The 72,089-nt window shown below is 37.9% G+C and overlaps 3 protein-coding genes across 5 annotated transcripts; 2 read left to right on the top strand and 1 right to left on the bottom strand.

Annotated features, from left to right (window-relative positions):
- Positions 1 to 925: 925 nt before the first annotated feature.
- LOC149848611 (uncharacterized) lies at positions 926 to 1,528 on the bottom strand. The gene has a single exon (XM_090004882.1). It carries the CDS (start codon positions 1,526 to 1,528, stop codon positions 926 to 928), a length of 603 nt encoding a protein of 200 aa, XP_089861008.1.
- A 19,897-nt stretch (positions 1,529 to 21,425) lies between these two features.
- LOC149848610 (actin-like) lies at positions 21,426 to 25,098 on the top strand. Of its 2 annotated transcripts, none has more exons than XM_089996486.1 (5): positions 21,426 to 21,528; positions 22,994 to 23,064; positions 23,176 to 23,569; positions 23,675 to 24,288; positions 24,536 to 25,098. In XM_089996486.1, exons 2-5 carry the CDS (start codon positions 23,005 to 23,007, stop codon positions 24,599 to 24,601), a joined length of 1,134 nt encoding a protein of 377 aa, XP_089852612.1. In that variant the 5' UTR covers positions 21,426 to 21,528; positions 22,994 to 23,004; the 3' UTR covers positions 24,602 to 25,098. The 2 variants fall into 2 exon arrangements, with proteins under 2 accessions (XP_089852612.1, XP_089852619.1); XM_089996493.1 differs by lacking the exon at positions 21,426 to 21,528 and adding an exon at positions 21,610 to 21,790.
- A 10,707-nt stretch (positions 25,099 to 35,805) lies between these two features.
- On the top strand, positions 35,806 to 58,398 carry LOC149848609 (cytochrome b-c1 complex subunit 6-1, mitochondrial). Of its 2 annotated transcripts, none has more exons than XM_090011901.1 (5): positions 35,806 to 35,886; positions 38,425 to 38,481; positions 56,201 to 56,285; positions 57,941 to 58,030; positions 58,116 to 58,398. In XM_090011901.1, coding segments are annotated over exons 2-5 (210 nt in total). In that variant the 5' UTR covers positions 35,806 to 35,886; positions 38,425 to 38,479; the 3' UTR covers positions 58,149 to 58,398. The 2 variants fall into 2 exon arrangements, with proteins under 2 accessions (XP_089868027.1, XP_089868035.1); XM_090011909.1 differs by lacking the exon at positions 35,806 to 35,886 and adding an exon at positions 35,963 to 36,018.
- Positions 58,399 to 72,089: the final 13,691 nt, after the last annotated feature.

Genomic DNA, 72,089 nt, shown 5'->3' with positions numbered 1-72,089 from the left:
CACACGATAGACTATTATTATTCAAATCAGGAAGTCACGATTTTATAGTCTTAGTAAAAGCATGTTCAAGGTAGGAGTGCCAAATGCTATAAGTATTACTTGATTGGGTACTACTCAAAAACACAGTCTTTGGTTGACTGAAGATGTATAGATTGTCCTGTTTGATGCCTCTACCAATCATCCTCTTCGATCTTCTGTCCTGAAAGACAACTTCCTTAAAAGAAAAAATAGCCAAACAATCATGAGACTTAGTAATCTGGCTTATGGACATAAGATTGTCATCAAGCTTAGGAACAATGAGTACTTTAGAATCAGAATCACAATTCATAAATTTAACCTTCTTCATGTTGGTGACCATCATGAGAGAACCGTCGATGGTATATACCAATTTTCTTGAGCTACTCAAGCCTTCATCATGGTTTGTCATGTGGTATGAGGCTCCAAAATCTATAATCCACTCATTGTTTGTAATATATGAAAGAAGGGCATGAGTCTTATCTTGAGGTACGACAGGAGCATCATTGATGGGAGATGACGATGCTAAGTTAGTTTTGGCCATCTGCTGGAAAAATTGTGTAAGATCATCTTTGGTGACAAAGTTTGCAACATCGTGCTTAGTATTGTTCTCCTTGTTATAGCTAGGTCGACCTAAGAGATCCCAACACCGATCTTTGGAGTGACCCAACTTTTTACAATAGGAGCATTTGAGTTTCAACCTTGGTTGGCACCGATCTTGAGTAAAGTTTTTTAGAGGCTTCGTGGCTGAATAACTTTATATTACATCAACCTAAAATGCCATTTTTTTGGTTTGTTCTTCTTTAATTTGCATGCTTGGATTCATAACTTTTCGGTGGGTTTCTTCGCGTTGAATCATTGCGCATACCATGTTATATGAAGGAAACAATATTGTCATCAAGATCTGGCTTCAAAGGTTTTTATAATCTGGGTCGAGACCTGCAAGAACTTTAAACACTTTGTCTTCCTCAAACCTTTTTTTACTTTCAAGGATATCACCAGTAGGGGAACAATATTGAAGCAATTTGTCCCATATCCCTATAAGTGTATTGATGCACATACTAAAGAGTTTGTCATTCTGAGTATATTTAGTTATTTCCAATTGAAGCTCGTAGACTCTTGCAAGATTGAACTGTTCAGCATAAATCTCTTTAACCACATCCCAGATTTCCTTTGTTGTATTCATAAACAAAAAGCTTCTGGCAATAGCCGGTTCCATAGAGTTTAACATCCAACTCATGACCATATCATTTTCAGATTCCCACTTTTCATAAGTGGGTTCTGATTTTTCATTTTTTTCAATGATGTATCCAAGTTTGGATCTTCCACTGAGAAATAACTTAACGGCTTTTGCCCAACTTAAATAATCCACCCTAAAGAACTGCGTATTAGTGATGTTAAGAAGATGATTCGGCTCAGAGTAACCAACCTTATTATCGATAACTTGAGTGGAGGAACTCCCACTATTCTCAGCAGCGAAACCTCTGATGGTATTGACAACATTGTCGGCCATTGATCCTCTGCTTAATACGAATACTACTAGTTCGCCAATCACTTTAACGCATAACGCTTTGATACCATGTTAGAGAATGTAACCATATACATGGAGAGCACAAGTTAACGTGGTTCGGCTGTCCAGCCTACATCCTCGAAAAAAAAATAGTCATTCTATCTCAAATTCTATTTACCCACTATTGGTTACACGATATATAGAAAACTAGCAACAACAATAATAGAAATTGCTCGAGATAGACGATATTTCCATCTAGAGAAAACATGAAATAACTCATGACACGATAATCTTGCATGATGCAGTTGCCTATGCTGACTCCACTTTTTTTGGAAATTGAACCCTTACCATAACAACATTTGCTGACGAATACCTCAAAACCGTGTAGTGATTTGCTAAAAAATACCTCAAATCGCATAGCGATTTGCTGAAGGACACCGCAAATCGCTTAGCAATTTGCAGAAGGCGACAATGAGCTCCGTAAGGGCTTAAGTAGCTTCTACGGGAGAACTTTTTGCTATAATGGCATAGTAAAACAAATCGTACAAGAAGAGTGAAGCAATCACATGAAGTAAAGCCTACCGGATTTTCGCAACATGGGATACACAACTCTTCCATGGGGTTATCATCTTCGTCATAGTTGCAATAGATATGAGAATTTTGAAGATATCATAATTTTATTGGGACATTTTTTTTATGATGAGTAACTCTCGTGTTGCAAGTAAAATCATGGGTGGGGTCTTACGACCACCCTACCTTATGTGGCCCCACCTCTGAAAGCTACAAACACACCTGTGTGTCAGCGGAGCTTGATCCAGTGCCTTCATCTCAGCACCCTCACGACCACCTTGTTGTCCACTTGGAAGACCCTGCGGTGGTAAAAGTGAAAAAATCATGATGGTATTTTCAAAGTGACCTTTTTTAAAATATCTCAAATTTATCCATATTTTATTATGATATCAAAGTCATTTAATGTTCATGCTTTTATTTCAAAGTATCTTGGGATTTTCTTAAAGCATACCTCTGCCACACATGAAGTCTCAGAGAGCCTTGTAGTGGACAATGGTATTAGACTTGGAAATTTAGCCCGTGACACCTATCTACTCCAAATGATAGATGATTTCTACTCTAATGTTAAGATTCTTAAAGCATTGGGTAAATCACTATTTATTTTAATCTTCAAAGATTAAAATCCAATAGGGATTGGGACTTTAAGATCCATCTTGTTGGTCGGCATGACTTTCAAAATTATCTTCAAGTTTTTGGCTTCTTGGCTCAAGTTAATTATTGGGCGACTTATTGTAATCCCAAACCGCCTTCATCTTGAATAGAAGCATGAATCTTGCATATTGACCCGTGAAGCAATGTTCAAGGCATCTGATAATATTGAAAATTGATTTGAAAATGACCTTTGACTCTCTTGACTAACGTTTTTTATTAAATTGTATGCATTGAATGTGTCCTGGACTGAACCTTCGAAGTGGGGCATGTGCAGTGCAGAGCTCTACTGAGTGAAAAAATACATCGAGTGCAGGAACACGCGGTGGTAGCATGACACACGATAGATAACATTATCGTTGTTAGTACAACATTGTGTGGTGGCACAGACGTAGAGTATTGTTTGGTTAAGTAGTGCCATTGGATCAAAGGATGTTGCTTTTGGAGATTTGGTTAAGAATTTCTCGGCTTACAAAAAGGTTCCACGTGTAGCGGTTGGATGCACAGGAGTGTGTGAGTTAGGGATAATTCCCTTATGAATCACCTTAGGTGGTTTCAACCGAGTATGGTGACTCAGAGCTAGGCGAGTGAATGCCTAAGCATCGGCGAAAGAGTATGGGTAGTGCTCATCACTATGGTGTTCAATCATCAACTGGAATTTGGATTGAAGGCCACAAAGTCTTGTTCCTTCAGTGAGAAGGTTTTGTTGTAGCGTGCGCATGGAATCACAATATGTTTCATGGCACTCAAGGATAAGGCAAAGTTTATGTCATTTTCAGAAGTGATAGCTGATATGAGATAACTATACACTAAGTGGCATGGACTAGATGAAATTCACATTTGGAGATGCGCATGATCAGCTTTCGCTAGGCAGCTGCACACGAGGTGGTGTGCAGAACCAATGAAAATGATTCAACGCATGAAAAAGTGTTGGTGCGTGGCCTTTGGCTATTAGGCTGGCGAGACTACGCAGTTTGGCACATCGCGGGTTTGCGAAAGATTCTATGCCCGTGACAAATTAGTTGTGAGTGAGCGACCAAGGCTTACGGCGATAAGGAAGGATCGTCGCGTCACACTGGCCTATGTAAAAAATAAGCCCGTGACAAATTAGCATTAAAGCAGAAAGATTCATGGAGACCATGTTGTTTATTGTGTGCGACACTTAAGAGGACAAAGATGATTTATCTTAGCTACACAAATTTGTGCAGCTGAAGTATTGTTGACCGAACACAAAAGCAAGATGTTGGCAGGATGATATGAGACATCTTAACCATGGTAAACAGAAGTGCAAGGTTGTTGTTCGGTTGACTAAGGGAACGTAGATAAGTCAAAGATTCCTACCAGTTGTGCGTTAGGCTCGCAGGTAGAGTGTGACGTTTGCCTTGTGCATGCAGAGAATGCACGTTGGATTCGGCTGGACGGATTTTCACCTTTGGATATGAGAGACACAACTAAACTTTTATATTTTCTTCCAAGAATGTGTGTTAGTGGAGTGCTCATGTTGAGCAGAATGCTCATTGTTTTGGTCCCTTGAGTTGACAGTTCATCTATGGATTATGTGTGCGAAAAAAAATTGTTGTTCGTGGTTCATCGGTTTGGTTCCTGCGGAAACGTTTTGCTGACTTTGGAAGAGAGTTACAACGTGTTGGCTCTAGATGAGAATTGCAACATTGGGCCAAGGTGCCCTTGTGAGGATGAGTGTCCAGGAAGACACTTTGAATGACTTTCTTGGGGTGATACGCAAGAAGACGCCTCCCCACTTGAGGTCTAGTTTGGACCGTTAGAAAACCACAAGTTGGTGCCAAGGAGAATTGATATTCCTGTGGTACGTATTGATGGTCGTCTTTCTCTGTGAGGACCACAAAGAACTTGAAATTGCTCTTGCTGGGGTCGGAAGGCACCACAACCATGAGCATAAAGACAACAACTTTGTCTTGTGGGCGAGAATGACCCAGTTGCGTATGAAATTAAATTGGGGTCCTACGAGCAAAGAATGCTCAATGTTGATTGAACGAAAGATCATTGTCTAAGTGATCAGAGGTGCGTTAAGGAATGAGACTTGGCATGTTAAAGGTTACGACGATGGTGGATGAAAACCAAAACAAGTTGAGTAGAGTAAAGAAAAGAAGTAAACCAAAGATGAGTACAAAGAAAAACTGACATATCAGTCAAGATTGTGTTCTTACCTGCACCAGCATTGTCGATGACGACAATGGTTTGGGTGATAAAGAATGCCCTGAACCGAGCCTTCGAAATGGGGCATGTGCAGTGCAGAGCTCTACTAAGTGAAAAATGCATCGAGTGTAGAAACACGTGGTATGTGTTGACTTGATCGGTGACGTGCGGTGGTAGCATGACACACGATAAGTAACTGTATTGTTGTTAGTGCATCGTTGTGTGGTAGCACAGACGTGGAGCGTTTGTTGGTTAAGCAGTGATAGCGAATCAGAGGATGTTGCCTTTAGAGATTTGGTTAAGGACCTCTCGGCTTGCAAGAAGGTCCCACGTGTAGCAGTTGGATGCACGCGAGTGCGTGTGGGTTAGGGCTAATTCTCTCAAGAATCACCTTAGGTGATTCCAACCAAGTATGGTGACTCGGGGCTAGGCGAGTGAATGCCTAGGCACTAGCGAAAGAGCCTGGGTGGTGTTCAATCATCAACTGGTCTTTGTATGGGGGCCCGCAAGGTCTTGTTCCTTCAGTGGCGAGGTTTTGTTGTAGAGTGCGCATGAAGTCGCAATAGGCTCCATGGCACGCAAGATTATGGCAAAGTTTGTGCCCTTTTCGAAAATGATAGCTGGTATGGAGCGATTCTACACTAAGTGGTATGGACTAGATGGAATTCGCATTTGGAGATGTGCTTGATCAGCTTTTACTAGGCAGTTATGCATGAGGTGGTATGCAGGGCCAATGAAAATGATTCAACACATGAAAAAGTGTTTATGCGCGGCCTTTGACCTTTAGGCTGTCGAGACTGGGCAGTCTGGCGCCATCGCGGGTTTGTGAAAGATTCTATGCCCTTGATAAATTACTTGTGAGTGAGCAACCGGAAGGCTTGCGACGATAAGGAAAGATCGTCGCGTTGCACTGGTCTATGAAAGAAATAGGTCCATGACAATATGGGCTTTAATGATAAGCAGTGTTTATGGATAAAGAGACTACTACATGCAACATTTGTTGCAATATTTATTAATGGAGGTAAGGGGGATTTCTTTAAGTCAAAATGGGAACTTTGTCAAGGTGATCTGTTATCTCCTCTTCTCTTTTTAATTGGTATGAAAAGCATAAATGAAAGAAGGATTGGGGGTATAACAAGGTTGGACTTCTACCCTACCTGATTTTGCTCAATATGTTCATGTAATGGTGGGTGATGGTAGACTGGTGGTGGGGAGATGGGAGACCAAGGTATGCCTTCCCAAACTTATATGAAGCCATCAGAGGAAAGCTCTTGTTAGTTGAAGTTGTTTGGTTGCCATATGAGAACAATTGGGATGTAGTGGTTAAAAGGACCCCATCAGATATGGTTTTTCAAGAATGGTTCAATCTCATGGATAAATTGTTGCATTTCACACTTGAACTCTTGAAGTGAGAAGTTATGTATAGAGCTCACTCAAAGTGGACCGGGAAAAGGATTCTGGATTGAGAAGGAACTGGGGATCTAATAGTTGATTTATCAGGTAGAGTGGTTGTAGTTGGTTTGTTTCTTCATTGTGGTACAATCCAATGTATGTATATTTAAGGATGGCAGTGGACCTAGAGGAAACGGGGCCTCACCTCGTTTGGACCGATGATAGAAAACATGAAATGAGGATGGAGGTTAAAAATCAAAACCCTTCCAAGGTTGGAGGCAAAGATGGACTTACACCACAACAAAGCACTGGAATAGCGATGATCTCATTCTGTCGCCAACTGGGTTAGCGACGGATTAGCGATGAAGAGGCGACAGACAACTTACGTCGCGAATTTTTCGATGCTAACTGGCGACGGAATAAATTAGTCGCCAGTTCCGTCGCTAATTGCGACAGAATAACGAACGATGAATTTCGTCGCAAATCCGCCGGTACTAAACGTCGACCTCGGCTTGGCAACGGATTTACATCTGTCGCTAAGCCGTCGCTAGATTTATATGTATAGCGACGGAAAAATCCATCGCTAATCCGTCGCAAACACGAAAAAAAAAAAAAATTATTTGAAAATTAAATATCGAGAACGCTACAATTTATATTTCCTGTAAATAAAAAACAAAGTACACATAAAATTTCATATAAAAGGAATCTACAATAATTAATCGTTCCACTTTAAAATTAACAAGTTTAATTATTTACAATTCAACAATTACAATTTCAAAACAAAAAAAAATAGAACTTCTTCAACACATTAATCTAATCATCGCCAAGATTGTGTGTGTCTTCTTGTTCATTGCCTTGATCTGTCCCTTTAGCTCCGCTACGCTGATTAGCGCTAGCAACCTACACAAGAAAAGAACAATCAGTATTGATAAACAAAATATATTGAAATAAATTATACACTACATGTGATTCTATCATGTGCTCATATGTGTTCTAAGGCAGTAAAAAAACTTTATATGTGATTTTGTCATGCTCATATATGCTCTAAGGCAGGCAAAAAACTCTATATGTGATTTTATCATGAATGATATGTGTTCTAAGGTAGTAAAAAAACTCTATATGTGACTATATCATGCTCATATGTGTTCTAAGGCAGCTAGAAAAACTCTATATGTGATTCTACCATGCTCATATGTGTTCTAAGGCAGGCAAAAAACTATATATGTGATTCGATCATGCTCATATGTGTGCTAAGGCAGTCAAAAAACTGAATATGTGATTATAGCATGCTCATATGTGTTCTAAGGTAGTCAAAAAACTGAATATGTGATTATAGCATGCTCATATGTGTTCTAAGGCAGTCAAAAAAATTTATATGTGATTCTATCATGCTCATATGTGCTCTAAGGCAGACAAAAAACTTTATATGTGATTATTGCATGCTCATATGTGCTCTAAGGCAGGCAAAAAGTTATATATGTGATTCGATTATGCTCATATGTGTTTTAAGGCAGTCAAAAAACTGAATATGTGATTATATTTGAGAAGGACCTGCAATCGAAGTTCTCATGTTCAGCAAAAAACTGTTGAACTCAGCTCGGAGAACGTCGACGACAGTTTCATGAAAGTAGTCACGCATTGTGTCCTTAACGATCTGGCGTATATCTTCACCGGAAAGAATAAGCTGCTGCTTGAAGTTTATGTCGGCAGAAGAAGTCTGTGCGCCGTAACTGGAAGAAACAATAACAGGTGAAGTGTTCATATTACTCCCAAACCCAAACACGCGACCTTTTTTGGGTCCACCTGCTGCAGTCACCCATGCTGCATAATCAAATGATGGATGCTGAGTAGCGTCATCGCCATATCGCTCTACCATATGTTGCTCATATGCCTCCTACAAAATAACGTTTAAAGTATGTATTAATAATTAATGATAACATTATGATAACTTGCATATTGCAATGATTACTAATAGAATAAATACATACCGTTGTCGTTCTCGCCTTCTCTGATACGAAGTCTCCCGTGGTCTTCCGTTTATGTGTTTCAACAAACATATCCTTATATGGTACAATGCCTTTTTTTCTGCTTACTGCGAAGTTAAATGATAAAAGATTTAGTTAACAAGTTTGCAATAATACTTATAAAATTAATATTATATATTGATGAGTTACCATTTTCTTCAGGTGGCTCCCAAATGTCTTAGATCCACCTGTGTGCAGATGGGCTTCGGGCATTTTCGCTCGATTTTGTGCAGCCTTCGCAGAGCGATTTCGAAATGCATCTCCCGCCCACTTATCGCGCATTCCATCCCTATAATCTCTCCTGATAGTAATAGGGCCATGGCCCTTCCACTATAGTGGATCATCTATTCCGCCAGATGCTTTTTTTGTTGCAGTCTTCATATTGTGCAACATGTCTGCAAATCAATTGGCAGTCACCTTTTATCATACCTTCCTTGCATCATTTTCTTCCACCGTAGTTGCGAAGCGATTCGAAGCCTACAAATATTTTCAGAAAGTTAGTAGACATGACTAAAAAAAATTAAATATGAAACACATTAACTATGAGAAACAACTGTTTACCGTGAATGAGGACCACAATCTGTCTAACATCTCCTTTGGGTATTCTTTTCATTTAGCAACTGGTCCTGGTAGATGTTGAAGAAGTGAATTCCTAATCTCGTGTACTTCTTGTGGCTCAAACCTCGTGCTGCACATGAATTGGTACATAGTAAATATCAATATAAAATATTTATAAGATATGTAATAATTGAAAACGAAATACTTACTGTCGATTATCGATATACACTATTTGAATGAGTCTTCTTGTGCCAGACTGAGAAGTCCCTGCTTCATGTGTTGGCTCCTGACTTGTGTGATCAACTGGTGTAGGTGGGTCGTGTACAGGCGAAACATCACATGTAAAAAAATACTTTAGAAATTCTCAAAATGTGCATTTCAATTAATCAAGCATCTAATTAGTTAAATGATATACCTATCACAGGAGTGCGTGAAGATGAAGGCTGAGCCTGACTACTACTGGATGAGCGACCACTGTAACCTCCATGAACCATATTCTAACAAATAACATATGTCATACAATACATTCAAATAATTCGCATCAAGTATTATAATACATTCAAATCATTTGCATCAAGTATTGCAATACATTCAAATGATTCGCAACAAGTATTACAATATATTCAAATAATTCAAATCATTAACATCAAGTACAATACAACTCATTCATTCGCATCAAGTATTACAATACATTCAAGTCATTCACATCAAGTATTACAATGTATTCAAGTCATTCACATCAAGTATTACAATACATTCAAGTCATTCACATCAAGTACTGCAATGCATTCAAATCATTCATATCAGGTACTGTAATGCATTCAAATCATTCACAGATGAGAAATTTGAAATCTCTTCTAAAGTGTACGCCTCACAAACAGAGCCTTCTACTCTTGCTTTATTGAACTAGATACACAAACACTGAAGGTCCCTGAGGATGGAACTCTATGGCTTGCAAATGATGTATACGACCATCCAAGAATGATACAGGTGAGAGATCCTGTGGTTGTTGCTACTTTGGTAGTGAAATTTCAGAAAAGTGCATCTTGTACACAAGTTTACTCTTGTACAACTATTGATATCTCAAAGCAGTAAGAATTGTGTGTCTTTTATTTTTATTCTTAGAGAATGCAAGCTATATTTAATCTTTTTCCTTTGAAACTTTGTATCATGTTGGATTCTTAGTTGAAGCCTTTCTTGGTTTATTTTGATAATTATTTTGATGTTTTCTTTCAAAATAGTGGTTTCTTGTTTTGTGACCCTTGAAGGCTTGAACTTTATTTATGATCTGGATTACTAACAAGTTTTCCTTGGACCTAATGATGTGCATGATGTGGGATCCACTGTACTGACTCTTGCCATTGCAAATTCAATAAAACTTTCAACACCATCCATATATTCATGCGATAACTCATTGTCCACTATCCTACGGTACATCCATTCACGGTTTGCAGTCATTTTCTTATGATGTTACGAATAATAACCTAACCAATTAAAATAGAATCATCAGAATGCTATGATAAAGAAAATATCAAATTTATCATGCAATATATGATGTCATACAATAACAAGAAATATGATGCATGCATTGATAACTTAATACTTTCATGTGCAAACTATTAATGACATGATACAATCATTTGAAGCATGTTTTTATTATACAATTTTACATGAAAGCCATAATCAAATTGAAAGTAACTACATACAAGCATGAATACAATTACATCAAACATTGCAATGCATCATAATTATTCATATCAAACAAATGACAAACATGTACCTGCAGCAAACACACTTAAATATTCCACTAACTACTACCATGCCTAGCATGGACTCCGTACTCCAAAAATAAGAACACTTTCATATTCATATATTAAAATCATGCTCAACATGATCTCCGAACTCCAACAAAGCAACTCTAAATATCAACAACTAAGTGAGTGTGTGAAAAATAAAGTGTTACATCTAATAAATTAAATAACATGTGATACACTTGCATCACTTACTCACCACGAGTATTAACCCGATTTGCATTATTTTTGTCACTTACTTACCATGGGTGGCTGAGCAGAAGCGGGTTCCGTTGAAAAATCTGCAAAAAATAATGTTTTAAAATAAATAAATAAATTATATATCATAATTTATTAAATCTGTGGGGTCGACCCCCTTCCAGAACATAGGGGATTAACCCCTTGCGGGAACAGGCAGGGGGTTAACCCCTTGCCGGAACAGGCAATGGGTTAACCCCCTGCCGGTGCTCGCGATCCCTGTAATACCTGAACGGCGGGAGCGACGGGAGCGGGCGAACGGTGGGAGCGGGCGAACGGCGGGAGCGGGAGCAGCGAAAGAAGAAAAGGAAAAGAAGTCTGGGATTAAGTTTATCGACAATTAGCGACAGATTAATTCCATCGCTAAGCCGCCGTAAATCAAATTTACGAACATAGCGACAAAATATATTCTGTCGCCAAGTTCGTCGCTACATAGCGATGAAAAAGTGTCCGTCGCAAAATCTGTCGCGAATTGGTGCGCCCATTACGACAAAATGTTCCATCGGAACATCCGTCGCTAAGTAGCGATGGAGTTTGCGACGGGATAACATTCGTCGCTATTTTCGTAAATTTCATTGATTATAGTGACAGACGTGTTTCTCTCGTTAATCCGTCACTAACAAGCGACGGAATAATTCCGTCGCTAACTTTCGTCGCTAAGCACCTATTTTCTTGTAGTGTTAGGCTTTCCTCTACTTCACCCCGATCCCCGCCCCATCCTAGATCTTTCTTTATAGATAATAGTGGATCGAGGTAAAATGGGGCCCCACCACGCCTTGGCCCATTTAGACTGAGAATGGAGGACATGAAACAAGTATGGAGATTAAAAACAAAACTTGTGCATGGATGGAGGCCGAGATGTAGGGAAGGATTTTGAGACGGGGTAGGGTGGAGACCTTGTCCCCCGCCCTTGCCCTGGTCCACTGCCATCACTATGTATATTTTTCTTCGTTAATGGATTTAATAACTCATCAAGCCTAACAACCACTCCATGTGTCAAGCCGGTCCCGTGTCAAGCTGAAGGCCCAGGATCAAATCCCTTTCCCACATGGGTTGTTGTTGTTCTGGTAGGGTTTGGCTTAACCCCAGCTTGCCTTTAAAAAAAAACTCATCAAGCCTAACTCCCGATCTATAATCCTTAATCTGAATCTATTTAATCTTTCTCTAAAATAATGTGTATACTTTTTTAAAAAGTTTTTTTTATGTTTATTTTTTTTTATTTTTTAAATATTGTCCATGCCTGTATTTTTCTTTCAAAATTTTTCAAAAAAAAAATCTTTTTTTAGGCTATTACGAGGTTTTCCCTTGACAAGGAAAATTTCACACTGATATTTGAGATGTTGTGGGCCCATAAAAGAACATGTTGAGAAAACTTCATTATCGGCCGTGTTGTTAGCTGTTGATCTCCATAATGAACGGTTGAGATGTTAGGGCATTTTCCCACTGTGATTTGGCAGATCATCTGCTATGCTCCATCAATAGAGGTCACATGCTTGTCAACTGCCATGATCGATAGCTGTCACTTACTTTCTCATGAAATTTTAATATAGTGGGCCTTGAAAATGACATACCATGAAATATTGGAAAATGTAGGAATTTTCTTATTGTTGCCTGCTTCCAGCAAACTCTCCCAAGCATTGATAGGAAAAAAAATCATATTTTAGACCCAAGGGGTTTGGGTAGTGGGATGGAGCCTAAGCCATTTGAGGAGCAACCTATGTTCAAATCTCATGGGCGTCACAGGTCTGCTTAAGCCAAAGCTTGGTGTCTTTCTAGGGTCGAGGGGTAAGCTCTCAGAGTTTTACACTGACAGGACGACTATAAGTACGGCAAGTTGAGCCAGCACGACTAGGTCTCTTTGCATGGGGCGGTTTCTCTGAGTAAAATAAATATTTTATAAACTTCTAATATCATGCATTTACATAGATGAAAAAAGGTTCAGATTCAGCCCGGATGGGACCAATGCCATATTAAGATTTGAATCCGGGCTCTCATTCAGATGGTGAAAAGTTCATAACAAATTTGTTTTTTTTAAATGTAAATGGATTTGGATATCTGTCAAATTTGAGTATTTGTCAGATCAAGTAACAAAAAATCAAAACCATATCCACATCTGATTATAATCAGATATGGCTTTGGCCAATGAAATCAAATTAGGTCAGATATTTGATAAAATTTGATTTATTGAGATCCCTATGCATTTACAAATTAATAGATGCAAGGAGTTTCAAAATAGTTGTGTGCTTTATTGACATAAGGTCATTGTTGAATGAGACAAAATAATTAACAAATTTATGCAACTAAGTCTAGTGGCAGCTTCTGACAGAGGGGTTACCTAAACTATGCCATGTGTAGGGATGACAGTGGACTGGGGGAAAGCGGGGCCCCGCCCCACCTCGCCTCGTATGGATCGAGGATGAAGGGCATGAAACAGGATGGAGGCGGGGATGAAGGTCAAAATTCATTCCAATGCGGGAATGGAGTTGGGGATGGACTTACACTTTCCCCCGCCCCGCCCCGCCCACCCCGCCTCATCTCCGTTAATAATATTACTAAAATACCTAAACCTAACTAATAAAATTACAAAAAACCCATAATAGTATATACTAACTTACTAACCCTAAATCGTGCAACACCACGTTCTTCGGCCCTCAACCCTCTCTCTCTGTCCACCATCGGTGACCATCATTGTGGGTGCCAGATTCGTCCACCAACGGCGATGAAGGTTCTCCATAACCGTTGGTGACCATCATTGACAACCCTCTCTCCGTCCACCATCGGTGCCAAACACCTCCATCGTACTCGTCTTGGAGAATAGGTTGGGACCATCCCTCTCTCTATCCACCGTAGCCGTCAGTCGATCAGGATCATCCTTTTGCATAACGGTTCTAATACTTAGGGCTGTCGCAGCCTCATTTTATTCTCTTTTATTCTTCATTTTTTATGGTTACTTGGTCAAGTCTTATTTCATTTGTTGAATCCTCACTTTTGTCCTTTAGGAATGTGTCGTTCCTTTGAAATTCGTAGCCATTTTTTATTTTATCTTTTAAAGACGTGTAGTTTTTTTAAATCTATACCCCTCTTTTGAAAATTGCTTGAATCATGAGTTTTGTTCTTTAGAGATGCATAGTTTGTTTGAAATCCATGTGCATCTCTTATCAATTATTGCCTGAAGCATATGATTTTGTCACTATGAATAGTTTGCTAGCCATATGTTTTGGAAGATTGCAGAATGTGCATGTATTATGTTTTCCATGGTAGCCACTAGTTTCAATTGAATTTTTGATCCATGGTTCATGGAAAATTGTCCTATTTTTTTTGGCAAGCATTCCTCCAAACCAGCAGCATCTTATTTTTGTTGCGAAGCAGCTTGAAGATGGTCGCACCCTAGCTGACTACAATATTCAGAAAGGTAAGCATGGTTGGTCTTGTATCTAGAGTATTTGTTATTGTCCTTGTTTTTCTAGTTGCCTTTGTTGACTTGTGTACTTGCAGAATCAACATTGCATCTTGTTTTGAGGCTTTGCAGTGGGATTATAGAGCTTTCTTTGATGGCTTTGGCAAGGAAATACAATAAGGAAAAGGTGATATACAGAAAGTAAGTTTTCCTTTTGTTATTGTACCATTCAAAAATGTAGACAATGTATTGGGTTACTGTATGAAGACTATAAGCAACTGTGCAAGTTTATAAAATATGATACTATTGGATGGTAACGTCTATGTTGGAGTTCTACATGATTTGTAAAGAAGCCTGACTATGAATTTACAATGGCTTTAATCTTTTCTTGGAGCCTGTTTATTAAAGAAACCTAAGAAACCGAGTTCCTATTCATTTTTTTTTTGTCCCATCTTCAAGGTCCAGCAAATGCAGTCTTTGATTTTATTTTCCATTTAATTAAATTTCAGTTTTTTCATGTTGTAAATAAATATTTTTTTCTAAAGTTGCACTAAAATTGTACAAAAACTTAATGGTCCAGGATGCACTAAAATTGTACAAAAAAATCACTAGGCAGCGTTGAGGGGGGGGGGGGGGATAATTAGTTTGAGACGGGGCGGGGTGGAGGTCCACTGCCATCCCTAGCCATGTGAGATGTCTTGGCATCCTTGTGATCAAAACAAAAACATACAATTGTTCGGATTAGGGTCGGATGTAGTCAATATCAAATTCGATTGATTGAATATTGGCTAACCAAACTCGGATTCATAATCAGATGGAAAAAAGCTAATACTGATTTTGAAAATCTACATGTAATTGAATTCGGGTATCTATCTGATTCGGTTATGAAATCCTAATCCGAATCTGAATTCGACTAATCGGATTCAGAATTGGATTGGATGTTGGATCTATCCAATCCATTGGCATCCCTAAGGACAATTGCTTTCTTTTCATTTTTTGTTTTTTTATGGTCTATCTGCAAGATGAGCAATGTGATTTGTTGCAATTATGTTTTAAAATATTGCAGTTATCCTAAACTCAAAATGAATATGTTTGTCTTGATTTTGGTTAGGGATGGACGGGAAACGGGGCCAGCCCTGCCTTGCCCCATTTGGATTGGGGATGGAGGCGGGGATAGAGGTTAAAATCAAGACCCGTGAGGGGATGAAGGCGGGGGATGGACTTACGCTTTCCCCCGCTCTGTCCCATCCCCATCCATATCTCTGTCTTGCTCCACCCCGCCCTATCCCCAATCCTTATTTTTGTTTAAGCTATAGGCTGACATTGACTCTCTACGTGGATGTGTTGTTTTAAAATAATTATTAGATTACTGATGCACATTCAATATTAATTAGCTGTTGATTTGACTATTTCTGTATGATTGTTGGTCAAGTTTTCCGAAGCAGGTTATATGTCCCCCCCCCCCCCCGAACAGAGGAGTTAGCTACATCTCATGTTCGGGGGGTCCCAAAGAGCACCACATATGTAAGCATGTGCGTCTCGTATCCCCATGTTTGTCAGCATTAATTAGCGTTGGAGTTTGATACGATTGTAAAGACTTAAGTACCCTCTCTTCCATTGGTGTAAAAAAAAAATGACGATTCTGGAAAATGAGTGGTTGTAAAGACTTAAGTGCCCTGAAGATGATTATTTAAGACCCAATCTCTGCACTGTAGGATTATCCGAGAAAGAAATCTCCCCTGGAGGAGGACATGAACATCAACCCTCTCACTCTCTCTCTTCCTTCTCTTTCTGCTTCTGTGCACATCCAGCAGAAGATCCTACATTGCTCCATCAAACACCGACTGACCTGCACATTGACTGTTGTGGAGCCTGATTCAGAGTTTTTACCCTTACAGGAGGAGGGTTTGGGGGCTCATCCCAGCGTGGGTAGCATCATTCAACTAAATGAGTTGTAGATCCTGATTCAGAGTTTTTACCCTTACAGGAGAGGGGTCTGGGGGCTCCTCTCAGCGTGGGTAGCATCATTCAACTTGAAGAGTTGTGGAGTCTGATTCAGAGTTTTTACCCTTACAGAAAGATGGGTCTGAGGGCTCCTCCCAACGTGGGTAGCATCATTCAACTTGAAGAGTTGTGGAGTCTGGTTCAGAGTTTTTACCCTTACAGAAGAGGAGTCTGAGGGCTCCTCCCAACGTGGGTAGCATCATTCAACTTGATGAGTTGTGGAACTTGATTTAGAGTTTTTACCCTTATAGGAAGAGGGTTTGGGGGCTCCTCCCAGCGTGGATAGCATCGTTCAACTTGATTCGTTGTTGAGCCTGATTCAGAGTTTTTGCCCTTACAGGAGGGAGGTTTGGGGGCTCCTCCCAGCGTGGGTAGCATCATTCAACTTGATTTGTTGTGGAGCCTGATTTAGAGTTTTTGCCCTTACAGGAGGGGGTCCGGGGGCTCCCCACAACACGAATTTCGGGTGTCGTGGTCAAAAAATGCACAGGGTATCGTGGTGAGAAAGACATATGTTTGTTCCAAGCAAGGTTGGAAGAAATCAATGGAAAATCCAACAAGGAGCATGCCCGAATCAAGATGTGGATGTCAAGCGAGAATGGTGTTGTGCAACTCAAATAACACAGAATAATAGAGGTCTGGTTTTTAGTTAAAATGGGGAATGAAATGACAATAGAAATCATTGAAAATTTACAGGAATAAACTAGACTCAATAACAAAGACACCACTTTTTACGGATTTGAAATATGACCTTCGGTTAGGGAGATATGACCTTGACAAGTTGGTCCTAATTCGGGTAGCGATTTACAGCGATTTGCTAACTGAATAACACTACAAATCGCTATAGTGATTTGCGAAAGACACTACAAATCACTATAGTGAGATCCAACAACACTATAAATCGTTGTGGGGCTCGTTGGAGACCCAAAAACACTATAAATCGCTATAGTGATTTGTGAAATACACTACAAATCATTGTTGAAAAGCCGGATAACACAATAAATTGTTATGGGGCTCGTTGGAGACCCCAAAACACTATAAATCGTTATAGTGATTTGCGGAAGGCACTACAAATCGTTGTTGAAAAGTCAGATAACACTATAAATCGTTGTGGGGGTCGTTGAAGACCCAAAAATACTACAAATCGCTGTAAGAAAGCTTGATAATACTACAAATCATTGTTGGAAGGCCCCAAAAAATTTTGGTCCGGAGGGCGCTGCCCTCCGAGCCCCCGCCAGGGATCCGTGCCGGGGGGGAGCCCCCGGACCCCCCTTCTGTAAGGGCAAAAACTCTAAATCAGGCTCCACAACTCATCAAGTTGAATGATGTTACCCACGCTGGGAGGAGCCCCCAAACCCCCTCCTGTAAGGGCAAAAACTATGAATGAAGCTCCACAACGAATCAAGTTGAACGATGCTACAGTCAGTGTGCAGGTCAGTCGGTGTTTGATGAAGCAATGTAGGATCGTCTGTTGGATGTGCACATAAGTAGAGAGAAGGGAGAGAGAGTGAGAGAGTTATGGCCTTCTCCAGGGACATACACCACCCTCTCCAAGTTTTCCTAGCAATTGAACTTGGGTCTATACAAACCCAAGCCTCTTGCATATTTCAAATATCAAATTTGTCAACTATTCTCTCCCTTTTCTGATATTGTGAATGAATTCTTTATTTTTTGAGTACAAGTGTCCCGCAGTGTTCCACCCCTTTCCATGGAGCAGTGGTGTCTGGAACACTTGGGACAAAAACAAAAATAAAAAATATAAGATATAAAAATGAGGCAAACACCTTGAACAAAAAACTCGATTTATCCAGGACATCTCTGCACCCGGCTAGTAGTGCCTAGATAAGACTGTTCTACACAGTTCTATCCCCCACAATCAAACGTTGAAGCTGAACATATGCTGAAGCCCAAGCTGCTGGTCTTGTTTTTCCAGCTTACTTTCATCAAGAATGCTCGTGTAGTACCCAAGGGGTTTGGTGTAATGGAATGGGGCCTAGACCGTTTGAATGCAGTCTAGGTTCAAATCTCATGGGTGTCACCCTCTTGCATAAGCTGAAGCTTCGTGACTCCATGGGGTCGCGGGGTAAGCCCGAACATAGACTAGAAGTACGGCACGCTGAGCCAGCACCGCTAAGTCTCTGTGCCTGGAGGGTTTTTCCAAGTAAAAAAAAAAAGTATGCTCGTGTAGTACCACTTTTTGACAACATGAGAAATCTAGAAAAGCTATGATCCATAAGATTTTTACTGCAAATAGCTGTGACCAAGTTCATAATCTCTATGTATTTGCTAGTTCATGAACTTTATCTTGTTTTGCCATGTATACAAGATCGCCCTTGTTTAATGCAATTGATATTTCATAACAGAATTGTTTGGGTTTCACATCTGTTTGGATTGAGACAGATATCAAAATGTTGCACTGGCAAAGTTCACGAGTGAGCGCGCTAGGAATGGATCGAACGGATCCAACCATAAAGTAAGACAGATTTGGATGGACGAGATCCAAATGGATCTGACTCAAATGAAGCACATACGACGCATGAAATATCACATATAATAGATATTGGACCTAATTTAATCTGGCACACACACACACACACACACACACATATATATATATATATATTCATAATTCATCCGAATCCTCGAGGAAGGTCCACATCCGAATGAACTTATTTTTTGGTTGGATCCAGCTAAAGTAACAGAGATGCAGATCCAACCTGTAATATAGTCCTTTAACATGCCTAAGTTCTCTGGCTATAACTAGCAAGATTAGAGGTTGTAAAACATACATGTATGGTCAGATTTTAGAAAAAAAATACTCTCAAAGGCCAGTAGGCTAAAAAAGTGTTAGGCAGCTACCATCTACTATGTATATATTAGATGGCAGCTGCCTAACACTTTTTGAGCTTACTGCTAGCTTATTGGGCTTTGAAAGTTTTTTTTTTTTCTATTTTTTCTAAAATCTTACCATACATATGTGGTCTATATGCTTATTTCATAGGAATCGGCTTTTGGATCATCCCATTATGACCCACAGTTAGGTTTTTATAATATTTAAAATTCAACGGTCAAATACAATGTTTTATATCATTTCTAAACCACCCTTATTTTAATAAACTGTGAACCGTTGATTTCCAATGTCTCAAAAATAGAATTTTATGGTGTATTAGACATGCTAAAACCTTTTAATTTACTTGACAAAAAAACTTAACGTTTAGAAATATCAAGAATGTTAAAGGAGTAAAAAGTAATAAATAAAAGATATTTGAAAAATCAAATAAGATTTTGCACATAATGGCATGTATGAGGATAAGATCATGATATGTTCATTTAAATAATGCCTTTCACAATTTTAAAAGGATCTATATTTGCTGCAATTGATTTCAATCAATTGAGCCAAACATTTTGTGATTGTTTTGGGAAATCTAACATGATATATGTGATTTACGTGCTCCGTTTGGTAAGTGGGGTTCTGTGTCAAGCTGAAGGCCCAGGATCGAATCTCTCTGACACATGGGGCGGCTGTTGTTCTGGTAGGGGTCCGCCTAACCCAAGGTTGCTTATCAAAAATAATAATAATATTGTGATTTTTGTTTGGTGATCTTAGTCAGCCTTAAGGACCCCTTTTTTTGGCACAGACTTAGTAGGACCCTAAATTGTCGGGTCCGGGCAGGAGACATAACAGACCATCAAGTTGTCTTTGTAAAGGCCAGACAGAATTCAGTCCATCTGAAAGGTCAGTCTGGTCCAAACGGGTCCGTAACCATGGTCATATACCTGACCCGTTCCTTTGCCTTTTTTCCATCAACGTTTTGTACATGTTAGGATCGATCCACGATTGAGCTTGATGTTTGGGTCCGAACCTAGGTGAGTGTGTTATTGGCTTGAGCTTTCAATGCATCGGATAGCTGATCCGGCGACCCATTTGGCTTCCATTTGTTCATGTCATTTGCGAACGTGAGAAAATGAGGTTGTGAGAATATGAATAAAATGTGATTCATTTTCTCACATTTTGCGAGAGTTGGAGTTACGGGGCCGAGCTTGTGATTCTGATTCACATGAGTGACATTCTCACGAGAGTATAATTCTTATGAGAATCTTGCAAAGGGCCAAGAAAACAAGCTACTCACAAGTCACGCACTCAATGCGTGAATGGGATTCACATTGATTTATGTGTAAATCCCACTCAAACGTAAATCTTCCATGCGAATAATTTTCACATGTTGGCAACATTGTTGTGTAAATTCCATTCAAACATGAATGCGAATATGATGGCGAAAAATTCATGGTGAATCGTGCATCCCCATGATTTCCGTATGGTATGTTTGCTTGCACTTTTTTGTGTCCAATTGAATCAAATGTGTAAAACGAGACATTTACACATTTGAAAATGAGAATGTGATTCCATTTCACATTGTTGCCCACATGAAATGGAATTACACTGGACGTACGCAAATCAATCTAAATGGAGTCATTTACGCACAAAAGCCATTTTCACATGTTTGGGAACTACTGTGAAAATGGCCTCATGGGTGCCATTTACATGCTGCAAATTTTCACATGTTGGTAAATGCATGTGAAAATTTGCCTTATGGGTATCGAATTCTCAGAAACGTGAGAATCCAATATACGTTTGGTGCCAAGAAAACGTGCCCGAGTGCCCAAAGTTTCCGAGAAAAATTTACCACACAGAAAAATCGGGGCCGGCCAAGGTTCTGCCGAGCCGGCTTATCTCAGTTAAGAGCTCGAGCCGTTTGCCGCCCTCTATCGACGCCGAGCGCACGTTCCGCTGAAGCCGCCCATCTGACGTGGCCGGGTTGTCTAAAAGCAACGCCCCTGATCGGCCCCACAGATCGGACGGTGGCCGCCAGCCCCACTACGATGATCGGACGGTTGGCGGCTGACGAAAGGCTGTCAGAGTGGGCCACCCCTATCTTTTCTCGTGGTCGAGACTGGAAATGATTCACCAACAGGAATTTCACCTCATTTAGCCCGAATTTCACCCGCATTTCATTCCGTTCGAAATCTAGTCCCCCCTGTCGCCCCGCGTATAGTATAAAAGCTCCGCCGCTCTGGCCCTTTCATTTTCTGCATCTCTCTCTCTTCTTTTCCTCTTTTGCTTTTCCGTCTCTTGTGCGAAGGGGGAAAAGAAGGGGGCTCTAGTCGTCTCTCGCTCACTCACTTTCAGTAAGCTATTTTTCTGCCTCTGTTTGTCTTTCCTTTTTTTTTTGCCTGATGTTCTCTCGGGCATTTTCTGTGTATTTTGAGCTCGATTTTGGCCTTTAGGCATCAGATCGGGCGATGGCTCTTTGTTTCTTCGTTCTGATCGTGTAAAGTTTCGATCTTTGATGGATAATCGTGAGTGTTTGGGACTATGTGTTCTTCTTGGCGCTAGATGATGAATCCGGTGCTAGTACGATGGATTAGGGTTTTGATCGGGTAGATCGAGGTGATTTCCTCTAGATTTTGTGGGTTTTTGTGAGATCCGGATGAAACCTTTGGGGTTTTTCGATTTTGAGTGTGTTTTTTTCGTGATTCTTTTTGGGAATGGTCTGTGAATCGAATCTCCTTGATGTATGCTGTTTTTATGGTAGGGATCTTTCGATTTGTTTGCGATTCTGGTGTATCGGATTCATCCTTTATATTGTTCTTGTTGCTTAGTTCTTTGTTGTGAGTGTGGATCTTGGAGCTTTCGCTATTCTAAGGGTTTGATCTTGTGATTCATCGGTTTTATATGTTCTTTTGTGTTGTGATTCATCGGTTTTATACGTTCTTTTGTGTTGATCGGCGACGATGGTTGTGTGCTTTGCGGTTATAATCCGATACGGTGTTTCTTATTGCCAGTAGATACCTTTTCTTTTTCTTTGATTTGTGCAAATCACTGCTTCTTTCCTTTTTTTCTTTTCTTTTTTTGGCTTCTATGTGAGTCATGGATGCCTTCACTCGCTGTGTGTAAACAATTTCTTTTCTTTTTGGATTTACAAATTTGCTTCATGTGGTGTAGTTGGTGATCATGGTTCCACGCCTCTTTTCATTTTTTGGCGGAGCAGGGTTTATGTACTAGTTCTCTTTTCTTTTTCTAGTTTTATTTCTTTAGTGGTATTTTTGTGGTTCTGATGCAATTGTATGATACTCGTTAAATTATTGCATTTGTATATATTTTTTCAACTATGTTTTTCTTTTTAAGCCTTTATGCAGGTTCTTACTTGCTGTTCTGATGAAGTTTAAAAGTTACTGATTGAAACATGGCTCGATTTTATATTAATAATTGTGTTGCTTTTTTGCTCTGTTGGGGAGTTCTTATTTCTTTGATTTGGTTCCAGTGGAACTACATCTCAATTTGTTTTCTTGTTATGTTTTCTTTCTTGTAACCTGAGTCTTCTTTGTTGCTGTTTCATGCATTTGTGACTATTTTGGGTGGAGGGGTACCCCTTGATAGTAGTAACCAAATGGCGTTGTATCTTCGGTTAAACTATAAATTCAGCCTGAAGGGGCTCGCTGTTATGCCACTGTTGCCATACGAACATATGTGTGGTCGATTGTACATGTGTACCTAGATAAGACACTCGAAGCTTCTTGCTTTCTATTCAAGTGGTTGCTCTAATTCAGGGTTTAGCATTATTTATTTGAAGTGTGTTTTCTTCTCCTTTAGTTCTATTAAAGATGGCAGATGGTGAGGATATTCAGCCCCTTGTTTGCGACAATGGAACTGGAATGGTCAAGGTTGGTTATCTGTTTCCCTTTGTTACGATTATCCTGTTGTGACTTAATTTTATTTTTGTTTTCACGTTACATTGTTCTTACTGTTTTCTTCATTTATTTTAAATACTGCAGGCAGGATTTGCTGGTGATGATGCCCCAAGAGCAGTGTTTCCTAGCATTGTTGGCCGACCTCGTCACACTGGTGTGATGGTTGGGATGGGCCAAAAAGATGCATATGTTGGTGATGAAGCTCAATCAAAGAGGGGTATCCTCACTCTAAAGTACCCAATTGAGCATGGTATTGTTAGCAATTGGGATGACATGGAGAAGATTTGGCATCACACCTTCTACAATGAACTCCGAGTTGCTCCTGAGGAGCATCCAGTGCTTCTCACAGAAGCTCCTCTGAATCCCAAGGCTAACAGGGAGAAAATGACACAGATCATGTTTGAGACCTTCAACGTCCCTGCCATGTATGTGGCAATTCAGGCTGTTCTTTCTTTATATGCTAGTGGGCGTACCACAGGTTCGTATAAGTTCTTACAAATAATTGAGATCCTCTTGTCTTGTATGGTTTTGTTAAAGCCTGGCTTGACATTATTTGTGTTTATGTTTATGAACTATTTTTCAGGTATCGTGATGGATTCTGGTGACGGTGTGACCCATACTGTCCCAATCTATGAAGGGTATGCACTGCCACATGCTATCCTCCGTTTGGATCTTGCAGGCCGTGATCTTACAGATGCCTTGATGAAGATCCTCACTGAGAGAGGTTACTCCTTCACAACCACAGCTGAGCGTGAAATTGTTCGTGATATGAAGGAGAAGCTTGCATATGTTGCATTGGACTATGAGCAAGAACTGGAGACTGCAAAGAGCAGCTCTTCCATTGAGAAGAGCTATGAGTTACCTGATGGGCAGGTGATCACAATCGGTGCTGAGCGGTTCCGTTGCCCTGAGGTCGTGTTCCAGCCTTCCCTCATTGGGATGGAAGCTGCTGGTATCCATGAAACCACTTACAACTCGATTATGAAATGTGACGTCGATATCAGGAAGGACCTGTACGGCAACATTGTGCTCAGTGGTGGATCTACGATGTTCCCTGGTATTGCTGACCGTATGAGCAAGGAGATCACAGCACTGGCTCCTAGCAGCATGAAGATCAAGGTGGTTGCTCCCCCAGAGAGAAAGTACAGTGTTTGGATTGGAGGGTCCATCCTTGCGTCCCTAAGCACCTTCCAGCAGGTAAATAACATCAAATTGTTTGAGATGCTATTGTTCAGTTTAAATTATTTGAATTGTATATAAGCAGCGCTCTCTTTGGTAATTTTACTATATTTAATTTTTAGTACCATTTTCTTAACCATATGGAAGAGTTCTGTTTTCCAATTCCAAAATATGTTTTTTTATCCCTTCTTCTCTTTGGGGTATTTTCCTAGTGTTACAGTGAGAGGTATTTGAATGGTTGGTTGTATATTTTATGGACTTGCAGATGTGGATCGCGAAGGCAGAGTACGATGAGTCTGGACCATCCATCGTCCACAGGAAATGCTTCTGAGTTCGCAATTTGTGGTGGTCGTGGCTGTTGTCCTTTTTTCTGGTTGGTTGTCATGTGAGGTCAGTTTGGTCGAGGAACCGTTTTTTTTTTCTAGGTATAAGAGTTTTTAATTTGCTTTTTCAGATATTTTTCTACCCCCTTATATAGGATGATGATGGTATTGTCTAGTAGCTTCTGATATCAAGTAGTAGGTGGGAAGGCTTCGGTTTTCGGTATGCCACCACCACGTTGAGCCATTCCTATTTGTGTGGCAAGGATGTGGTGCAAGTATGGACCTTAATTTACTTCGCTCTCTCTTCTATTCACATTCTGTTTTTATCTAGAATGTAGCGTTTTAGTGTGTTGATGGTAGGAGCGGATGCAGTGCACACATTCTTTTGATTGTTATTGGTCTCTTCGGTTTGCTTGTGTTACGTTCTTTTGGCTGTTACTGTCTATATTGTACCAGAATTCGCTTTAATGTCCAGCTTATGTATGGTATTTACTCATATTGGTTTGCATTCTCTGGCTAATTTGTGCCTCCCTTTTGAGTTGCAACCGTAGTTGCTCGTTGTTTGCTCACATGTGACTTTGTTTATCTAAAAAAATAAACAGCGTATTCTTGACCAAGGCATCGGAATTATGCCCCCCTTGTTTGTTCCTGCCCATGGTCCAAGTTGAACAGCGTATTGTGGGTCCTACCACGAACATGGGATTGTGTTTTTTTTTTTTTGAAAGGCTAGCTGGGGTTTATACATAATCCCACCAGTTATTATTCAACATACCACTGGGGTTTGAACCTGCAACGTCCCACCACAAGAAGACGTGCACTGACAGCTCCGACCAACCACGTGGAGCCCCCGTTGGTGACTTTCCTAATGTGATTATGTTGAATCATGGAGAGGGACGTTTTATCTTTTAATTTATTGTCTCAATTTGGAATTAGCAGAGAGAGAGAGAGAGAGATTTGCGTGCAGGAGAAGCAAATGCTTTCGGTTCTGTGTGGTCTCCTTTTGAGCTGGACGGAGCATGCCTCCTAAATGCCCTTTCAAGTTGTTTGTGGCCACTTCATTGTTGTTGCGTGGTGGGGTTGGTCACTTGTTTTCTCTTACGGTAAATTTATAATGTTTTTCAGCATGTGATCATCTCTAAGTGTCTTGGATCTGATCTATCCATTCTCCAATCCGGGTGGGTAAGTTCCAATATGTTTTTTGCATGAAACATTATTTGCTTATGTTGCGTAATCGATGGCTAGTCAGAGTCTCATATACTCAGATGTCTAGTTGTATTCAATTGGAATTAATAGAATCTGATACAATTAGTGAAATGAGATTCATTGGCATCATTTTGCCTAGATGGAATACAATTTAATCCGTGGGAAGTTTGAATGAGGTGGTCCATATCAATATCCTCATCTTCAATTTTGTTCTGGACCGGTAGAATGTGCTGATTCTCCCAAAGTGATTGGTGGGCCGAAATCTAAGAACATGAGTTTGGAAACCTAGAGTCCGACCTGGATCTGTAGCTGACAAGGTCTAGTTAATTATGATACTGGATTCTGTCATGTTTCAAGTAGATGTGGTCAGACACAGATTTTGATAAAGTTTAGGTCCTCCTTCGGCCGGGTCTGCATGCAGGGAGGGAACTTCCTCTGTGTGATTATTCATATGACTGTAAATGACATGCGTCCATCCTAATTCCATCTGAATTGTTACATTCCAATTTCCCGATTGAAACCCATAAATACCAAGTGTAGCTGCAGAACCGAATATCTGCTTTGCAATAGATCATTTGGGTTTCTGTTGCACTCTCAATAGGGCTTAAGTTCCATTTGTAAGCCAAATTTGAGAGGGAGATGGGAACTCACTCTACTTCGTATCCCTGCTGCTCTTTGGGAGCCTTAATTTGAAATGTGAGAATGGAGATGGCCTCCTATCCTTCAGTTTAAAACTGCATCCTCACGAATAGGTAGTTTTCATCTACTCTTCCATCAGCTCTTTCATATCCCCTTCATTGCTGGCTCCCAAACAGAACAGTTGACAATGAAGTTGCAGTAACTCGAGTTTCTATGCAAATTTGGTTGGTTTTTCTGGTCCATCTCTTTTCTTTTTTCAGTCAAGGTGAGGGTTATCCCTGGTTGGTTCCTTTCATTAACCCCTTGAGCAAGATAATGTGACCCTACCAATCCAGCAATCACAATGGACTCCTGGTTCCACTTATGACCCCTTAAGCAGGACTTTGTTGGATGCTTGAGGCAGAAAAGTCTAGACGACTTTGGAGTTTGGAATTTGGACTTTGGAGAATGAAAACACTGGTTTCTGTGTTTGGATGGCTAGCGTGGATATTTCTTAGTTAGCGTGGATATTTCTTAGTGCATTTTCCTTTTGGCCCTTTGAGTCAACATACATGCAATTCATTCTAATTAAATCTAGTTTTAAGGCTCAAACTATGCCAATTGGGGTTTTATTCAATTAAGGCTGAAGGTGTCTATGAATTGGATCTTGAAATTAGCAAATATTCTCATCTAAGTTTAGAGATGGCATTTGCCCTATTTTGTGCTGGTTTGATATGCCTCAGTTCCTTACAATAATGACAAATAATCCTTTTTAGTCCTTCATTGTTGTGTCTCCCAAATTAAGCTTGTAAATCTTTGCATAGTTGTTGGGTCTATCCATCTCCAATACTTCATCTTCTCCTTTGATTATGCCAAGACAAGTTTTCTCTTAACAAATCTCGGCAAGTGCTTCATTTAATTAAATAGAAAATGATTTATGTAGAAGAGAAGCTGGACTTGCTCAAACTTGTCTGCAAATACAATGAAGTAAATGCGTCAATTATCCCCTCAATTCCTCGTGTGCTTTCGCAATTCATTCCCAGAAAGACAACCATAGCAAATGTAGTTTGATTGACCTAAACTCAAACCTAATTCTTCAATTCCTACATAAAAAAAATATCAGAATCACAATGCTGCAGGGTAATTCATATAATTTTGAACTTTAAAAGAATTTCATCACGTGATTCCTTTGCCAGTTGAGGTGAATGAGATTACTGGATGGTTAGGTTGCACAATCATAAATGAAGTTTCTTGGGTTTGAATCCCATAGGGTTTATCCTTCAGCTTGATTATAAAAAAAAAAAAGGTTCCCTTTGCCTCTTTCCAACCACAGCCTGTCTTGAAGACCCATGCTTTTAGTAAGCCGTGCAAGTTGTCTGTTGCATGATCCTCGGTAGTTTACCCATCTAGCAATACTTAAAGCAAATGACGGTCTCATATAAGTTCAGCCAATCTTGCCTTCTAATTTCTTAATTATTTCAATCATCAATTCTACGTCAAAATAAAAGAGGAAATAACAAAAAAAGATCGAAATGGACAAATTCAAACTCCAAAAAGGTTAATTTTACCTATTTATCAAACCTAGTATTTTTCAAGGCTATTTATCTCCACTTTTTTTTTATCGAGAGATTAGATGAATTGCTTCAATTGATGCATGAGAATAAAGTCCAAAAAATCGCCTTAAGACACTTTTTTTTCCAAATAATCCAAGGAAAAACGCCATCACCTACCGCATATTGGCGGGCCACTGGTTGGTAAAACCCTTGAGGTCTTCCTTGCCCACCTGGGAGTACACCCAACTTCAACCTTGTGGAAGGGACACCACCCACGGCAACACATTAGAATCCTAAAGTCATATTTTGTGAGTAGGAACGATTATAAGAGAAAACACTCACCCGTGGCAACACATTAGAATCCCTAAGTCACATTAGAATCAGCATTTTTTTTTAAATAAGAAAGAGGTTTTTCATTGTTGCAAGATCATCAATAAAACCAACTAATACAATCACCATTTAGAGATAATGGTCAAGAGAAGTTTATAAAATAGCATTGAGGGCCCCCCTTCCCGTGCAATGGAGAATCTTTCTTTATCAATAATATATCTAGAAAAACACAATTTGTCTCCCAAGGTGCACCTTGCCTTTTTTAGGGTAACCTTTTTAAGCCTATTAAGTGGTGTAGGGCATTGGTCATGACCTGGAAGAGATTTGAGAAGCGGGTCCGTTTACAGGTGAGGGTCATAAGGGCCTCTATGAGATCCTAACAATGTCATGGCATGCTCAATTAGCTCTTAACCTAATTATCTTAGGTTCTTTAACCATTGTTGTAGCCCACCATATTATCACTCAATAGTTGTCATTATAGAATGAGGAAAGGATCCATCTATGAAATAAAAAAGTCATATATGAGTGTCCATCTTGAATATATTTGGTGTTTTTAATTATTGGAAGCAGGCAATGGCTGTATGACTAAATCTCATTATGACCTATAACTTGCCCCATGCTTGTCACCATTAAGCTTTAGTGGACGGACTCAAATGAGCGTACTCTTATAAATTTAATGCATGAAGTAAACTTATATAATATGTAATTGATGTCGGAAGACTGGGTTGAAGAAGGAACATGGACCAGGTCAGGTAAACGAGTCGAGCTTGTAGTGTTCAAGCTTAGGTCATAATGAACCTGGCTCATCTTCTTTCTTGTGGCAAGCCAAGCTGTAAAACCCATGAATCTTTTATCTTTTACGAGAAATAGCAGTGAATTTAAGGCTAAAATATTATTTAAAATTAAGATGATAATTAAATTATAATTTAAGCATTAATTTGGATTCAAAATAAATTTCAAGTTGAGAATTTATTATGAATCAGGTTTTTGATTTTTAATCGAATTTAAGCTTAACTTAAATGAAATGAAATTTGAATTTCATTATTAGCCCGACTTTGAATTTAGTGCATATTTGAATTTAGAGTCACATTGGATTTCACTTTCTATTTCTGGAGTTTTATAAAATATGGATTTCGATTTGGAAAATTGAATTCAGATCGGATTTGGATTTGGATTTGAATTCAGATTTAGTAAATATATTTTGAATATTATAATTAGATTTGGGCTTGAGTTTAACCTAAATTAAGACTTAATTGAATATCAATTCAAGTTTGAATTATACAATAATTTAATTTTTTTGTTAAAATTAAATTTAAAATCTCAATTAAATTTAGAGGTAATACTTGAGATTCTATACGGTATTTTTTAATGAATAAAATAATATTAATGAAGAATTTTTTGAGAAAGAAGTGTAAGAATGCAAATTAGCCCAAGACAAATTATAAGAAATATCTTATGAAAAATTAAAGTTGATTCAAGTTGATTTTAGTGAAATTTGCATTCGTAATGGAATTTATGAAAAGGATGGAATTTAATAAAATAATCTGTAAATTTCATCGAAATAAAGTCTAATAGGATTTCAGACGAATTTATAATAATTTGATATGTATGAAATGTAAATTCAATAAATTTGAATTTAGTTTCATGAGTTTGAAATCTAATTTACAAAAAATAAAATAAAATATATTCAAAACGATAATGGGTCCTGTCGACCCTAGTAGAGATCATTTTTGAAATGCATTTTTGAGAAAATAAATTTTTACAAAAATCAATATGACATTGCATATACAGGTTGACAACCATTTGTAACAGCACGCACATCAATATACACGATTTTCGTAAGCATTCGAGTTCGGTTCCTAAACTGGTTCCAAACTTGCAAAAAGTCCAACTCTGTCCGGCTATTACAAAAATCACAAAAAAAAAAAATCAATGGTTAGAGCTGAATTTTTTAAAGTTTGTAGATAATTTTGTCAGATTTCTGGTGCCACAAACCATTTGTAAAAATTCATCCGTATGAAGGAGTTGCAAACATTTTGGTGCAGACCTGTACTTTTTTGTTCTGACTATCATAAAATAGGGCTCACTTCATGAAAAGAGACCAAAAAATTATAATAACTGTGAAATTTTGTTAGCTTTCCAATGTAATAAACTGCTCATTAAAACTCCTTCTGACGAGGGAGATACGAGCGATTTATCGGTCAGGTATCAGGCAAAAAATACGTAATTCAAAAAAATATGCATTTGGGTGGGCTAAAACAGGCCACCCGAATTTCTACTTCCGAAAATTTTTCATATAGATCCATCTCAAAAATTTATAAAACCACTTTTACAACACTCTTAACTAATCTACCATGGACAAGTCATTTTTTCGCAGTTGTTAGGCTAGAAAATTGACCCATCTTCCCGAAGCCTATTTCTTCATAAATAGATTCGGTAAATTTTATAATTAAACACGTAAAACACATAATTTTTCTATGAAATAAAATAAAAAAATTATGCTATAATTCTAGAGTATTTACATGTACATACACTACAATCTCTAATTAAAAATCATATGAAAACAATCTGATATAACATGGCTTTTACTAAAATTATAAAAAAAAATTATGAGAAACCTAATAACATAAAAAATGTATTTTTCTATGACAACAACCATGGAAATCATTCTAATTTTTATATTACATTCATATGAACATGATCTACTAATTCTAACCTAATTTTGCAAAAAAATTAGTAAAACCTCTTTCTATCTACTACTTTGACAGTCGTAAGCCAAAATCACTTGTGAAAGGCATGGTTTAGGGTCTATCCTTATGAAAAATTGAAGGAATTCGTACCTACGAATTCTAATCTATGTGTAGAGCATAAAACCTCTACCTTTTTGGCAAAATTGGCTCTTATGCATGGAAAATCAGTGTTTTTTACACGAACCGGCCATCCAACACGAGCAACGGCCACGCCAACGGATTCCCTTTGCTCCTTACACGAACGTGGAGGTGCCTCTTGTTGGTCCAAGAGAGAAAACCTAAAGGTAACGTATAAAAAATAGGGAAAAACAAAGAGAAAATAGGAGTAAAGAGGGGGAATAGGAAAGCAAGAGGGAGAGAATGTGAAATGGAAAATAGGGGGTTGCATGAGAATGTTTTCATTTCAGTAAAATGTTAGAGATGTAATATTTACATTTTCAAAACATCAAAACTGAGCCTCGATATTTAGAGGATAAATTTTTTAAAAATACCCCCAATTATCATATACTATAGATAAAATTTTGTACCCCCTATTATTTTAAACATGACACATACAAAATTTACACCCCCCTTTTTCTATACCACAAATCATATAAAAGTCACAAAGACCAAAACTACAAAGGGGCATCACGACTTTGATATGATATGTAATATAGAAAAGGGGTTATAAATTTTGTATGTATTATGCTTAAAATATTTGGGTAAAAAATAGTATTGTATTGGGTATATTTATAATATGAGAAAATGTAGAATTTTTAAAATGCCCCTTTGTAGTTTTGGTCATCGCGACTTTTATATGATATGTAGTATAGAAAAAGGGGGTATAAATTTTGTACGTGTCATGTTTAAAATAATAGGGGGTATAAAATTTTATCTATAGTATATGATAATTGGGGGCATTTTTAAATTGCCTATCCTCTAAATATTGAGGCTCACTTTTGATGTTTTGGAAATGTAAATATTACATCTCTAACATTTTACTGAAATGAAAATATTTTTATGAAAAATCTATATTTTATGAAATTGATAGAAATGTAATAGTTTCATTTCAGTAAAATGTTAGAGATGTAATATTTACATTTCTAAAACATCAAAAGTGAGCCACAGTATTTAGAGGATAGACAATTTAAAATTATGCCCAATTATCATATATTATAGATAAAATTTTATACCTCCCATTATTTTAAACATGACACATACAAAATTTACACCCCCGTTTTTCTATACTACATATCATATAAAAGTCGCGATGACAAAAACTACAAAGGGGCATTTTTTCATAAAATATAGATTTTTCATAAAAATATTTTTATTTCCGTAAAATGTTAGAGATGTAATATTTACATTTCCAAAACATCAAAAGTGAGCCTCAATATTTAGAGGATAGACAATTTAAAAATGCCCCAAAATATCATATAATATAGATAAAATTTTATACCCCCTATTATTTTAAACATGACACATACAAAATTTACACCCCCTTTTTTTATACTACAAATCATATAAAAGTCGTGAACCCCTTCGTCAGCTTGCTTTGTTTTGTTTTGTTTTATTCCCTTAGCAACAAGCACTATCATTTGAGCAGATCTGCAGATCCGCTGTTTGGCCGCTGCTCTGTAGAGCAACTTGTTTGTTTGCCTGCTTATCTGCGGATAAGCTCGTTGTTGCCCGTAGATCTAACGATCTGCTCGTTTAACTCCTGTCGCTCCTCCCTCCTTGAGAACGCAATCGAAGGCTACACACCTTGCGCTCAAAAGGACTTGATGCGCCTATTTGATCTTCAGTCGCTTCACCTTCTCTTATCGGAAAAAAGGAACAACAAAAGAACAACCAAAGTCTCCTCCATACAAAGGAGGTGAGATAGAGGGAGCAGCACCCTCGTCCTAACAAGTATAGTTGTTGATCGAGTTAGTGTTATTGAACCTATCGATTATATAACATTTGTTCAACTAAGCTACTATGTTATTGTTGTTGGAGCAGGAGTCACTTAGTACCATATTTGTTTAGCTTACATTCTCATTCATAACCTAAGTGACTCCCTTACACATGTATTGTATTGCTTTTGGTGAGATAGTATGGGTGACGTCCCATATTCTCTCACTTAGGCAAGGGTTAGCTTCCCTTAAGGAAGCGATTTATACTACTAAGTGTTCGGGAGTCTGGACCCAACCTCCCTCTCTTAGCACGGAAGCTACAAACATTTAAGCTTTACCGCTCGTTCGTTTTGCTCACTCACTCTATCAGTCGCTTTGTTCTCTCAGTTGTATTCTTTCTTTAACGATCGTTTCGCTCCCTTACTCAGAGATTAACTAAAAGAGTAAGACAACAATATAAGAAAACAACAACATTGTTAGCTTTATTGAGTTGATCGGTCGCTTCACTCCTTTACTCTTAGCTTTCATTGTTTTGTTGATCGGTCGTTGTGCTCCCTAACTTTGTTAGTTGTTTGATTGCTAACAAAAACAACAAGCAACAAAGGGGTTGATTTATTAACCCCGAAGCAATGAGCTAGCTGTGGAGGGTTTGATTTATTAATCCCGAAGCCGAAGCATCCTATCCCTTTGTTAATCGCTGACTCAGGGATCACACCTTCGTCAGCTTGCTAGTTGTATTGGTTTATCAATAAAGGATTGGTGATATCCAATCCTCTGTTGGTTTTGGCCACCAACCTAAAACAAAAGTTTGGTCGCTTCACTCCCTAACTGATTGGTTTTTTATCCAAGGAAAGAAAAGAAAAGAAAAGAAAAGACATCGATCGCTTCACTCCCGAGCAACTTTAATTTTTATTCAAGGGTAAAAACAAAAGAAAAGATTGGTCACTTTGCTCCCTTACTTTGAGGTTGTTTTTTGGCTTGAGTTTATCATCTTAGATAAGCACTGAAATTCACATGATTTCAATAGTGAATCCTGGAATGAGGATGTGTGCATTGCTACTAGGTTTCAATCAACCCCGCTAAACATCTACTGGCATACTAGGTATTACATCTATGTCCATACATAACTATTGAGAACTTCAGAACGAGAAGGCAATGCCTGACTCAAGAAAATCGTTGGGATGCCTAGCCCACGAAAAGTATAGTCAGTTGTGTACGGTGGTCTATCCCCTATAGCCATGCATAAATAATTGATAAGCGAGATCGACATTGGCTCCATACTCTGTCTATGGACTGTGGTGGCTTTAGTTGTACATTTCATGAGTAAAACAACAACAACGTGGAGAACACTAAATTAGGTTTCTTTTGGGTAATTCTTTTAAGGTATTCCCCAAAAAGGTGCAAGTTAGGTTTCTTTGAGGGCATTCCCTCAAAAGGGGTGCGTAAGGGCTCGATGTTGGGCATTCCCCTTTCGGGAATTACCAACAAAGTTGCACTATAAAAAAATTCTCAAACTTTTTGTAGCTTACACTTCGGTGCCTCGCTTCAACTTCAAATCCCAGGCCTTGGGACTGAGTATTTTTGTTGACTGAGCAACGTGGGTCCTCCCCCCGAACCCCCCACATGCTTGGCTGCGCCTCCGCTCCTGCTTTCTCGGGGGTACAACAGGTGTCTCGGCTCCGCAGTCGCCCTTTCGATCCAGTCTCTAGGGATACTGGTTCTTGGGCTCCAGGAGGCAACAAGCAACAAGTAGCGAAATATTTGGTAGTGTATATGATAAAATGCCCCTTTTTAGTTTTGGTCATCATGACTTTTATATGATATGTAGTATAGAAAAAAGGGGGGTGTAAATTTTGTATGTGTCATGTTTAAAATAATAAGGGGTATAAAATTTTATCTATAGTATATGATAATTTTTAAATTGTCTATCCTCTAAATATTGAGGCTCACTTTTGATGTTTTGGAAATGTAAATATTACATCTCTAACATTTTACTGAAATGAAAATATTACATCTCTATAAATTTCATAAAATATAGATTTTTTATAAAAATATTTTTATTTCAGTAAAATGTTAGATATGTAAGTCTTAATTTAGATTTGAATCAAACTCAAATCTAATTATAATATTCAAGACATATTTATTAAATCTGATCTGAATTTGAATTTCTAAATCAAAATTCAAATTGATAAAACTTTAGAAATTGAAATTGAAATTTAATAAGTCTCTAAATTGAAGTGTACACTTAATTCGAGTCCTCACTAATATTGAAACTCAAATTAAATTATATTCTAAATTCAGCTTAAATTTAGGTTAAATCCGATTAAAAATCAAAACTTTGATTCAGAATAAATTTTCAACTTGAAATTTATTCTAAATCCTAATAAATGCTTGAATTATAATTTAATTTTCATCTTAATTTTAAATAATATTTTATCTTTAATTCAATGTTATTTCTTATAAAATATCCAAAATTTATGGGTTTTAGAAATATGCCAGTGTGACTAGGTCTATGATGCTAGGGTGGTTTCTCAGAGTAAAAAAAATCAAACTTGGGGGTTGGAAAACCTGGGTATAGTGTCCTCGCATCCTAGTGTCCTTGTGACATAAGACCTCACAAGTCACAAGCTTACCTAGCCGAGGAAGCAGATCAGGTCATACTGAAGGTGAGCGTTTTTTGTCATGCCGACATCATGGCCATCCGATTTGCATTTTAAAAAGATCAAAAGTCAACCAAACCACGTGGCATTCATCCAAAATGCAAACAGACGGCCACGATGTCGGCATGAGCAAAAACGCTCATGTTCAGCATGACCTGATCTACTTCCCCTAGCCGACCCGTAACCCGACCCATATACAAAGCCCCTCCTGCCTCTCTCTTTGATTATTGAGAAGCGCATCGAAGCCGTCGATCTCTCCCACTATTTTGGACGCCCTCTCTCCGACTCTCTGCGATCTCACGCAGGTTAGTAGACTCGGCGATTTCCTTCTCTCATATTTTCTCTCCTTTCTAGAATTCTCGATTCGATTCCTCTTCTTCAGTGTTGGTTCGATCGATCAGAACGAGATCGCGTTGTTTTTTTCTTTAAATTTTGCGGTAGTTTTCCTTTCCTTCGTTTATTTTTTCCTTCCCTTTTCTCTGTTTTTTTCTGATAATTTTTGTTGCAGAATCTGATTTCTGAGACAATTTTTCGGTATTTGTCTTGTGGATATCGATCTGATTGCGCGTAGATGTTTTTTTTCTAGGTTCTTTTTCGTGGTGCCATTTGGGTTTATTTTACTTGGTGTTTGTTAAGGTTTTTGAGGGTGTTTGGTGCTCTTGTTAAATTGGGGTGTGGTTGTATTCTATCATTGAGATTCCCCTTTGTTTGCTTCTTGTTTTCTTTTGTTGCTTGTTGTGTTTTGGTGGCGATTTTGATTGGTGATTCGATCTTCATTTTGTTTGAATTTCGCATGTTTTTTTTTTGCAGTGTAATGTCCTAAAGATGGGGGTTTCTGTGTTTGGATTGGTAAATCGGAAGTATAGTTTGGTTAATGAGTGAAAAGTAAGAGTGTACGACATAAGTTCATGATTTTTGTTTGGGAGTTTGTTAGTAAATTGGTATCAGAATCTGGAAAGTGAAAAAATGCAATTCTTATTGAAAATTTGAAACCATCTTGGGGAAAAACCCATCCTAACGGACGAATCATATCGTTCGTTATCTATAGGCGTTAGGCGTGGAACCTCCTTTATTGAAAATGAAGTCCAACCAGTTACTGGTTTTCAATCCTATTACTATATCTGGTTTCCAGGATTGGGGAAACGCATGTTTGGAGGGAGAGGCCTGAGTTTTGGCCTAATTAGTGTAATGAAAATTTGTACATATACCTTTTGACCTTTTGTATATGTTTTCACCTCAATAAAAAGGAGGGGGCCTTAATCCTCCCAGCGCTCTTATTGAAAAAAAAAAAAACCAGTTACTGTTTTTGAACACAGCAAGTGTGGCCTGCCAAAACTAGGCTGCTTTCCACAGAAGACAAACACCCCCTAATGGATTGAGTGGAAGACCTTCTCAAAAAACCAAAAAAGAAAGAGGTATCAAAGAACTGCAAAATAATATGTACGGGTTTGGTTCAGTTCTAGTTTCATAAAAACATTTGTATGCATCTATGGATTTTTTTTTCTCCTTGACAGCAAGCTAGGGTATAGGAACCACATGATTTGGATAAAAAACTCAAGGTGATTTGAAATTGAAATCTGGTGAATCTGGACTATACTGTTTTTTTGAAAAGATCTTTTTAAAACAAAGTTTCATGTTTTAATACTTTTTATCTAGAAAATGGAGTTTTTCCTTTTATTTTTGTTTGAAAGTTTTTTATTAAGTAGTTAAAATTAAGAGTTTTACTACTTATAAGTTGTCCTTCTAGACGGGAAAACTCTGATTAAAGTTCTTTTCCTATCAAGCTTTGAGTTTTTTTCTCCTGTTTTTCATATGTTCTGTAAGACAAAAAAAGCTGTTAAACGAAGCTTGTTTTACCCCTGTTCTTTCTCTGACTTTTGATTTTTAACCATTTTGGTATTTTGTTTCTTTTCCTTAGTCCAAGGGCATCAGATGAGTAGGATTCACAGTTGAAGTGTTTGGAAAAGATATATGAGTTAGTGTATTTAACACATTGAAAAGGAAAATTGAATTTGATGAACTCCGGTGGTGTTGACTTATAGTTATCTTTATTTAAATTCAATGCATGAATATCATGCATATTATCATTGGAAAAGTAACTGAATTATGATTGGTGAATTAAGCTTTAGGAACATGCTTCCCAGTGCTTGCTTTGTAACAACAACAAACAACAACAACTACGCCTTCATCCCAAAACAATTGGGGTCAGCGATATGAACCAAAAAAGAAATTCATTTTGGGTCTTCCACATGAATCCTTTTCCTCCAATCATTTCTATCCAACGCCATGTCCTCGGTGAGGTTCAAAGCATTCATATCCTTTCCTATCATCTCCATCCAAGTCTTCCTAGGCCTACCCCGACCTCTTTTAACTAATATATTTTCCCATTTCTCCAACCTTCTAACTGGAGCATCATTAGGCCTTCGCCGAATATGTCCAAACCACCGTAAACGATTCTCTCGCATCTTATTTTCAATGGGTGCAACACCTACCTTCTTACGTACCATTCATATCCTTTCCTATCATCTCCATCCAAGTGCTTGCTTTGTAATATAACTAAATTAATGCCGGCGAACTAATGCCACTACCTTATTGAACTGAAGCCTCATAGTATTCTCCCTGAGATCAACTTATTTATATAACTTTAACATATTGTTGACATTTGAAATAAACTCTATTTTGTCATACAACTTTCATCTTGGTAATGCAACATGAACTATTTATGCAAAAGAATGTTCAGCGTAAATTTGTGAAGATGTTAAATTGCAAGGTTATTGTGCTTGATGTGATTTATATTTATTCATTTTGATTGACTTAAATCACTTGAAATTTCCATGGTGCAGGTGAATTTTTTAGAAGTTTTTGCTGTCACCTGCTTGGAGTTGGTTTTCCATTGCAATGTGAGCATTTTTTTACTATTACTGTTAGTTATTTTGGTTGTTGAATATTCTGCTTTTTTTGATATCAATAACTTTTTGAGTTCTTTGCAAGCATTCATTGGAATGCTACTTTGTAGTTGTTGCAAGAGAAGTGAGGCTGTCTTGATGCTTATGGAATTAGTGTACATTTTCATTAGGATTTTGAGAAAGGAAAATTCTTCACTTTCTCAAGGTGTTACAAACATGAGAAAGTGTAGCTCAGGAAAGTCCATCCATTTGAAACTTGAGAAAGTCACGGGTGAGACCCCATGCCTGACTTTCCCAGAGAATACGAGTCTGAGCTCACTTTAAGGGCACACTTGCTTTGGCCACAGGTTGCAAAATTAAGAAAGTTGTGCCCCTGAGAATGTGCATCACATGATTAATATTATGCATAGCTTTCTCGTATCTACAAAATTCGGTTGTAATACTCAAGTCCCACTTGTGATTCATAATCTCATGTTTACAAAAGTAAGAAGTGTTAGATCTTGAGATATCACCAAAACCGATCTCCAAGAGGAAGAAGAAAACGCAGAGTTGTTGGGACTGAATAGATCACGTCTTTCTCAATACATGCGTGACCTATCTTTTCTCATTTATACATAAGATACAATGATTTTCATGGACATAACCGTCCTATAACAAAAACAATATTACAAGTATACCCCAATAAACACGTCAATCACATAATACACGATTTGGGTCTAGATCAGATCCAAACTGATCCAACCCATTATCACGACACTTAATAGCCTCCCTCAAATTGTACATGGTCCTGTACCATGGACAACTTGGCCTTTAAAAACCAAAATCTGTTCTTCGTCAGCCTCTTTGTAAATAAATCTGCCACTTGGTTTTCTGTAGAAACGAAGTGAGGCTTGATCTCTTTGTCTTCAACCTTTTGTCGGATGAAATGCTAATCTATCTCAATATGCTTCGTCCTATTGTGATAAATAGGATTGAAAGATATTTTGATGGCACTTTGATTGTTACATAATAAGGTAGATTTCGAGATTGGTTCCCCCAACTCATTCAACAAATGCCTTGTCCAAGTAACTTCAGCAGTTGCTTCTGCCATTGATAGATATTTAGCTTCGGTACTTGATCTGGCTATTGCCTTTTGTTTTCTACTGCTCCACGACACCAAGTTTTTCCCAAGAAAGGTGCAATATTCCGAAACCGATATTCTTTCATCGGGGTCTCCTGCCCAATCCGCATCACTGTAGACCGTGCTGTCATGCATACTTTTACTTTTTCAAATTTTCTTATATACGAGCCAATCTCCAATTGTACCTTTCAAATACCTTAATACTCTCTTGACTACATCCATGTGTCCTGTTTGCGGCTCATGCATGAACTGTGACACTTGATTGACTGAGTAAACAATGTCGGGGCGAGTAAAGGTAAGATATTGAAGCATACCAACTATACTTCGATATCTTATAGGATATGTGTAGGGATCTCTATCTTGTGAACTGATCTTTTGATGTAGGACACTTGGTGTAGACAAAGGTTTGCAATCTTTCATACCAAATTTCTTCAACAAATCCAATGTATACTTGTGTTGTGTTAGGGGTCAAGCAATCGCTCTTCATGTCTACTTCGACTCCAAGGAAATATCGCAAATCTCCAAGGTCTTTCATCTTAAATATCTGACTTAAGAGTCTCTTTATTTCTTCAATGTGATTTATTGAGTTCCCTGTGACAATAATATTATCGACATACATCAACAACAGGGTAATTGTACCTTCACTTTTGAAGATGAATAATGAATGATCCAAGGGAGATCGATAGAACCCATGTTCTTGTATTTCAGGGAGAAACTTTTAAAACACGAGCGTGAGGCTTGTTTCAAACCATAGATGACTCTTCTTAATCTGCATACATGTGTTCCTTGGTCTCCCTCAGCATATCTAGGGGGCTGCTCCATGTAAACTTCTTCCTTTAAATGTTCATGAAGGAATGCGTTCTTGACATCCAACTGACTCAATGTCCATTTATGTTCAATGACTAAAGATAATATAATTCTCATTGTTCCCATCTTGACCACGTGACTGAAGGTTTCATCATAGTCCTGACCATATTCCTAAGTGAACTCCTTTGCAATGAGTCTGGCCTTGTATCGTTCTATGGTGCCATTGGGTTTGTACTTAATTTTGTAAACTCACTTGGAATCAACATTTTTATCTGCGGGTCTAGGGACGATTTCCCATGTCCGACATTCATGTAGCGCTTCCACTTCTTCATTCATGGCCTCAGTCCATTTATTTGATTTCACAGCTTGATGAAACCCCACGGGTTCATCATGCTTATCAACCTGAGATAAAAATTGCTGAAGATCCATAGAAAATTTGTTATAGCTGACCCACCTGTCAATAGGATGTTTGATTCTACCTGAACTCCTCGCATTGCCTACAGTCACATGATTATTTGGTTTTATGTGCGGGACAAGAGGAGGGCCTTTTTCTTTTCGCACATAAACATACCCTTTGAATTTATCAATATGAGGAGGTTGCGGGTCTACACCTTCTTCAACATGTGAAGCTCCACCTTCTTGAATGTCGGGTTGAGATAAACGTGCTTGGCCTGAATCAATGTCATCCTGATCAATAGACTGTGTCTCCTGAGTGTACTGAGATGAGCAATCACCATGAACACTTGCAAATAGATCTGCATTCAGCCACAGATGATAAACTTCTGCTCTGGGGATTCTTTGGCAGGTATTGAAAAATACATCGCCAAAATCGTTCTCATCAAACACAACATTTATTGAAATTTTAATGCGTCTAGTGACAGGATCATAACATCGATACCCTTTATAATCATCTGCATATCCCACAAACCTGCACTTGGAAGCCTTTGGCTGAAATTTATTCTTGAGGGAATCGTCTATATGAACATAAGTGCATCCAAAAATACGCAGAGCATTGTAATCAGGCTGAATACCAAAAAGAGAGAATTATGGGGAATTGTTTTGTGAAAGTGTCATGGGCAGACGATTTATAATATAAACTGCTGAATGAAATGCTTCTGTCCACAGGTTAATGGGGAGATTGCTGTCATGCATCATACTCATAGCCGTTTCAACAATGTCTATGCTTTCTCTCAGCAATCCCATTTTGTTGAGGCGTATTTGGACAAGACACTTTACGCTTTATTTCATTACTTTGGAGAAAATCAATAAAGTCCTTTGATGTGTACTCACCACCTCCATCACATTGAAAATGCAAAATATTGGTAGAAAAATAGTTTTGGACAAAAGCATGGAAGTTGCGGAATCGGTGAAAGGTTTCAGACTTGTGTTTCATAAAGAATATCCAAGTGTAACGAGAATAACTGTAAATGAAAATAAGATGATATTTGCTGCCAGAAGTAGAACAAACGGATGCAAAACCCCAAACACCTGAATAAACAATTTCAAAAGGCCTTGAAGCTCTTTTATTGATAAAATCAAAAGGAAGTACATGACTTTTACATATTTGACAACTTGGGCACTTTTTGTCATTTCCCTCTAGAGTCAAACTTGACTTAGGAATTAATTTACTTAAGACAAGTTTCTCAAGAAAAGAGTGACTACAATGACCAAGTTGACCATGCCAAAGACTTGGCTTATTACATTTAGAAAGACTAAAAATAGACTCAGGACATGACGAAGATGACTTAGACCGAAAAGACTTAGACTCCAATGAAGGCTTTAAGGCAGAACTTGTACGCGCAAGTGGATCTTCCTTGAAGATGTACATGTTTTCTTGTCGCTCCCCTTCAACGAATGTCTCTTTCGCTTAAAGATCCTTGACAAACATAGAATAGGGAGTGAATTCAACATAAGAATGTGTATCATCAACAAGTTTAGATACAGAAATAATATTCTTTTTGATATTAGGGACATGGATGACACTTGACAAATTGAGAGATGATTTTGACAAAAGAATGATTGCATTTCCAACATGAGAGATATGATGGTGAGATCCATCTCCAGTAATGATACTATTTTTACCAAAGTAAGCTACTGAGCTTGAGAGCTTACCAACATCCCCTGTAACATGGGTTGCTGCCCCTTAGTCAACGTACCATAATCCTTGATCATTCTGTTTCAAGTGCAGCCCATACAATGCAGCCAACAAAAGTTGTTTTACATCCTCGTCAGTTTTAGTAGCATTATCTTTTTTCTTGATCTCAGTGTTTGAAAACTTTCCTTTACTTTGAGGATTAAACCAGCAGTTTGCCTTAATATATCCCTTCTTATTGCACAAATAACACGTTGGGACAACTATTTGATTTTGGTTCCTCGCATTGGAATTGAGTGGCATATTAGGTGTAGGAAAAAAACCTGGACCTGCATATCTGCTCCGACCCCTTCCTCCTCGAAAGTTATTTCTTTCACGACTGCAAGCAAAGGAAAACCCAACAGCTAAAACATCATGAGAATCAGGTTGAGCACCCGAATCTTCAGCAATGCCTTTTAATGACATCTCAGACTATAGAAGCTTTGCCCGTAGGTCCTCAAATGTGAGCTGTATAGGTAAACACAACAATGACGTCACCAATACGTGATAATATGGGCCCAAACCATTCAATGTCTGCTGCACCTTATCCTTGTCTTGCACTTCACATCCAATAATGACTAGTTGATCTGAAATGGACTTCACCTTATTCAAGTATTCCATGATAGACAGGTTGCCTTTTCTGAGGAGTTGAAATTCATGCTTGAAAAATAAAACTCTAGCTTCAGATATTTGAGAATAAGTCTGCGTCAATCTGTTCGACAATTCCATCGCTGTGCAGTCATCTGGAATGGCAATCAACAACTCCTGTGATAAGGTAGAAGTGATGTAGGCAATCAATGCTTGATCTTTCTTCATCCAATAAACATAATCTGAATTTTGAACAATCTTGGAAGATGCAGCCCCTTGCGCGTCCGCGTCCGTTTTCTCCTTTGCGATGAATTATGGTGGGACTGGAATTGATCCATCCAGATGACCAAAGAGATCTTGGCTCCTAATAAAAAGAACTATCTGTCTCTTCCAATTCAGGAAATTTAAATTATTCAATTTTTTAGAAACAAGCTGACTAAGGAAGTTTGATGACTGTCCAGATTGAGTTGAAGAGGAAAAGCAAGTGGCTGATCAAACACTGGCTTAATATGACTGTTCAAATTCAGTCTAAGAAGATAGTTAACCTGTCACAATGGATTCAGATCTGCAACTGCAATCAGTCTGTCCTTTTTTTTTGAGAATGGAATCAGATCACGTGATTATCTGGTTATCACTTCAATGTGTATAAATCAAATCACTTCAATATGCAATGTTTGATCGATGTCAATAAACTTAAAGAAAAGGAATATTTGTAACCAAATCACGACAAGAATCGTATTTCAGATGAATCAAGGATCAAATTTCAGATGAGAACATGAGAAAACAGACCTTAAGAAAATCGTATTTCAGACATGAATACGATCATGATTTCAATACCAAGAAACAATTAAAAATCGTATTTCAGATGAAATACAAGAAAACAATGATTAGAAATCGTATTTCAGATGAAATACGAGAAAAATGATTTTAAGAGATACGATAGAGGTACGAGAGAACATATTTTAAGCAATACGATGGAATGCGAGAAAATAGATGTTGAGAAAATCATATTTCAGATGCGAATACGATCAAGATACCGAGAAACAATTAAGAATTGTGTTTCAGATGAGAATACGAGAAGATAAATTTCGAGAAAGAGAAGGAGAACTGAGAAATAATTAGAGAAGAAAATATTTCCTGATTGGAATCAAATATTAATCTCTATGGTCATACCTTTTGGAGACAATACCAAAGCCCTAGATCCAACCTTGCTTTGATACCATGTTAGATCTTGAGATATCACCAAAACCGATCTGCAAGAGGAAGAAGAAAACACAGAGTTGTTGAGGCTGAATAGGTCACGTCTTTCTCAATACATGAGTGATCTATCTTTTCTCATTTATACATAAGATACAATGATTTTCATTGACATAACAGTCCTACAACAAAAACAATATTACAAGTATACCCCAATAAACACGTCAATCACGCAATACACGATTTGGGTCTGGATCAGATCCAAACTGATCCAACCCATTATCACGACACTTAATAAGAAGTTCAACTTTATTAAGCCCATCAATATTTGGATCATCAGGATTTTGATTTGGGTCGCCGAATATTTTGATTTGGTACTTGAAATTCGGATACGATACATGAATTTCAAATGTAGATCTGGTCGTCCAAATTTTTTGGATCTGATTTCTGTTAGATTGACCACACATGTGGTTGTTTGATTCTGGATCACACCTATCCATTTATGTTTGAGATGTAAATCAAATCATATCCATCTATAGTTGAAATCAATTTGTATCTGATTATTAACTGGATGTCATGGTTTTTTCAAATATCAGACCTTTATCGGTCCCTTTGACAACCCTAGCTATTTGTACATCTCAAAACCTGATCCACGTTCTCTTGACACATGATTTCTAGGTGTATTAGTTGGATCCACTTACAAATCAACACAATTCAAGTCCATTTAAAATTTAAATAAGCTCGGTTTCATTTATTAATCAAAATCACATCAAATGAAATCGGATCCTGCAATTAGTCAGTTATTAATGTTACATGATATGCTATATCATATCATCATTTCCTCCATCTCAATTTCACCAATAGTCTTTGGTAGTTCCCCCATTATTGTTGCTTCGATTGAAGAATATCCATATGACTTTAAAATGTCTATATTGTCAAAGGCTCTTGTTTGTATACTTAGGCTAAATTTAGATCGTCCTGAAAATTGCCAAGAAAGGAAGATAGACATACATTAATAATCTATTAGTTAATGCATGATATACAAATGTGCTATACAAAAATGTGAAGTACAAATAATTGTTTAAAATGTGTGCATGAACAATTTCTACCTATACATGATCGTCAACTATAAAGATTTCATTATCATCCAATTTTTCTTTCTAAATAACCTCTTATGTCCACATGCTTTTTTCTATAACCCTTTATGTGATTCTTTAACATTTTCTTGATAAAATCATAATTTCAGTAGTATGCCTTCATTGGGGAATCTATTTTCTCATGTCACCCACTTCTTCACCTTGGATAGAATCTCTTTAATGCGTCAATAAAATGTGTATTTGCTCTCTCAGTCTATAGTCATCTCTTGTTGTTATGGTTGTTTATATCTTAAAAAAATTGTTATACAAATGTTAACAAAAATTTTGCGGTAAAAGAGATATGACTCACCTGGATTTCGCAAAACCCTTTCCAAATTTGTTTAAAAGATGTGGGATACTTGTTTCAAGCTTCAGCCATCCTCCACAAGAAGGTAAAGCAGAAGCAGTTTTTTCGATCTTCGAAGCGCGAAGCTCATCGTCGAGATAGTTCGGATTCAGGATTTGAACCCCTCGCAAAATGAAGTATGTAATAAAAATCAAACATGCATGAGTGTTTATGCAAAAAATAATAACAAAAAGAACAAAGACTAAAATAAAAGCATAAAAATATCAAAGAGATCTTGGAAAATCACCTTTTTCAGACTTTGGGGTCTACTAGTTCTTTTTGGATCGTCCTTGGTCTAGCAGTAACTTCGTGTGGTTACAATAGTTTTAGGGATAGAGTCAAGAGAGGGTTAGAGTGAAGGCATGGCTAGGGTAAGCATTTTCTTTAGGGCCAACAGTCAGACAAGGGATTTTCGGATCCTTATGACTAGGGGTCAACCCCTATTCATAAGAATCATGGATGTGATATGGATCAAGGGTTTTCTAGATTCGAACTCAACCCAAATAGATCCATGCTTATCCTAAAAGGGAGATAAGGCTCATCCATGAAGAGTCTTGCTTGAAAACTCACAAATAGAGTTTTGGTCTGATTGGGATACACCTCTTCTATGGCTTATCCTTATCCTCGATGGGACGAAGGACCAGGAAGATTATAGTCCTGCTAACGGACGACAAACCGCTTTGTTGTCCGACAGTTGGACAACACATTGTTTATCGTCCCGTGGATCGAACGACAAACTGGTTTGTCATCCCATGTCAGGACGACAATCTATATTGTTGTCCCATGGCAGGACAACAGACTAGTTTGCCATCCCATCGCAGGATTGCAAACAGGCTTGCCATCTCACAAATCCGACGCCAAAAGTCTTTGCTGTCAAAAGAAAAAGGGGGCATCGTTTTTTTTTATATAACTATGGTTTTTCTTTTTGAAGTCTTCACCTGCAAGCATATTTTCCAAAAGATGTCAGTATTTGGGCATTGTAAAAAACTTGGGTATCTACAGGTGCCCTTCTTTGCTCCTCTTTGTCATTAATCGAATGTGATTCGATTTATGACAAAGAAATAGACACCCTCAGATGGGATCAACCATTTTTTTAGGCAACTAAGTCACCGAGACCGTTTTGGTCTCATCAAACGAGGTCAGACAAGTTTTGAAAATAACTGGGTTTTCGAGATTATTTTATGTCTCGCCGAACGAGGTCGGGCTAATTTTTTAAAAGAAACTAGGTTGTTGAGACCGTTTGGGTCTCGCCAAGCGAGGTCATGCCAGTTTTGAAAAGGAACTGGGTTGCCGAGACCGTTTGGGTCTCCAAGCGAGGTCAGGTCAATTTTGAAAAGGAACTGGGTTGTCGAGACCGTTTGGGTCTCACCAAGTGTTGTCGGTCCAATTTTTAAAAGGAACTAGGTTGCTGAGGTCGTTTGGGTCTCACCGAACGAGGTCGGGCCAATTTTGAAAAGGTTACTGAGATAATCACGACAAATGGTTGTGCTTACAGACGGTCAGACAACAAAGATACTTTATCATCCCTCGGATGGACGACAAAGACACTTTGCCGTCTCTATGATGGACGACAAAGATCTTTGTCGTTCCTGTGGTGGACGACAAAGGGTCTTTGCCTTCCCTGCGATGGTCGGCAAACACACATTGTCGTCCCATGTGTAGACGACAAACAACACTATTGACTCATGCTTAACAGTGTAATGCAATGACCGGATCTGATAGCTCGACCCCATCATTATTGAGGAGCCAATATGAGTTCCCAAGAAGAACCTTATTGACCACATACATACCCTCCTAGTTTTGGGCGCCATTTTCCTAAAGGATGAATCCGTTTAATGACAAGTTCTCCGACCTTGAATGATCTTTTAATCACATGCTTTGCATGATGGTGCTCTATCCTTCTATAACTTTTCGTGCTCCGCCGCTAGAAGCCTCTTCTCATCTAGGAGGTCTAATTCTGCTAGACAGATTTCTTGTTGAGATTCTAAAGGCATTTCTAAGGTTGCTGCAATGTTTAGATATGATAATTGTACCTGTAGGGGTAGAACGACCCCAGTTTCATGTACCAACTCAAAATGAGTGACATTGGTAGGAGTTTGAATGGTTGTATTATAAGCCCATAGCGTATCATGGAATTTGTCATGCCAATCATGACCCTTGCTGATGATTCTTTCTATGATCCTAGTGATGGTTTTATTGGTTGCTTCCGCCTTTCTATTACCTTGGGGGTAATAGGGAGCAGAGAAATGCTGTGTTATTCCTAATTTCTTGCAGATCCTTTCCATTTTCTGGTTTTTGAAATGAGTTTCATTGTCACAAATAATGTCCTTGGGGATACCAAACCTACACACGATGTTTGTGCGGATGAAGGAAACTACATGCTGACCTTCGACATAGGCTAAGGAAATGGCCTCCAATCACTTGGTGAATTACTTGGTGGCTACTAAGATATGCCTATGATCGTTGGATGTTGAGGGGTTAATGGCTCGTATGACATCGAAGGCTCATATAGAGAATGGCCATGAGGAGACTACATAATGTAATGCTGAAGATGGTCCGCGAATTACTCGTCCATGAAGTTGACATGCCTTACACCTTTTGACATGTTGGTGACAGTCTATACCCATGGTTAGCCAATAGTACCTGGCTCTCAAAATCCTCTTAGCCATCATTTGAGCTCCAATATGTTCACACACACCCTCATGACACTCACTTAGGATTTGTTAGATTTCTTCTCTATCTACACACCTCAAGAGTTCTTGGGTAAACCTTCTCCTGAATAGCACCCCTCCTATGATGACAAGCTGGGATGCTCTCCTAAGGGTTTTCTTGTCTATAAGAGTTGCATTTTTAGGATACTCAGCCATTTTCAAGGAAGTTCTTGATATTACAATACTATGGTTTTCTTCTTCAGGTCCTACCCAGTTGACTTGCTCTACAGGGTTTTCAAATGCAGGCCTCCTAAATTTTCCTATAGTGACAGTTCTTTCTGGCAGGTTTGGGTTGATTGGGATATTGGAGGCTATACTAGCTTCAAATTGGTTACCATCCCTACCCAGTAGGAGAAAGTACACTAATCAAAGTTTCTAGAAAGGTTTAATGCTAGGTTGTTGTAGAGAACTAATCTTTCTTTCTTTGTTTTGTTAAAATACATGTAATCTATATATATATATATGTTTATATATATATATATATTTTGTCTAATATACCCAATAGGGGTATTTTAGTCATTTCACAAGTACCCGATAGGGGTACTTGTTATTTTCCTTTTATTTTTGTAATTGTTTTTGCACTTTTTTCTTTTCCTTTTTTGTTTTTTTGTTCACATTTGGGGCTCCACCATGGAGTCGATGGGGCCCCTCAACGGTCACATTTGTGACCGTTGGGGGCTCCCAACGACTCCATGGGGAGCCCCCTAGGTGGCTCTTCTTTTAAGGCCTTAAGGCCATCCCTCCTCTCCTTCTTTGTGTATATATAGGGGTGAACCCCTCTTGTATTTTTCACTCTTGAGAGCTCTCTCTCTCTTTTCAATAAGAGACATTTATATTTTTATGTTGTGTTGTCTCTTTGTGGGTTTGGGTGTTACCCCTTTTGTTTGTTCATTGGTGGATATTGCAAGTGCTTATCCCACTCTTTGGTTTTTCGCATATTTCATTACATGGTATCAGAGCCTTGTGTATGCTCTTCTTCTTAATATAGCTAGTTTAGTATATATATATTGTTGTTTTCTTTTCGTTTATCCTCTTGTGAGTGATTAAATGGAAGGGGAACAAAAGATTGATCTCTCCTTCAAGCTCAATGGCTCCAACTACATGATGTGGGCCGCCGCCATGGAGAACAACCTCAAAGGTAAGAAACTTTGGGGATACGTTATGAGCACCATTCCGGAACCACAACTCCAACTCACCAAGATGGATGGTGATCAAGAAAAAACTCTTGAAGGAAATGCCCGCATGAAGGCCATTGAAGATCACCAATCTAAAGTGGAAGATTGAGAAAGTAAGCATGCGAAGATTCTTGCTTGGTTCATGAACAATGTGAAACTCAAAATTTGCGCCAACATTGCTAAGTTTCGGATGGCTAATGAAGCATGGTTCTTTATGAAATGTATGTTTACTAAAAAAGACTTTGCTCGTCAATTCTTTCTCCAAGAAAAAATCGGGACTATCAAGCATGGAGAAATGAGTGTAAGGGATTACTTTAGCACTCTTGGACCCTTATGGGATGTTCTATCTTTACTAGAACCAAAGTGAGTTTCTAGTGTGGATGTGGAACTAAGAAGAGAACAAATGAAAAAAGAACACTTTTTCCAATTTCTACATGGGCTTAGGCCCGAATATGAACAAGTTAGATCTTCCCTTCTTCATAGATCTAAGCCTCTTCCCTTGGAAGATGCCATAGCCGAAATATGTCAAGAAGAAACTCGTCTTGGCATGATTAAAGGAGGAGATGATGTTTTGGCCGTATCTAAACCCGACAACCATGTGAAAGCATATAAGCCTCCACACTTTGGAAGGCAAAATAATTACAATGGCAACTATAGAAAAGCCATTTGCCAAGAACCGGGTCATATAAGACCTAATTGCCCTAAGTTGAATGAAGCACCTAAAAATAAGGTTGCCTCCGTTGAAGAAGCTACTCAAAAGAAAGAGGAAACTATCAAAGGGAAGAAATCTTTTTCTCTTGCTCAACTATCGGAAGCACTACAAACTCTACTCAAGATACCATCAACCTCGGGTGCCGCCATAGCTTCTTCCTCTCCTCCAGGTATGTCTTCTTGGATCCTTGACTCTGGAACTTCCTTTCATATGACCCCTCTTGAAAATGAGCTTTCCGATTTATGTAATAACTATAAAAACTCTTATGTTTCAACTGCCGATGGTACATCTTTACAAGTAAAAAGTTTTGGAACTTTAAATTTTTCCAAAGATTTTTTTGTGCCAAACGTGAGAGTGTTACCTCAACTTAATTTAAATCTCCTCTTTGTTGCTCAAATATGTGATCATGGATGTGAAATCTCCTTCTCAACTAAGGATTGCTCTATACAAGATCTCCAGTCCGGGAAGCAGATTGGGCAAGGCCATAGGAGGGGAGATCTCTATTACATGAGCAACTTGAAACTTCCCACTAACTCTTTTTGTAACCTTGTCCAAGATAAAAATATTGAAATTTGGCATCAAAGACTTGGACATCCAAGTTTCTCAAAAATGTACTCCTCTCCATTTGGAAAGAAATTTTGTAATGAGAAACATTTTGTTTGCAAGAGTTGTATTTTTGGCAAAATGAAATCCACTCCTTTTCCAAATCGAACTTTTGTGTCCAAACGACCTTTTGAGTTAGTCCATTCGGATGTTTGGGGTCCTTCCCCGGTCATGTCTAAAGGAGGATACTCCTGTTACGTTACTTTCATTGATGACTACACTAGGTATGTATGGATCTACTTTCTCAATTTAAAATCCGAAGTCTTTGACTTCTTCAAGAAATTTCATATGATAGTCAAAAATCAATTTTCAAGTAATATTTCTACTCTTAGATCCGATTCGGGTGGAGAATATCTATCAAATGAATTTCAAAATTATTTAGAAATAAATGGAATTTGTCATCAAAGATCGTGTCCTAGGACTCCTCAATAAAATGGTTTAGCCGAAAGAAAGCATAGACACATCATGGAAACACTAGGACACTCCTTATTTCCAAGGAAATTCCAAAGAGTTTTTGGGCCGAAGCCGCCTTAACCTCAACTTACTTGATAAATAGAATGATATCTTCATCCTTACAAAATACATCTCCATATGAAAAACTATTTGAAAGAACACCCGATTTCAATAGATTAAGAATTTTTGGGTGTAAATGTTTTGTCCTTACATATAAAAGAGACAAATTATCTCCTAAAGCTATTGAATGTGTTTTCCTAGGATATGGAGAAAATCAAAAGGGTTTTAGATGTTTTGACTTGAAAAATAACAAACTTTATGTATCCAAAGATGTAACCTTTTTGGAAAATGAAAATAATTTTATGAAAACTAAAGATATTGACGAAAGTGAATATGCTTTCTTATTTGATCTTTTCTCCCAAGAAGATGAGACTCCTCAAGAAGAGGAAATCTCTAATGAGTCGTTGAATGACCTAGAGGATATTCTTCTTGACAATGTTGAAGATGAAAGTGATAGACCAATCCAAACTTATGTTAGTGTAAAGAAACGACTTTGAATACATTAGGTTCAATAATGAACCAATACACATGCATATGAAGTGCGGATATACCCACTAAAGGGGAAAACACAAGCACATAATGTGTTACACATAAACCCACGAAAGGGGCAAAAATGCCTATAAGGCATAAGTTAACATTATTGAAGAGAAGAAGGGTGTAACACCCATTACAATGGAGCAAAAGCTCCTCCAAGGAGTAAATACAAAGGGGAAAGCCCCTATTTATGCACAAAGAAGAGAGAAAAAGGAGAGGCCAAAAGGAGCTCCCCATAGAGACGTTGGGAGCCCCCAACGGTCACATTTGTGACCGTTGGAGGCCCCAACGACTCTATGTGGGCCCCCCACTTGCGTGAAATAAAAAACGAAAAATATAAAAAATATAAAATGTAAACTAATTCTAAAAAATAAATAGATGTTTTCTAAAAACAACTATATAGCAAATATAAAATGACAGAAATACCCCTATCAAGTATTGCACACATATATGTATATATATATATATATATATACATATATGTGTACGAGTACACATATTTTAACACCCCCCCTCAAACTTTGCGGGGAAAAGACCCGAAAGTTTGGAAAAACAAAAGAAAGTCTTGAAAAGAAGTCCAATGCTTCAAAAGTCTTCAAGGGAAATCTCCATCTTTATGACATCTCAGCAAATGCTTTCAAATGTAAGTCTTAAAAAAAATGTCTTTATTGGCGATCATCCCCATAGTACCTCCACTGATCGAATCCATGATGTATCTAAGGCACCACATCTTAATGATCCTGTAGAGAAAGAACAAACCAAGAGAAGACTCAAAGTATACAAGACAAATAAAATATTCTAACCCAAGAACAACAACAATAATATATTGAAAAGCAAGAGTGGTTTTAAACATGATAGTAACAATTTTTCAAAACATTAGATAAGAGGTAGTGTTCCTTGAGAATGACAGTAAATCATGATTTACCAAAATGAAATATGTCTATCAAGAGACATTTCAAACAAATTCCAAAGAAGGATATCTAAGTGGAAGATCATAATTAATCATTTCAATACTATGTGAAAAAGTCTTCAAGAAAAGCAATGTATAATGTCTTCAAAGAGACAATGCATATGAAGCGCACCAACTTCCACAAATCGTTTTGCACAAGGGCCCAATAAGTACTCAAAGGAATTTATCAATACTTGGAAGTAATAAGTGTGTGAACAGGGAACACTCACAAGTGTACAAAGGCACAAAATTATGAAATTTGTATTTAAAATTAAAAAAAGTTTCATGCATTACAAATATCTTTAAGAACACAATGTTCACATAAGAACTAGTGGCTCCCTAAAAGGAACATACGAACGAAAGCAAAATTTGACACACAAATCAATAATAAGGAGGCATTTTAACACAAGATGATCTAATGATTTCTTTCACATCTTAGAGAGAAGAAATTCTAAACAAATGTCACATGTGATCTTGCTAAAAATGTCCTCCTAAGAGTCAAGAGTGAAATATATTTGAGTAGAAATCCTTACACATTGAGGAAATTCATACTCAAATATTTGCAAATACAAAAACTCATTAGGTGGCCGAAAAATCAAAAAGCACTTAATATATAGGTTAAATGCCAAAATATTAAATTGGTTTCCAAATGTGCATATCAATGATATGATTCACTGAAATATCTTAAAACACAAGTTATGAATGAAATGTTGCAAATTTCAACAATAGTTCATCCACTACAAGCAACTACCTCATTAGTCCTCAAAAAACCCATAAATCAAGTGTATAAGCTACTAGATCAAGAACATAAATATAATGCCATTAAAGGCCAAAGACACACAAAGGTGTGTAAAAGAATCTCTTGTCTACATGTAATAATATTTGAAATGAGTGCATCAACGACAAGAACAAGAGAATACACGCCAACATGGACAAAAAACATCTCTTGTCTACGTAAAAAGACACTAAAAAACAAGTATGTTTAGCTACTAGAACAAGAGTATCAAGCCAACCATGGGCTAAAACACAATACATCTCTTGTCTACATAAAATGACACTTGAAATGAGTGAAAGAAGCCAACCATGGGCATACATCTCAGCAACTAGAACAAAGACACAAATGCCAGCATGGACTAAAATCACACACCATGGTGTGAATCAACGTGCCTTGTCTACATATAATAACACTCAAGACAAATGTGTTCAGCTACTAGACCAAGAGAAACAAAGCCAACAAAGGGCTACCAACACACAAATGTGTAATAAAATTCTTGTCTACATATGATGACACTTAGATAAGAGTTATAAAAGGAGAAGACTTTTGAGGCAATAAAACTTGTAATGACAAACATATAAATAAAACCTTGAATTAATAGAACAATATTCTTCAAACGAATACCCACAACAATAACATTTTGGAATACTTGTGCACTAAAAACGCAAGACACAACCTTACAAGTGTGCAAATGCACCCATAAGTTATATAAACAATAAAAGAAGATGAGCTATAATCCCAAAACCTTGATTTAAATATACCTTAGAACATTTAAGATTTCAAACACCATATATCCATCACATTTATATATAAATAAGAGCATCCATAATATCAATGGCCAAAAAAGGAAAAACGAGTGACACTCATAATTAGAGATCATATAACAAATCATTTTAGAGTCCCAAGGTGCCCATAACTCACCTCAACAACCATCTTTAATATGGTAAGTGGACAATCTAAAATGACATAACACAAGGTGCCCATAACTCACCTCAACAACCATCTCTAATATAACAATAAGGCCATACAAAAAAGGATTGATGCATCATATAACTTGTGATGGATAAAAATAAATGCCATAAAAAAGCAATGAACACTTAGGGAAATCATTTTCCAAATATGTGATTTTACAAAGAGGGCCGATTCAAAGGTCCAACATAATTAATCACAACAATATGCCTTATAACAATAACATTGCATAAACACGAAATTATGTTCAATCATGATTAATTCCTTAAAAGGAAGTCATTATCAAAAGACTTAATAAACACAACATGAAATATTTAAGCAATGTCATGTGTGAGAATGGGTTTGGAATAATCCAAGGATCAAATCAAGCCTTTACAATTTGCAATTATATGCATACCAAGATGTAAAAATGGCAATAATCTTTAAATGAGCAAATTTTGGACGACATGTAACAAAATATTGCGGAAGCACTTACAATGATAAAAGAAACAATCTTACAAGTCTACTAAGGGACAAACACAAGCCCTAAAGAAGGCAATATAAATAATTCTTATTGAAAAGAGAGAGAGAGAGCTCTCAAGCATTCATAAAGATGGTGATATTTAAAAAGTCTCATAAAACAACCAATACATGGATTTGGTAATCATCATAGATAAATAAGTCAAGAATCGTGTTCTCTATTCTAAGGCTTTTGTAACTTTTTCTCTTACAAAGGGTGCTTTGACCCAGGATTGAACCATGTTTTGAGAATAATCACCCTCATTTCGGAAAATGTCTTCTTCGACTTATTGCGACTTTTTAATCCTGAAAAAATGGAGTCATCCTACTTTTTGGTTTGGCGACATGCATGTTGGGTGTTTGGAAATGGCTTTTCAAATGAAATTAATCAGGACAAGTGGCATGGAGGTGAATTCCAAAGTCCAGCTTTGTGGATGCCTGCCTTTTTATCATAAAGAAATAGGATAATATTACATTGCACTTTCATTTTTTATGTATGAAAACACTAGTATAACACTGTATTGCAATGGAATATCAATCTTGGTCTTTCATTATGCTCATAAGTAACAGTGCTCTCCATCTATTTTTATCTTCATAGGAAAGGAAGACTTGGACTCCTTTTTCCCTCATGTTATTTCTGTCATATATAATGTATTTCTTTTCCTTCTTTTGCTATAGTAACAGTTATCTTTTTGTGAAAGCAAGAAAAGTTAATTGCATAAATGAAGCTTGACTTATTTAAAACACCATGCTCTCTCCTACATTTATTTTCATGCTATGGTTTTCTATACTTTCTTGCATATTAATTTTGTTCTGTTAATTCCATGGATGTTGGAACATGGAGACCACTTTCAAATTGTTTTTCTATTTTATGGCTTTGAATTAGTCAGGCATATTTGCTGCCTCATAGTTTGAATATATGTTTCTGTTTGTTTTCACATGAATATAGGGCTGATGAGGAGCTTGTTGATCCAAAGAAATATCTTGAAGAAGCTTGCAAGCCAAAGTGCGTGAAATCTTTACTTGAGTATCAGGTAATTTGTTTTCACAAATTAAATTTTCAATATTTAATCTATGTCACAGGGGCATGCCATTTTGGTGGTGTTTCCCTGGTGACACGAGCGGACACGTTGAAATGGACACTGACACCTATGGACAATATTTTATAATATTTTAATATTTTTAATGTTTTAAGGTTTTATTTAAATAAAAAATGTATTTTTAACATTAAAATATCAAAAAAAATAATTTGTATTGATTAATAAAATAAAAAATTGTGTCCTCGTGTCCTATTTTCCAAAATATTTTTAAACTTGTGAGTTGAACCCTCATCATGCATCCTCGTGTCCTCTTGTGACAGTATTTAAAGAGAATCTGGTGAATCTTAAGTGCTTTTTGGGTGCTCTGCTGTCGAAGTGTCGATTCATTGTGCATCTAGATTCTATTGTAATAATTAGTTGCTTTGAAGGTTGAATTTGATTAGTGAAAGGGTTATTCTTGAAATCAAGTAAAAACTTTTGCTAGTGAATCATATAAGAAATAACCTTTTTTTTTTTTCAATGGCAAGTATTTGAATATGAAAGACAAGTACAAGATGCCTCATGGCACCTGGGAAGTCTTGAGTCTAATTTTAGCAGGAAGTCATGTTACCAATACCAACATAAGTGACAATCTAGCCATTCAATGGCTTATCCAGCCATGCCATGGAAGTGCAGGCCCATAGATTTTGTGGAGTGTGGGCACAGTCTTTTGGATTCATCTTTCTTGGATGTACCTGTTATTGCACACTAACCAGATATAACACCAGGTTGAGTATATCACCATCTCCAACCGTTAATCCATTCTTTCCTGTGTGCTTCTCTTGTGCGTTTCCTAGTCCCTTCTGAGCTATGTTTTCTACCCAGTGCTCTACTGTGGCTTTTATGCGAAGCCTTAGAAGGGCAATATCCACACTTCCCATTTCTGAAGTAGTGAGCAATCAGAGTGGGTGCTCATGTAAAAAGTTCTATATCAAATCCATAAGTTTCATCAGCTCCACAAGATGTTCATCGTTTAGCGGTTTGTCCTAATATTGGAATATTCCTTATAAGCTACCCTATCTTCAAACACAGATAGTGAAGCAAGTAAAGCTAGGGTTAGATTGTTTTTCTTCGATGTGCAGGGGTTAAGCTGGCACTTGTCTCTGTGGCCTTGACAAGATTTGCATATTCATTTGAGACTGAATTATGGTGATTTTTTTCTGCCAGATTTCTAAGGCACATTCTTCACCAACTCTACCTCTTTAGCTTATCCAATTTTACTGGATAGCGGGTTCAAATCATCTTGGTTATTGGATTCGAATCTCTTTCTATACCCTAACTTGGTTTTCAAGGAAAAATCTGTTTTGCAACATTTTTTTTAATGCAAAAATATTTTTCTTCATGTAATCATTCTTTTTTGCCATTTTTTGCTATGGTTTCAACTACTAATTTTGGGGCATCTTTTAGATGGCCAGACTATAAGTCAGTGGCTAATACAGTTCTTTCTCTTGTTCTTGCCTCGTTCTTCATTGAGGTAATGGATGGCTAATATGGTCTTTCTTTTCCTCACCTCATTGTATCTGCTCTCTTCGGAGCTTGTTGCTGTCTCGTCTTTGAATGCCTTTATATTATTAGAAAATAATGGGAGAGAAATATGTCTTTGATTTCAGGCATGCGTGAAGAGGATCCAAGGAGATGAAACAGGGCACAAGCATTGTACGGGGCAATACTTTGACTACTGGAGATGTGTCGACAAATGCGTAAGTCCATTTACTCATCATGAAATTCATATTTTTCTTCAGTGTTCAATTGTTCATGCATTTCTAATTTCTAAATACTCTGCAGGTTGCTCCAAAGCTCTTTAAGATGCTGAAATGATGCTTGTGGTTTCAGGGTCAGTATCGATTCATTTTCTGAATTTCTTGATTCGCGAACATATTACGCTGTTATAGTGGCTCATCATTTGCACAAATCCTTCACGACTGTATAGTCCTGCATGCTAATTAGAATCTGATGAAGCCAACACATTTTTGCTACATTGAGACATTTTTCACACTTTCTTATTTATGGTTCTCTTGGTGAACAAACAAATAAAAGTGAGTCTCTTCGTTCCATTTGGGCATCAAAAGTTTCTCAAACCTTTGTGTTTCTTTGGTCCTTACATTTTTGGCTTGCAATCTATCATTTTGCATTCAACCAGTTAAGGTTGTGTTGTGGCAATCTTTTGGGACGTGAGAGCGGTATGTTTTGAGTGTTGGGGAGCCATACCCTAAGTATAACTTGTTTTTTTTTTTGCATATTGGACCCTGCCTTAGGGACGATTTGCAAAATAGTCCCTGCCTTACGTCATTTTGCAAGTCTGTCCTTGCCTTTAATTAACCCTTGCAAATAAGTCCTTGAGGTTAGCAGCTGTTAGCTTTCCTGACCATTACTGTCAGAGGTAGATAAATTGATGGTTCTGCCCTTATAGGATCGATTTCCAAATTGTGAATAAGGTATGGACTAATTTGCAAAGAGTTAATACACTAACAACTATTTGATGAAGGGCATCTTGGTGACCATGGTCAAGCTAACAGCTGTTCACAGGGACCGGTTTGTAATAACGGTAAGAAATGAGAGGGCTGATTTGCAAAATGGCTTAGGCAGGGACAATTTTGCAAATCGGCTATAAGGCGGGTTCCAATTTGCAAAAAACCCTTGTAACTTCTTATGTAATTGGTTGTATGAAAAACCATCCTAGTGCCCACGAGAGCTCTGCCTTCCTTGTTAGGCATGACCTTGGTTTGTCACCTGACATGGGACAACCACGGTTCTAAACCCATGGGGGGCCATCCCTTGCCACAAGTTCTAAGTTGGGTGTACCCCTTCAAGGGTTTGACCAACGTATGGTCGATGATGGCAGGGTTTTCTCTGGCCTAGCCAAAAAAGAAAAAGGCCCTGGTCAGGGTTTTCATGACCGACTAGGTTGCACAATCGCAACCGAGGGGAGGGGTCTTGGTTCGAATCCGATGGGGCGACCCCCAGCTTTGACTATAAAGAAAAAAAAAATGAGGCAAGAAAGACCCAACTGTAATACTTGGGCTTGGAACATTGGAAGGAATTGGGGAATTGAGAACTTCCATCCCAGTTGAATTAATCAGGAATTCTTATTGAGAAGTTCTCTGGCTTGATGCATGAGCCTTGTGCGTTCTCGGCCAATTTGCAACTGTATTATGTTGAAAAACAGGGAATTGCTCGGAGTTTGACCTCTCCATTCACTCAGGGAAATTGATAATGTGCAGTTGAAGGTAGGGCTGTCAATGAGTCGGATATCCAATCCTTCAGGGAGCACCTGAAGCCCTTCAGTTTGCATGTAGTAGGGTTTGGATCGTGTCTGGTTACGAAAAGGGAAGGTCAGCCCTACCTGTATGATCTAAAGGGTCTCAAAATATATTTGTTTCACGTAACACTATATCTTAAAGACACTTGGGCCATGTTGGCTGGGTCGGATTCAGACAAATAATAGTTGAAATCAGTTGGTTCGGATCACACCAAAAAATCACAGCACAAACCAGTTCTGTATGTCGTTTGTGCATGCTTTGGGTTGGTCTTAATAGTTCTTGGGTTGTCATTTTATGCTCATAACAAGGAATTTGTGTTCAGATCGGGTTGGATTGTCACAGATCAGACCCGTTATGCATACAACGTTCTCTATCTTTCCTGGCTACTTTTATTTTGTTAATATAAATACTCTCTCTCTCTCTCTCTCTCTTGGAAAAGACCATGCTAATTTTCAAAGAACATTTGAAGCTGTGGTCCTTAGTGTTTAACGATAATGTTCTTGTTATCCTTATTGAATCATTGTCGCTACCAAGTTCAATAATGATCTTTGGTTTATATATATATATATATATATATATATATATATAGAGAGAGAGAGAGAGAGAGAGAGAGAGAGAGAGAGAGAGAGAGAGAGAGAGAGAGAGAGAGAGCATACTTCAAGCTTTGTATGGAGGAGAGCGGATCCTATAAAACGCTGGGTGACATTGGCAATGTGATCCAACTTCCACAACTAGTGGTTGTGGACGTTGGGTGACAAGTCATGCTCGGTGGTAAACCCTCTTACTCTTCTCCGCATGTTTTTCTTTTTCTTTTTTTGTTGAGAACTTCGCATATTCTATTGCAGACGCAAACTGTGTTGAAGGTGAAATATGGCGTGTTAGCATGATATTGCTCTATATTTCAAGTGAATTGCCATCTTGTAACTACATCCACTGGGGATGCAGGGAGTTGGACCAAGGTTGGATTTGAGCCCACCATAACCTGGCCACCTGGGCCTGGCTAGTGGCTGGCTTGCACCTGGTAACAATGTCGTTGGATACCATCTCAACCATGGATCTGACCTGCATCATGATTGGAACTGATGAAATGAGTCCGGATCTGGGACGTTCTGCATACCTAGAGGTAGGTATTGGGTAAGGAGCCTGATGGGCTTGGTGTATGCGGTCTGGGTTGGTCTGTATTCTCTGCCTCGTAAAACATACTTTAAGCTCATTGTTGCACAGCACCTGATTTTCCCTAAACCCAAAAGGGTCCAATGAGTTGAAACCTGCGCTGCCCCAGCTCCATTTCAACCATAGGAAGCCTGCTATTCTGGTACAAGTTCCGTTTTATCTAGTGGGACTTTGGTAGTTGATCCAACTCACAATAGGACCCGAGTTAGAAATGCTTGCAAGGGATAGTTCTATAGGACTTATGATAAAGACGTGACCACAAGATTTAATGGAGAACGCCTTTGGAATCCTTTGAAATACCCAAAATCATAGTGGCAAATATTGCATCCCTTTTTGAAAAAAAAGTACCAATTATGGTGAATTTTTGCCAGCCGTTTTTAACTTTCAACAAAATCACAATATTTTAAAAAGCATTGCTATATGTTACCCTTTTTTATTTTTTCCTTGTAAATCAAATTTTGACCACGGTTTTCTCATAAGTTATTTCATTTCATTTATTATTATTTTGCAGAGATCTTCATCATAAAAACCTGGGAAAAATTTTGAAATAGAAAATCTCACTCACTAATGGGGTGCACCCACAAAAAGAGCCATGGATTGGCTGTGCAAGGATTTTACAGGTTACGGCCTTGAACCTGGTCACTTTATGTTACTGAGAGAGAGAGAGAGAGGACCCCATAGGCACATTATATCCTACTTTTGAATCACACCTTGTTGAGGATATGCTTTTGTTGATGTTAGTGCATAACGATGGTTGGTGATGGAGACCAGAAAGAGAGAGAAAAAAAGAAAGATTGTCACTAAGGTGTGCTATCCCCACCAAAAAGAAGTCCCTCTTCATCCTATAATTTCTATCAGTAAGGACACAAAACCGCCCTTATGAATATGTATGGCCATTAACTTCTAAAGAAAGTTGCTTTCCTTCCTCAAACCATTCTGTTTTCTATGGTCATTAACCTTCCAGGTGGTTTCGAGGCACAAAACCACCAAGGCCACCTCCAAATTGAAGAGTGGTTTTCAGACTCAGCATCCAAATTCTTAGAAGCTTCAACTTGTTTTAAAATTAATCAAACATTTCACATTGAACAAATTAGGTTTAGCAATCTTAATAATTTATACAGCTAAAGGTAATCTGCACTTTGTACACCCATTTATTGAAAGAAACATGTTGAGCTCAAGTACTTTTAAAAAAAATAAAATAAAATAATTATAATTATAATAATAATAATTACACTAACAAACTGCATCCAGGATCAAAGACCTGCCAGCCTAAAATTCTGTAAGCGCGTCCCTTGACCCGAGCAAAAAATCACATGGTAACTATTTAAGATGGCCAATGCATCAACCAAAAATTTCAGTGTTAGCATTAGCGTTTGGATCATGAATTTGAATCAGAAACCTTTTTAGTATTGGAACTTTTTTAAAGACACCAATCATATCCCTATTTTTGCCAACATAGGGATAGGTTGTTCTTCTACATGTACAGGCTTTCAGAACATACATCAGATGTGGAAGGATGTCCAAGGTCTTCTCCCTCTAATAAATGCCTCTATAGTTGATGATCATGCCTTCTGGGTCTAGTGGCTGTGGGAGCTCTACTTGGTTGGCCTGGCTGCATGGAGTTGGCTTCTGATTGGGATTTAGTAGGCAATGTCTACATGTTGGGCACGATGAATGGGATGCAAGCCATTTGTCGATGCACTTGACGTGGAAGCTGTGGTTACACTTGGGAAGTACCCTAATTTGATCCCCGGATGCGAACTCGGATAAGCATATGGCACAAACAAGGTCAGAGCTAGGCAATTTTGAGCTAGCTGAGTATAGTAGTGTGGGAAAGTTGCTAAGTGTTTTCTTCTTCAAGCCGGTGTTTGCGAACCGGGCTGCTCTCTGCTCTTGTGATTCAAAGGCTAGTCTTCTTGAGCATTGAAGTGCACATCTGACAATTGAATTGAGGCCCAATGCACATATCAAAGCACATAGAAGCACAGCAAGAATCATGGCTACATTGGCATCAAAGCTCCCTTCTCCTGGATACGGTTCCGATGGCTGAAGTCCATTTCCGGCGCCCGAAAGCACGTGGGTGTTACTGGAACTTGGTACTTGAGGTTGGACTAGTAGCTTTCTGGACTTGATGGAGCCTAGCAGAGTTTGAAAGATGATGGAGGAAGAAGAAGAAGAAATGCAAGAGGGCAACATGACGCTGAAGGATGAAGTTTGGGGCAAGTGTTAGTAGTGAGATATATATAGAGATACCAAAGTGTTCTTTTTTTTTTTTTGAAATAAATCAAATAGGCCTTTTTATATTGTTCCAAAGATTAGCTTGTGTTAAAGTATATTCTTTGAAAGGAATAATCATGTTGTTGAAAGATATGTTTGCATTTATCCTCTGCTTTTATTAAGATATCTAATTGGATGGTTTATTACGGCTCTTTGGCTTGGCTTGGCTTGGAGCAGCTTTGTTTTCTACTTTTCCCTATTCAGCCTTTATGGCTTCTAGGGATGTAAATGGTTCGGGTTTGGGTTGGACATCCAACTAATCTGAATCCGTTAAGTTGGATTCGGCAAGCAAAACCATATCCAAGTTGTATTTGGACTCGGATCCAGATGTAACATTCTCACATCCGAGTCTGACTCGAAATCCGACACATTCAGAGAGAGAGAGAGAGAGAGAGAGAGAGAGAGAGAGAGAGAGAGAGAGAGTAGTATCGAAGTGTTTGACATGCACTATGTATTGGCACTGATATTGGCTTTGTAGTTGTGCTAGTATATTTAATTTGACGTTATTATAAATTGCTCCATTTCTATATCATGATCTTTTTCACGTAAGATTTTTTTTGTTAAAACCATTGCTTGTAGGAGTTGGGCCACTATGTTAGGAACCTATTTTTTTTTGAAAGTGGGACTTAGATTTACTTCCATAATTAAAGGGGCAAAATTTCTAAACTCGATTGTACCATGCTGCCTACTAGCTAAAAACCACCTGATTTTTAACTTTAAAAAATAAAATAATGGATCATGCTCTAAACATATGATTTATAGTTTCTTTAGTCGAAAACACACTCTGGGTTATTCAATTGTGTTACATTTTTGTGTCTAAGCCGCTCCAATCACTCAAACCATTCTGAGTGCATATGTGGTGTTAGATCAATCATATAAAGCTCTCACCTATGAGTTTTTGCGAGACTATGGTACAATCAAGTGCACCCAATAGTTTTTCCACGTTTGAATGGCCATCTCCTCAGCATATAATCCTGTGATTTGAGAAAGGTTTAATGATCGAAAATTGCAACAAAAAAAAAGGAAGAGAAGAACAAGCCTTTTCCTTGTAGAATGGGCCCCCACAAGACTCTCACATGAGATCTCCTTTCGGTTGAAATCTATTAAGAACTAACCTTTTTTGTTCGTAGAGAAGCTTTATTGAAAAAGTGTCACCCAATGCAAACAAAGAATCAACTTTGAAGATTCTACTCTCTCTCTCTCTCTCTCTCAATGAGTAGAATCTGAGTAGCAGATGAGACCATATAAATGGATTTATTATGGTTTCACGTATAGCAGTTTGGATGTTGACATGTTTTTCAAAGTAAAGCATATTTTGATGTGCATGATCTTAAGCATTCATTTATGTCCCTATTTAAAATGTATTCAAATATCTAAATTTGGTGACTCAAAACTATTCCATATTGGATGAGCCACAGTAAACCCATTTATATGGTCTGATATATGGAAAATGTTCAAGTAGAGGGGATTCTACTCATTTATATGGCATGTAGACACACACGTGTGTGTATATATAAACAACAACAACTACAACTACGCCTTCATCCCAAAACAATTGGGGTCGGCGATATGAATAAAAAAAGAAAATCATTCTGGGTCTTCCACATGAATTCTTCTCCTCCAATCATTTCTATCCAATGCCATGTCCTCGGTGAGGTTCAAAGCATTCAGATCCTTTCCTATCATCTCCATTCAAGTCTTCCTAGGCCTACCCCGACCTTTTTTAACTAATATATTTTTCTATTTTTTTCATCCTTCTAACTGGAGCATCATTAGGCCTTTGCCGAATATGTCCAAACCACCATAAACGATTATCTTTTATCTTATTTTCAATGGAGGCAATGCCTACCTTCTTACGTATCTCTTCTTTCGGAATCTTATCTTTTATTTTTAATGAGAGCAATATATATATATATATATATATATATATATATATATATATATATATATATATATATATATATATATATATATATAGATAGAGAGAGAGAGAGTTGTATAACATGATCTATTGAAAATGTATAAGTAGATGGGTTTACACACATAAGAGAGAGAGAGTTGTATAACATGATCTCAGAGAGAGAGAGGTCCAGCGGAGCCGAGTAAGCCGTTAATGCTCACATGTATTATTGTAATAATTCAAAACTATAATTTTAACCATTGGTGGAGCTTCCACTTTGTACCAATCACGAAAATCCACGTGTCATTGAAGGCTCATGCACGTGGGCCGTACCCCACCACTTCCTGTACGGATATACGTGAGGGGTTCCACCTCAGCACGATCTGGCACGTGACGTGGACAGTGGAGTCGTCCCTAATCTGCCACGTAACAAAGCTCCTGGTCTACGTGTCCCCTGCCTTCTGGGTGGCACTGAATTGGACGGAGGAGAGGGCTTTGATCACGTGGTTGCCTGTAAGACAGTGCCACGTGTCAATATTACGTGGAAACCACAATGTCCGGACGTACCTCGTAGCTAAAATTCAAGAATCAAAAGGGCTTTGGAATCCAAAACATGACGACGATGGCTTTTGACTCATCAGTGCCAAAAATGTCCATGTGAAATTTTTTTATTCACAAACATATCCTTCGACCCGCGTGCCTTCTGTAAGTGACCAGAGCATCTTAACCGTGCGTACTGAAATCTGACGTCCCACACCCACTGCTGGAGCCTGCTAGAGATACATTTCCAAAGGAATAGAGGGAGGATCAGGTGCAATGTGGTTGCACACTTTTAGTGTGCTTCTGCGTGGAGCTTAAGGTGATCAGGTGCAACCAAGGTTGTTAAATGGGATGAGGCGAAGCGAGGCGTTGAGCCTGCGCTTCGCCTCTGAGGCGTAAGCCTCTCACAACTGGAATGGAAGTGAAGCGGTGGGAGGGGAGGCAGTAAGAGAAGGACCACCTGCCCAGCTGGTACGGAAGCGAGGGATATGCCGGTCGTCCGGTGGTCGGAGAAGACTGAGCAGCAGCTGCAGCACAACAACTCCGGTGGTCGGTGGTCACAACTGGTCGGAGGTTGATGAGGGGCGCATCACAGCAAAGCCTCAGTACCTTGAGCGTGCGCCTCGCCTCTGAGGCGTACGCTTCAGGTACTGAGGCGTATGCCTCTCACAACACTGGGTGCAACAGTACACAAACACTAGAGGCGACTCTCAAACATCAAAGTCAACGAGACTTTTATGAGCTAGAAATCCACAGGTGTGCATCTTAAGCGTTGAGGCTGAAGCTCGGTATATTCCTTGGTGGAGGCCTGACATTTAGCAGGGTTTGGATAAAGTGATGTCGAAAATCACCACCAGTGGTGATTTTTTCAATATCCATCACACATTATGGGGGGCATCTCCTGCCACCAGAACATCTTGGCACGGTACAAAGTGTTATTGAAAATCACTATATGATAGGGCAATTTCAGTTAAAGGTTGGAGGTCAAAACTATTTTTTTTTGACTTTTGATGAATTTTCTAAAGTCAGATAAACATAATTTTTTTTTTGAATTATTAGTAGTTTTCTATGTTATTAAACATGATGAGGGATACTTAAAACCTAATTTGTGATATGATAGGCATATTTACTAAAAGTTCTTGATGTTAAGAATTCATGTCATATATGATAATGTGCATTATATGAGGCATGATCCTTGAAAAAAACATAGTCATGAAAATAAATAATAAAAATGAACAAGAAAATTGCATATCATCCCAAAGATTAAGACACGTTTCAATACTTTGGATCCATTGTAATAGGTTAACATGTTTTGACCATAACTCTCTATCCGAGATTAAGATACATTTTGATGCATTGGAAAACTATATCATCCTTCATATTTTAAGTTTAAAGCTAAATTCTATAGTTTTTGTGTAAAAAAATGAACTCAAAGCTGAGTATGCCTAAAAATAAGATTTTAGTTAGACATATCACCTTGCTTTTGTCATAACCCTTTATCAACTTGATTTTTGTTTCATTTGAACGTTAAGACTTTCTAATTTAATTTAGTTTTTTGTCGAAACCCTCTAAAATATTGTTTTAAATGTTAAAAATACACTTAATCCTAATTCTATCTTGAAAATGATTTGTAACACCTCGTTTTTCAAAAAAAGATTTTTTCATAAAACTATTTGGTCAAATTTTAGGTGTTTATAGTTACAAGTAGGGGTGTCAACGGGTCGGGTTTGGTTCAAACACAGGTGGTACCAAACTTGGACCCAGTTTTTGGGTATGGTATTGGGTTTGGATCCAAGCCTAATTGGGTCCACTATAAGAAAACCATACTCGGACCCGATAAGAACTACATGAACCAGACCCGGTAAAACTATATATTTTTTTATCATTTTTACATTGAAAAATTGCAAGTCTTAATCAGAACTCTCGGGTCGGGTTCGGGTCTGGTATAAAATTTCACAAACTATACCTGGGTCCATGTATTATTCGGACCTTCAGGTCCGGACCCAGGTCTTAATCGGGTCTTATTATTTGTCACCATACCCGGACCCTATAGTGTTTGATTTGGGTCGGGTCCAGGTATATAAACCCGACCCGTTGACACCCTTCGCTACAAGCATAATATTGAACCAGTTGACCGATATTGTTGTTTTCAACATAAAATGTTATATAAATAATATGTATGTTCATTTTAATGAACCTGAGCTGAGCGAGCACTCATTCTCCATGCTTAGCTCCCTCATACTACAGAAACTGTTTATGGTTCGGTTTCACAAGCTCACTTGAGGGGCTTGAACGAGCTTGATAGGTGCCAAACTGAGCAAGTCTGCTTATTAACCAACCATGCAGCAGCTAATGCATTTTATCACAATGCCCAATTTAAATTCATGAGGGTACAGAGGTTATAGAATTCAAAACTTCAATGGAAGAAGCCTTAAAATTTCATAATATCAAATGCATGTCAAATCCATGCTAATAAGACATCAGTTTTTGCTTTTTTTTGTTGTTTTTGGTTAAGCTAAGGTACCAACGAGATTTATAAAAATCTCGCGATAATATCGTGAGAAATTGCCTGAAAGTTTAAAACGGAAATTTATCACGAGATTTCAAACCTTGATCTTTATGTTTTTAGCATATATTTATCTTGAAAACCATCAAGATTTTTATTTTTAAATGTGTTTTATTTATGTTTTCTTATAAAATGTATTTATTTATTTTTATTGTCGAGATTTTGCTGAAAATGCAAGATTTATAAAAAATTTCAAAATCTCCCGAGTTTTTGACCGCCCGATATTTTGCCGTTTTAAACTTTTGTCACTGTGCTGACCATTAGCTGGCCTAAAGTTGGTAAAATTCTTGAGGTGTTACTAACCGGCGCTCCGCTTGTCCGGTAGGAACAGCTGGTTCATATCACCTTTTTGTGTTGAGACGTTGCAGGTTCAAAACCCAATGGTCTCTTTCTCTCTCCATCAACCCCCCCACTTGTTGAGATCTAGGGCGTTCAAAGATGCCCATATTACATATTAATTTCTTTCAGCAATTTGTGTGTAAAGAAGTAGTGCAACTCTTGAGCTTGGTAAGGATGATTGTTTGAAGACCAATTGGCAGTAGTGTTTGTGCACGGTTTGCTTTTAAACACTGATTTAGCGGCTCCCTTTAAAAAAGGAAAAACTTTATTTAGCGGCACTTTCTAAAAGGTGGGAATACGAATAAAAATTTATTTAGCGGCACTTGTTCACGATAAGGTCACCAACAACTAATGCCATTGGATCTTTTTAAAATTTAGATAACAAGAAATTACTTTACATTGTTTAGGGAGGAGAACCACTGAGTTCAATTATTTATGCCATCCAATTAATATAATATAAGAAAGGACAATAACTGTGCACAGACCTAAGTTCCTTTAAGGCTAAACTTTCACTTCAGTTGACCACACACTAGAAAAGGAAGAAAGCAAACCTCAGAGATTTTGTCTCATCAGTACAGTAAAGTTTAGGAACTCGTGTAGGGGTGTCAACGGGTCGGGTTTGGTTTGGATCCAAGTGGAACCAGACTTGACCTGATTTTCAGGTTTGGTATCGGGTTCGGACCTGGGTCTAAACAGATCCACCATAAGAAAAATTATACCCGGACCCGATAAGAACTACATGAACCAGACCTGGGCCATACTCGGTAAAATAATATTTTTTTTATCATTTTTACATTGAAAAAATGCAGGTCTTAATTGGAACTTGGGTCGAGGGTCGAGCTCGGGTCTGGTATAAAATTTCACAAATTATACCCGCTCCATGTATTTATCGGATCTTTGGGTCTGGACCCGTGTCTTAACTGGGTCATCTTATTTATCACCATACATGGGCCCTATAGGGATTGGTACGGGTCAGGTCCGGGTAAACCTGACCCGTTGACACTCCAAAACTCGTGTGCTCATTTATTAAAACCATACACCTTACCACGGCAAAATATATTTTGAAGGAGTAATATTTGTTACCCTCGTGGGCAAACGAACAATCTAGTGGAAAAAATGTAGTATTTTTACCTTTTTCATATTTTTTGCACATCTGACTAGGGATGGCAGTGGACCGGGGGACAACGGGGCTCCGCCCCACCTCGCCCTGTTTGAACCGGGAATGATGGGCATGAAACGGGGATGGAGGCGAAGATGAAGGTTAAAATCTATCCACGTGCAGGGATGGACTTAAGCTTTTCTCCACCCCACTCTGTTCCTGTCCCAATCCCCGCCCCACCCCGTCCCCAATCCTTTAAGGGATGACTATAGACTAAGGGGAAACGGGGCCCCGCCCCGCCCCCTTTTGGACCGCGGATGAAAGACATGAAACGGGGATGGAGGCGGGGGTGGAGGTTAAATCTATCACTGTGCGGGAATGGAGGCGGGGATGAAAGTTCAGATTTTGAAATGGGGCAGGGGTGGAGACCTTGTCCCCCGCCCCGGTTCACTGCCATCCCTCTGACCCTTCAAATGTGATCTACATATTCTAAGAGAAATTAACCTTTGAATCATGGGTTTTTTTTGTTTATGTCATATTTTATGAGGGTTGTAAAATCAACGGCCTACAATATACCAAATTTTGAAACCTAATACAAAAAGCAAATGTTTACATCGAAAAACTATAATCCATGGATCAATTCTCACTATTTTGACCATGCTGAATACACCCATGAGGTCAGATTTAGTCAAAACAACTTTCCCCTGAGTTTCAATTACCCACGAATTGAATTCATCCATTTTTTAGAAGGAAAGGCATACGAGACACTTTACAGGAAGTAACTAATTTCTTTAAAAAAATAAATAAATTAAAAACAATCTCTCCCTCTATTATATATTTGTGTATGTGGGTATAACAGAGTATTGATGGACACCAAATCATTTGATGTGCATCCGCATCGATCTGATGCAAAATAAAATGAAATGTTGTGTGCGTCCGATAAATGTCAAACAACTTTTATATATATATATATATATATATATATATATATATATATATATAAGAAAAGTGATAGCTGCCTACTATAAGTCTACTAAAAGCGAGTTGATTTGTTAGAAAATGACACTTGTATTATGTTTTTTTGATAAAAAATATGATTTTCTTAGTCATAAATATTTATGTAAATCTTAGACCATTGATTTTTAAATCTTATAACTACCTATTTGTGTATCAGAATTGGACAATCCATTAGACAATTTTCATAAAATCAAGCATGTAGAATGCATTTGTACAGTCAAATTTAAGAAAAATATGAAAAAAAATTCTTTAAAAGCCTCAGTAAGCTAAGATGGCAGTAGGCAACTACCATCTACTCTCTCTCTCTCTCTCTCTCTCTCTCTCTCTCTCTCTCTCTCTATATATATATATATATATATATATATATATATATATATATATATATATATATATATATATATATGAAATTAATGTTTGCAAACCTCCTAGTAAACAAGCTGTAATATTTTTAATTTTTTTATGTTTTTTGAACATCTAACCCTCTAGATGTGATCTCCATATTTGGGTTAATAAAAATCGAAATCGATGCTTGAATCATATTATCCCAGTGTGTATGTAAGATTTTGCAGGAGTTGAAAAATCAATGGTTTATAATGTACTAAATTTTCAACCCCAATAAATCATATTTTACATTGAAAAAATATGATCCAAAAAGGGATTCCTATTATTTTGACTAGGCTGAACACATCCATAAGGTTAGATTTGGACAAAACAACGTTCCACTATGAGTTTCAATTAGGGTTCTTTATCAATGAAGGTACCAAATACTTTTCCTTTTATGTATCTATGGTAGCTGCTTACTACTTTTCTAGCTATCTGTCTTGCTAATCGGGCTTTTGAAGGGTTTTTCTCATATATTACTTAAATCTGACCGTACAGATATGTTCGGCACAATCTATTTACTAGAAAACAATACTTGGATTGCATTTTTTTATGAATATTATCATTATTTTTAAGCCTTAAATATTTAGAAAAAGCTTAGACTGTTGATTTATTAAACCTTATAAAAACCTACCGGTATATCATGATCAGATGATCCAAGAGTTGATTCTCTTAAAATCAAGCATGTAGAACGCATATGTACAGTCAAATTAAGAAAAACTTGAAAAAACTATTGAAAAGCCTGGTTAGCATGACTGTTAGCTAGAAAATTGGTTAGCAGCTACCACCTTCTCTCACTTTATATATATATATATAGATAGAGAGAGAGAGAGAGAGGTGTTTTGACTACTTTTGTTTGTAATGTAATTTCTAGCTAGGTAAAAACCAACTGCTTTTCACCATTTCTCCAACTTTTTGTGGATCAAGCTATACAGATATTATTTGCATGATTCATTCAGTAGAAAACATATTTTTGGATCATTAATTCGATTGTATTGCTTGGTCACATAGCTTAAAAGCTACTTTTTGGTGATTAAGAAATGTTTTTAAACAAAAAACTGCTTGATCCAGTGTAATTCCTAATAAACGAACCAAAGCCAAATGTATCTATGGAATCAGGTTGGTTAAATAAAGCTCATATCTACGGCTTTCTGAACAAATTGTGTGTGTGTCTACCTTGTCAATAAGGATGTATTTAGCATAACAG

The sequence above is a fragment of the Nuphar pumila genome, chromosome 1, assembly GCF_984573655.1.
Source record: "Nuphar pumila chromosome 1, dmNupPumi1.hap1.1, whole genome shotgun sequence".
Taxonomy (NCBI): domain Eukaryota; kingdom Viridiplantae; phylum Streptophyta; class Magnoliopsida; order Nymphaeales; family Nymphaeaceae; genus Nuphar; species Nuphar pumila.
Note: the sequence above shows the minus strand (reverse complement) of the source record. Positions and strands in the feature narration are given on the sequence as shown.

Bases quoted from the DNA above. Each gene is read 5' to 3' on its own strand.
- LOC149848611 (XM_090004882.1), bottom strand. From the start codon at position 1,528: ATGGCCGACAATGTTGTCAATACCATCAGAGGTTTCGCTGCTGAGAAT.
- LOC149848610 (XM_089996486.1), top strand. From the start codon at position 23,005: ATGGCAGATGGTGAGGATATTCAGCCCCTTGTTTGCGACAATGGAACT. The intron at 23,065-23,175 runs GTTGGTTATCTG...TAAATACTGCAG, and splicing joins ATGGAACTGGAATGGTCAAG to GCAGGATTTGCTGGTGATGA. The intron at 24,289-24,535 runs GTAAATAACATC...ATGGACTTGCAG, and splicing joins CCCTAAGCACCTTCCAGCAG to ATGTGGATCGCGAAGGCAGA.
- LOC149848609 (XM_090011901.1), top strand. The intron at 56,286-57,940 runs GTAATTTGTTTT...CTTTGATTTCAG, and splicing joins AATCTTTACTTGAGTATCAG to GCATGCGTGAAGAGGATCCA. The intron at 58,031-58,115 runs GTAAGTCCATTT...AATACTCTGCAG, and splicing joins GGAGATGTGTCGACAAATGC to GTTGCTCCAAAGCTCTTTAA.